Source organism: Acipenser ruthenus, unplaced genomic scaffold (assembly GCF_902713425.1).
Source record: "Acipenser ruthenus unplaced genomic scaffold, fAciRut3.2 maternal haplotype, whole genome shotgun sequence".
Classification (NCBI taxonomy): domain Eukaryota; kingdom Metazoa; phylum Chordata; class Actinopteri; order Acipenseriformes; family Acipenseridae; genus Acipenser; species Acipenser ruthenus.
In genome coordinates this window covers 1-59,396 of record NW_026708409.1, presented here as the reverse complement: position 1 = coordinate 59,396, position 59,396 = coordinate 1, and the positions used below count along the sequence as shown (strand labels likewise).

Genomic DNA, 59,396 nt, shown 5'->3' with positions numbered 1-59,396 from the left:
ACTATTTTTTGCTTCTAGCTGAAATAAAAAATGTTAACGTGCATTTTGTATTTTAATTTAGAAAAAAAGGGGGCACTCGGATTTGAACCGGGGACCTCTTGATCTGCAGTCAAATGCTCTACCACTGAGCTATACCCCCAACTCACTAGCCTATTCCAGGTATGCCCTTTTCTGCCAAGCACAACCAACGGTGCCGAGCTGCAGTTTCAGAAATGCAACCTATCAATGGCTAGTTATTTTTTACCTTGTGTCCCGCAGCAATATTTTTCAACAAAACATTCAAGAAGTATTGTATAAGGTCCGTCAAGTAATAGAATAACACGTTGTTATACATGTATCTCTTTGAAAACACTAAGCGAAATAGATAATAATCAGAAAATGCTTAACGTTTTTTATTTCAAGAAATTAAACTAAATACAAAATATAGTGTTGAAAAAAAGAGAGAAGCTTTATGGTTTCTGAAGTACGTTATAACGTTCCCCAAAATGTTCTGAAAACAAGGACACCAAGTCCAAGATGCCACTGTAACACATTTTTTAGTGCATTTTGTTTTTATTGGAAGAGAGTCAAATACAGCCAAAAAATGTCTGGTCATGGGGGGAGCATCCCACTGAAAAACACTCGGTCCTTCAAAGGGTTTAGCAAAGGTTGGTTTGCTTGAGCTCACCTAGAAAAGTGGTTGTTACTTTATTTTTTAATATATTAAATTGAAAGCCACAGCTTGCCTTGTCAGACGTCTTTGACAGATTATTTAAGAAGCGCCATGCTTTGCATTCTTATGACAGTCATCATTTTCATGTTACGTATTCTTCATGGTAACAGTGAAGATGCTTTCCAAGTCAATTTCTATAAATATAAGGGGACACTCTGATATTCCTTTTTACATGTTATGTCCGAGATTGGTTAAATGTAATTTTTTATTAAATGTTTCCATTAAGATTCAACTCACAGCACAACAATTTGTTATCTTATGGTGCTGCTACAGTTGTATTGATTTAAAAACTACATACTATTAGCATGTGCCTTGTTTTATGGTTACTCCTTACTCAGCAATGCGACCATAGCTTCACTCTAATATGAACTCCATTGAATGTAAAACAAAGGCCCTGTCCACACTATGCCTTTAAACCGTATTAGTTGCGTTTAAGCCGGCTTAAAAGTGCTAAATACGGTTTGCGTCCACACTACGCAGCATTTAATATCGTACTCGAGACCACCTCAGGAGGTAGTCTCGAGTCCGGTTCTAATTAGATCGCATCAGGTAGTGTGGTTTATCAGAAGTGTGGACGCTGTAATAAAAAAACTACATGTTTTGTGTATCCTCCAATATCCCAAAATGCTTTCTGGTATGTTTGGCGAAATACTCAGAGCAGGCACCCGAAGGAGTTGCTATCACTGTACACTCCGCACTAGGTATTCATTTTTATGCTTCAAAAAATCTTTCAGGACATCTCTGTTAAACTAGTGGGGAAAATCGTATTTTTCTTGAATCGTACTTGTACTTGCTAGAACCAAAGTCATTGTATTTATCTTGCTCTTAACCGTATTATTACTTCTACTGTGATCCTTGAAATGTATTTTTGTTTACGACTGTAAGTCGCCCTGGATAAGGGCGGCTGCTAAGAAATAAATAAATAAATAAATAAATAAATAATAATAATAATAATAATAATAATAATAATAATAATAATAATAAGTAAACAAAACACAGCGTTAAATTAGGCGACTGCAAAAATGAAATGCGAGTTAAAAGTAGGATCGGGAATGAACAAATTACGTAATTTGTCAGCTCTGTTTGAAATAAAATTAAGAGGACCAGAATTAGGCTCAGGCAAGATATGAAGGTAAAAACAAAGATTGTTTTGTAATTAATAGCTTTTTCTGAGTTTAATTATAAAACAGAATCAGCTCAATTTGTTTAAAGGGACTTCACCTGATTAAAAATAAAAGCTGAAAACTTCAAGCCCTACTTGTGTGTGTGTTCGGATTTACTTTTTCCGCAATACTGGTAATATTTAATTTATGCAATATTTAATTTATGCAAACTGCAGTTACTAACAGGCTTGATAATTGAGGCAATACTGAATCTTTCAGTTAATTCTTATGAAAAAATAAATAAAAAATTGGTGTATGCTACAGCCGGTAGATGGTGTCAAGTATTAAAAAAAAAACACTATTTGCAAAATAGTATTTACTAATTTCTATTGATAATATATTTCTGGCAACCTATTTTATGTTTGTATTTTAAATACATTTGGAGACCACTGTTGTCTTTTTAAATATTTTCCGTGACTATGTTGCCATCCTTGGCGTACGGAGTCCATTTTAGGACATCCTCAGACCTTACCCCTCCTCAAGTCAATCCTCACCCCTCCTCAAGTCAATCCTCACCCCTCCTCGAGTCAATCCTCATCCCTCCTCGAGTCAATCGTCAGACATCAGACCTCACCCCTCCTCGAGTCAATCGTCAGACCTCCTCGAGTCAATCGTCACCCCTCCTCGAGTCAATCGTCAGACCTCCTCGAGTCAATCGTCTCCCCTCCTCGAGTCAATCGTCAGACCTCCTTGAGTTAATCGTCAGACCTCCTCGAGTCAATCCTCACCCCTCCTCGAGTCAATCGTCAGACATCAGACCTCACCCCTCCTCGAGTCAATCGTCAGACCTCCTCGAGTCAATCGTCACCCCTCCTCGAGTTAATCGTCAGACCTCCTCGAGTCAATCCTCACCCCTCCTCGAGTCAATCCTCACCCCTCCTCGAGTCAATCGTCAGACCACTTCAAGCCATACTATCCCCTCCCCCTTTTTACGGTTACTGGAATAGCTGGACAGAAGTTTAGCAGTGCAGTTTTACTTGCTCGAGAGACCGGTGAGTACTAGAACAATTTAAAAAAAATAAATAAAAAATACACAAATTAAATAGGCCTATATTAATATACGTACACAAACGTACCTTAATAGGACAGCGTGAGTTAGTGCAGTTCAATGTGTTGTACGTTAATTTGAAAATACGTTAAAGAAACTACGTATATTTTTTCACATTTTTTAATTACTTTTATAATATAGGTTGCTGGTGTTTTGCAGTGTTGAAAATCAGACGATGGAAAACCAGAACCGTATCCTTTAAATGAAAACATACACCAATAACTCATATTTTTCTAAGTAACATGCACACTTACCGTTTTATTTGCTTTATTTTAATTTTAAAAGTTGTTTATGTGTTAATGTAAATATTCGTGAAAATAATGTGTTAATAAGTAAGCTAAAGATAATTGAATGTCCGAATTACTGAATTGATAGTAGCTAGCTACATATAAAGTAATATAATAAAATACAATAAAAACATTAGATTTGGTTGCAATTATGTTATTTTCGAATAATTCAAAATTACATTTACATTAACCTCATAAAATAAAGTGTATTCGATTTATTTAAATTACGGCAATCTTCACTATCACCGTACTTCATTTCAACTAATCCTGAAACTCTTTAATGATGGGTACACCCAAAAAGAGATCGTGAGAATGCTTGAAGCCCGTGGTCACAAAATGTCGTAAGTTATTTATATTTCTCATCTTACTTTTGTGCATAATATATTAATTAACTCTTTTATATATTTGAGTTATCAACAAGGTTTTTGAAAGGACATTTATACTACAAACTAAGATTAACACTTAAGTTTGTGATCGGTCATATGATTTGTATCAACACACGTTTATTTATATACAGTTTACCATCTCATTTTGATATAACAGGTTAGTGAAAATACAGTATGTTTGTTTTAAGTAAATACAGTTAATACTACAGTGCAAACTTTCACCTACCACTAATCAATAATCATTCACCTTCAACAAAAAAAATAATAAAATGTAATCTTTAATATTTCAACACTCCCCCTAAGGTTAATATGTCAGTTACAATCTTCTTCTGTTTCACCTATGTAATTAATGCCAACCTTAAGTTATGTTTACTGTTTTAAGTGAAAGGCATCTGAGAAGAATTCTTAAAGCACTGGGATTGAGGCGAAGAAGTGATCACAGACCACTGCATGCAATACGTCAGGCTATAGAGGTATTCAATAGATTTCCTAGCTATCCCTTTGTAATAAAAACAACCTTTAAACTGTGATTTACCAAACAAATTATTTTAATTGTATGTGTCTGTGTGTATATATATAGTGTGGATCTTGGGGAGGCCTTCATCCAGCAGTGGATTGAAAAAGGCTGAAGATGATGATGATGATATATAATGTAATTTCACTCTATATTCCAGAATGAACTTAAACATTGGTCACCAGCCAAAGGTATTCGAGCAATGCACAGGAGAATAAGGGACGGAATGGGTCTCCGGCCTTGCTACAGGTATTTATCATTTTCTGTACATTAATAGATAGCTCCCTGATAAATACTTACGTTGGGATCTTTTTGTTATTTTTCCTTTTGACACCTTTGTTTCATAAGGTATTTTTCTTAGTTTGTTTTTTTTACACATAATGGTACTTATTCAATTATGTCTCAAAAGAGTTTGATTTCTTTGCTTTAGATATAATTAATGAAGAATGAAGCAAACATTATGAAACACACACAGACACACATATATACACATACATATATGCGCGCCATATATGTACATACATTGCCCTAACAAAATATTTGATGGTACGAAATATTAGAGAATACCCGTAATAGCGGGTAGGACTACCTCCAGCTGCAATTACAGCTGTTAGGGGTATTCTCTAATATGTCGTAGTCTCTAATATTTAGTTAGGGCACTGTATAATGTATATAAATAACCTTATTTTTATAGAGATGATGTCCATGAATTCATGAGAGAGCTGGATGGTAGCGGTCTTGTGAGACGTCGTGCAGGGAGAAAAAGAATAGAAAGGAGGAATTACTTTAGTCACGGACCCAATGACAGCTGGCATATAGATGGTAAGTACTGAGTATCATATTATAAGTAGGGTATATAACAAAGAAGCTAAAAGAACATTGAATCAATTTTTTTGTATTCATGTTGCAGGAAATGATAAACTAAGGTTTTATGGAATTTGGATTCACATTTGCATTGATGGGTATGTGAAAATAATAAATATACATGTAGATCAAAGACAGAAGTGCTTTGACAATGAGTACAACAAAATCAGCTTTAAAACACATGCTGTAAAATAACTTTTTTCATTTTGTTGTCTCTATATGATTTTCTATCTCTACCTTTATTTAAACATTAATGTAACCACTTATATGTTTTAAATCTTTGATAAAAATCTTTTGTATGTATCCATCCATGCATCTATCTATAATCTATCAATCTATCTTTATGTAACTTATGTTTTTTTAACTCTTTATACAAATAGGTTTTCTCGGTATCTGATCTGGATTAAAGCAGGAACCTCAAACCGTAAACAGAACTTTATTGCAAGATATTTTCTGGATGCAGTTTCAGCGTTAAATGGTTTGTATTACATTAAGGCCTAATAGCTTCATAAAAGACAGACAATAAGCTCATTTGCTGATCACAGATAAATGTAATCTTATTTGTGTGGCTGTTCTTTCATTAATTATGAAAAAGTGTATGATAAAAGAAACAAACACCAAAATAACATGTTAAAAATATAAATTATTTTGATTAAAGGAAAAAAATATTGAAAGGTGTAACATACAGCATAAGGGTTAAAAATGTCCAACATTGTAGTTCTTAGCAATACCTTTCTTATATAACTTTTAAAATGCTTTAACTTGTTTTGAAGGTTGCCCCAGGCTCATGAGAGCAGACAGAGGGCAGGAGAACACCACAGTGGCACTCATGCAGATGGCATTCAGATACCGACATGAAGATTCATTATCAGGTGCAAACAGCTTTCGATTTGGAAAGTCTGTTCATAATCAGGCAAGTTTTTTTTTTTTTTTGAGAATAAAAATTTAAGAAAAAAAATTACAAATAGAAGGGAAAATACAATTAAGAAGATAGAAAAAAATACAATTAAGATAGAAATGTTTTTGTTAGCAACATGTTGTTGCTTCAAAGTCATAATTTGTAATTTAGTTTATATTCACTATTGACTAGATCAAATACAGGTACAGGTTGTCCAACTGTATAAATTGTAAACAAATTATGCATTTTAAAGAGCTGTATTGAGGGCACGCTCACAGGAAAGCTTAGAGAGCGGCATTTGAAAGACCCCAACCTCGTCTTTCTATAGATACACAGCATGTAGGGTTGTCTTTTACAATGCCGTCGGCATGTTCAATAACATGGAGGCGGCCCTAATAATGTTAAACCTTTTCATACAGAGGGCTGAGTGCTTCAATTGTGCCTTAAAAAAGTCCTGGATAAACAAATGGCAGAACCATTTTGAGGTACACATTTCAATTGTATAATGTATTATACCATGTTTTATTCAAGGGCCCTAATACATGGTACTTGTAAGAGTATATTTTGTTATTTTACTAGTTGTTTTAATGCGTTAGTCATACATTACCAGCTGTCCTATCCCCCCATCCCCATTTTTTTAGTAAGAAACTGTCTTTGCATAAATGCAAAATCAGATTTATTGTTATTACTATTAATATTATTAAGTTTTATGGCACTTTATTTTCTTAAATAGGCCATGGTGCTGTCTGAGATACTTGATCTGCAAAATCCAATTCATATGTAAGTATTTTCTTTGTTTAATATTCATGCCTTATTTTGAAAATTACAAATGTAATGTTTAAATGCCTCACACTGAACGTTGACAAAAAATATATATATATATCGTGACAGCAACCAGCTTTTGCAATTTTAGATCTTTCCATGACCAATTTAGGGATATTGACATTATATATATTTATTTATATATATATATATATATATATATATATATATATATATATATATAAAGGTAATGGTATGTGAAAACATTTTAAAGTGTATATTTTATTAATAAGTATCTTTAACAGCCATTGCTTACAGTTTTCCTACCTTTCTCTGATCCAAAATGAACTGACTGTAGAACAAAAGGAATGGAACCGACACAAAATCAGGAAACAGAATAATGCTGCAGGTCCCTTCGGGAAACCAGAGGTCTTGTACATTGCACCACCCACAGGTACTTTTTAGATGCATTGTATATACCGTAGTAAATATTGTTGTAGTTTTAAACAATAAAGAATATAATTTAACATTGAATTAATTGTTATGGTTGTAATAAGAAACAATCTGTGGTTGAAGTTAGAACTGTCTTAAAAATGATATAATGCTATTGATTTGTTTAGTGGTAACTAACAAGTGCATTGTCATTAACTAGATTGTTATTTGAACATAAGCAGGAAACAAGAATGCTTCAATTTACTTAGAAAGTGATTGTTTATGTGTTTACTGCAGATTACCATTAACTTTATTATTTGGAAATTAGGAACACTACCATTAAATGCCATTCACATTGTTTTTTTTTTCTCTAGGCACAACAAACATGCTGTGTTCTGTTGATGATGACCTTCTCACGTATGCTGATCGATTCACATGCACTGAAGAAGAGCCATTGTCTGTTGCGAATGCTGCATTTAGGCAGATTTGTGAGTCAGTGCTTGAGCATGCAAACTACCGTGGGCGTTCAACAGTTGAAGAAGCCACAGCTTCTTATATGTTGTTGAGCACAAGAATAGTGTTGGCTGTAGAAAACTTAAATAGACCAGCTCCATTAACATTTTCTGAAGCATGTGCATGCTATGACAGACTTGCCCTGGAGGGATGGAATTAATGTTAAGCATTATGTCCAGCCAATGTAAGCCATTCATACCTGACTTTTTTTTTTTTTTTTAATTAAGTTCATGAACAGACCATTTGTTTCATAAATGGTTCACTTTTCTCTACTGCACAAACTACAACTTCTTCGCTCTGTATTGACTTTGAAAGGTGCTTTAAGACAACTGTGTAAGACCGGCAGCTGTATAAATGAATGTCCTCCGAGATTGTGAGCTCCCACTATTTCTAGTAAATAAAGAAAACATCACAAGTCATTTCCCTTGTTCAACAGATTCATTTATTTTTGTATAAGATAACTTGTATTCCGCGTTTTACAATTTTGTTGGATGTAAGTAAATACTTCCAGAACAAAATACAGCTTGATTAAATATTCCATATACATTTCAAATTCTGTTCAAATTATTTGCAAAAGTTTTATTCAAAAAAACACAAATTTCTTAAACAACTCAAGAATCCTTAATGTTTAAAACTTTTTTTTTCATTATCCTGTAGATTAAAGAGAAAGTATCAGGGTTTTTAAAAAACAGAGTTATCACTCCCCACGTTGCTACAGCTGTTAACACACCTGCAACTTTAACCTTCATTGTTAACATTCTGACAAGAACTATGTAGTGGAGAGCATGAACAAAAAAAACCCACTAAAAGTAAGTTACCATTGTTTTCATAGGTAGTGCAGAATGTAAAGGGACCGTTATCAAATTACCACTTAAAACCATAACGTTGCTCTAAATTGATGATGTCTAAACCCTTAAAGATTTGAACAACCTCAGAAACAGGAGGTCGAAGATCAGAACTGTAGTTCAGACAGGGGCAAACAATTGTTTTCTGGGGAGAGTTAAGGCTAGATAGGCCATGGGGCACGGCCTCTGTCAAAAGCAGCCTACTAAGCTCTCTGCAGTTGTTTACATTCCACGGATAACAGCCAGTAAAGAGCTCTAGGAACGTTGCACCCAAAGACCACACATCAGATTTCACGCTTGGCTGCATGAAGTTGATCATGCATTCAGGCGCCATGTACAGGGCTGTTCCACCCTGAGGACCTGCTACCTGTGCAACAGTTCTGCTTCCAAGTCTTAGAGACACCGAATCTCGAACATTAGCAAGCCCCCAGTCTGTAAGAAGTGCCTTCTTTGAACGTTGCTCTACCTACAAAACATATGTACAGCATGTCAGAAGTTAAGGTTACATTACTACTGAACTGTTAGATAATCTGGGTTAATACACGCACATTATTTAAAAGGTGCAAAGATGTGTTAAGTCTAACTTTACAAGTAAAACATGTATACAAAAAATAAATAGGCACATAAATAGTTAGCGAGAACCATAATCAATATTTTAAAGGCGTATACCGTTTATTTATTGAATATATTGCACCTTTTTATGCTGATCAGAATCAATACACTTTAGTAGTCCAGCCTTTTGAGATGGTGCTCACCATGAAATGGTAGTCGGCAAATTATATATGTAACAATTTTACCAGGGCAAAATTTCAAAATGGGACGCATCTCTCATTATTATTTTTTTCAGCAGATGTGATACTGACAGTGCCTACTGACGTTTTATTATACATTTTTAATATTTGCTATTAAATCAATGAACACTTGCCAGAATATTTGCTGGTTTGATATCCTGATGTATTATATTCTTTGAATGAATGTACTCAACAGCAAGAGCTACTTCCAGTCCAATGTAGCATTGCTCTTCTTCATTCAACTGAAGGGGAAAAATAAAACATCATGAATACTTTTCTTGCATTATAGTATAGTACCTATAACATGTAGAGGGAGTTCAAGATTAAATTAATATAAATTGTGTCAGATAAAAATTAGGGTTGCTGAGAACTGTATGATAAAATACCTTGAAATTGGCATCATCTCCATGAAGCACTTTCTCTAAACTTGCTCCATGGATGTATTCATTTGCAATGAGAATTGCTCTATCAGTCTTAGAAACAGCCATCACCCTGGCTATGTGAGGATGGGAAAGCCTTCTGTAAGAGAAAAATTAAACCCACCAGACAAAAGTTGAACTTGCATGTTGTCAGAGTAAAAAAAAAAAATAATAATAAAATAGGAATCATAAGATGCAGACCCCACCTCCTTGCCTGCCACATTGATTTCTGGCATGACCTTGAAGTTTCTAGGATCATATCCTGTGTGGTGATTCTTTCATGGTGAGTCCATATACAGTACTGTGCAAAAGTTTTAGGCAGGTGTGAAAAAATGCTGTAAAGTAAGAATGCTTTCAAAAATAGACATGTTAATAGTTTATATTTATCAATTAACAAAATGCAAAGTGAGTGAACAGAAGAAAAATCTACATCAAATCAATATTTGGTGTGACCACCCTTTGCCTTCAAAACAGCATCAATTCTTCTAGGTACATTTGCACACAGTTTTTGAAGGAACTCGGCAGGTAGGTTGGCCCAAACATCTTGGAGAACTAACCACAGTTCTTCTGTGGATTTAGGCAGCCTCAGTTGCTTCTCTCTCTTCATGTAATCCCAGGCAGACTCGATGATGTTGAGATCAGGGCTCTGTGGGGGCCATACCATCACTTCCAGGACTCCTTGTTCTTCTTTACGCTGAAGATAGTTCTTAATGACTTTCGCTGTATGTTGGGGTCGTTGTCATGCTGCAGAATAAATTTGGGGCCAATCAGATGCCTCCCTGATGGTATTGCATGATGGATAAGTATCTGCCTGTACTTCTCAGCATTGAGGAGACCATTAATTCTGACCAAATCCCCAACTCCATTTGCAGAAATGCAGCCCCAAACTTGCAAGGAACCTCCACCATGCTTCACTGTTGCCTGCAGACACTCATTCGTGTACCGCTCTCCAGCCCTTCGGCGAACAAACTGCCTTCTGCTACAGCCAAATATTTCAAATTTTGACTCATCAGTCCAGAGCACCTGCTGCCATTTTTCTGCACCCCAGTTCCTGTGTTTTCATGCATAGTTGAGTCGCTTGGCCTTGTTTCCACGTCGGAGGTATGGCTTTTTGGCCGCAAGTCTTCCATGAAGGCCACTTCTGACCAGACTTCTCCGGACAGTAGATGGGTGTACCAGGGTCCCACTGTTTTCTGCCAATTCTGAGCTGATGGCACTGCTGGACATCTTCCGATTGCGAAGGGAAGTAAGCATGATGTGTCTTTCATCTGCTGCAGTAAGTTTCCTTGGCCGACCACTGTGTCTACGGTCCTCAACGTTGCCCGTTTCTTTGTGCTTCTTCAAAAGAGCTTGGACAGTACATCTGGAAACCCCTGTCTGCCTTGAAATTTCTGCCTGGGAGAGACCTTGCTGATGCAGTATAACTACCTTGTGTCTTGTTGCTGTGCTCAGTCTTGCCATGGTGTATGACTTTTGACAGTAAACTGTCTTCAGCAACCTCACCTTGTTAGCTGAGTTTGGCTGTTCCTCACCCAGTTTTATTCCTCCTACACAGCTGTTTCTGTTTCAGTTAATGATTGTGTTTCAACCTACATATTGAATTGATGATCATTAGCACCTGTTTGGTATAATTGTTTACTCATACACCTGACTATAAGCCTACAAAATCCCTGACTGTGCGCAAGTGTACCTAGAAGAATTGATGCTGTTTTGAAGGCAAAGGGTGGTCACACCAAATATGGATTTGATTTAGATTTTTCTTCTGTTCACTCACTTTGCATTTAGTTAATTGATAAATATAATCTATTAACATGTCTATTTTTGAAAGCATTCTTACTTTACAGCATTTTTTCACACCTGCCTAAAACTTTTGCACAGTACTGTATACAAAATGAAACGGTCTGGATCTTTGGTCTAATTTTAAGATACTGGGCCATCAGAAGAGTTAATTTGCCCTACAATTTATTATTATTATTTATTTCTTAGCAGACGCCCTTATCCAGAGCGACTTACAATTGTTATAAGATATCACATTATTTCTACATACAATTACCCATTTATACAGTTGGGTTTTTACTGGAGCAATCTAGGTAAAGTACCTTGCTCAAGGGTACAGCAGCAGTGTCCTCCACCGGGGATTGAACCCACAACCCTCCATTCAAGAGTCCAAAGCCCTAACCACTACTCCACACTGCTGTCCTAATTTAACATGTGGAAGTGGTTTCTATGACATTACTACAATATTAGATATCGTCACCACAAATTAATCTGTTGTTCCCTAGCACACTAACCATCCCACCAAATTTAAATCAAATCCATTAAATGGTTTGAGCTATTTTGTTTACTAATACTAATAACTTAATACTACATCCTACAGTCTCCTGTAGGCAGGGTAAAAATAATTAAACAAAGCCTTATGAGAAAAGAAATAGGAGGCCATACTCACGTGCAGACGAGAATCTCATGTGTTATGTCATTCAGAGATCCTTGAATGGGGATTTTTTTAATGGCAGCAACTGTCCCCTGGTAGGATCCCCTGTACACAGTTCCAAAGTTACCACTACCAATCACATAGTCTTCATAGACTTTAATTTGCTCTTCACCTACATAGGGAAGCCTAGGCATGTAAACTGAAAGACAAAAATCAAGAACGGTTTCTCAGATCAAAGTTAATTTGCTTGCAGTTACAAGATATCTTACTTAAACTGATCACCAATTATGCTTCTAAAACAATAAAAGGTAAAAGGAATACTTTAGGTCAGGGGTGCCCAATCCTGGTCCTGGAGGGCCGATGTCCCTCCTGGCTTTTGTTGCAACTGTGCCCTAAATTACTTAATTGGACCAATCAAGCCCTTATTAGAAGCTTAATTGGTCCAATTAATCAATTTAGTGTACAGTTTGAACAAAAACCAGGAGGGCATCGGCCCTCCAGGACCAGGATTGGGCACCCCTGCTTTAGGTAATGGATTATACTTAATGTTTAAGTAATTGATGTATGTTACAATACATACAATTAAAATCTCTGGAAGATTTACTGTACATACGAGAATTAATATCCAGTTCTGTTGCACTGCTGGAAGGTTGAGGCTGTAGCATCTGGTTGGGTACTGCAGAAGCAGCTTCAGCTCCCTTTGGTCGATCAGGAGCAATCTGGTGGTTTAATAAAGACAAATTAAATGTTACAATACGAGAAAGGTATCTAGAAACAAAAAAGTCAAACACACAGACTACTCTATAGTCAAGTCTTATTGCTTTCAAAGAAGTAGCATACATTTTATTTTTTTTAAACAACTCTATTGCAGTAGATTAACTTTCTGGATGAAACTGAAATCATAATGTGATATTACAGGAAGATTCAGAAATGCAGATATGCAAGATAAATTACATGAAGCTCAGTTTTAATAAGATTTTTTTTTAAAAAGATGTATTTATTAGTAGATCATGTTTAATTTCAAATATATTGCTACCATTGAACATACCTCACAGAGACTTTCAGAAAACGTCAGATCTTCTGAAATAATAAATTAAAACAATTAAGTCTGGACAAAAGAAATGCATATATATATTAGACACACACACACTATATTCAATGTAGTACAAAGTGTCTTACCAAATTGGACGTCTTCACAATCCACAACCTATAAATGAAATGTTCGTAAAAGAAAATATCCATGATTATGAGAATAAAGATGTAAATTTCATGTTTCTGGTAAATTACTAAAAGATCAATATCCACTGCTGGCACTATTCAGGAATGGAATAATTGTTGTCTTGATACAATGATTAAAATGTGTGTTTTGAAGAAATGCAATACTTGCCTCTTCCACATAGTTTGTTTTGCGGTTCCTTTTTTGTTCTGCAATATACCAGTAAATAAATCTGTCACACCACATTCAACTAATACATAAAAGTACATTATTTAGTGGGGGGGGGGTTGTTTGTTTGTTTTTTTACCTGCAATTGAGTGTTCCAAACCGCTAACTTCTTCCTAGAATAAAGAATAAAAATTATATTGGACCAAAATATTAAATGTATCCTAACGTGATTATGCTCACCACATCATAATGTATTCACAAAGGTAGATAGTAATGTCAATGCTTGAAGATAATTTTCGAATAAATGTATAAATGTTACGATGACAGCTTTGTAGTGCTGACGATGGACTATTCTGTAGTCCTGTCAGGTCTTGTATCAGGGATGCACAACTCCAGTCCTGGAGAGCCACAGTGTTTTTAGATTTGCATTCCAACTGAACGCTACTACCTAATTCATCTTATCATTGGCTTGACAAACTGAAAACTTTTTCCCGATTCATAAATTATTGGTTTAAACAAACTTATAAAATCTACTCTGGGACCAAGATTGGACACCCATGTCCTATAAACAACAGTACCAAAATATCTTTACTGTCTTCCCTACCATTTCTTCAGTCTCATAGCTCTCCCTGCTCTGGTCACTGTCTGCCTCTACAAAAATAACAATTGACGACATATGAATGTATAGGTGTGGATTTGGTTTGTATATCGAAGATAGGCACATATGTAATATACAAATTGGACAAACTACTGAGACCACATGCACATTTTAGTATAATGAATTTAGAAGAATTAACAAGCGCAATTACTTATTTTCTGTTAATTATAAAGTTTAGGTACCTATGGGTCTGCGTCCAATGTAGAAGGTTTTTTTTCCAGACATCCTTAATCTCACTAAGGCTTGCATGTTCCTTTTCAAAATCCTCTATAGGCCACCGAGTACCATCCGCATGGCAAAGAGTGAATGTTCCTTCTTTCATTTGTGGATTATTCCACAAGGCTTCTTTAGCCATTAGAATGATGTCGTTGTACCCATCAGTCTCTTGCATCAGAAGTCTGGGAGGCTCTTCTTCCATGATGACCTTGATGTACTTTCCCCCCCCGGTTTTTTGTTCGTCCTTTCCACTCCATAGGTCTAACCCTAACCTCTAGTACTTTTCTTTCTTCCTTTTTTAAAGGATATTGTTTCTTTTTTATTGGTAGACTTTTGCTGTGTAGTGCCTTTTTCATTTCTGCAAAGACACTTGCTGCATCTGTAAAATATTTGTGATTTAGAGGGGGAATACATTGTAAATGTAATAGTTTAACACCTGACCAGACATTTAAAAACAAAATTTGAAGTATCTGCATTTGGTTTTGTAATTTAAATATTTTGAACTACAAGTATTTGCGTTTGTATTTAATGTTTTTAAAATAATTTGCCATGTGTATTTATCAAGTTTAGACATGTTAATCACACCTCTATCAATTGCTATTTATTCAACTCAATCAAATTCACCTGTTCATGATCTTCTCAACCTCTGAATTCGCAATTACATGCATTACATCCCAAGTCTGCACTTTGATGGATAGGTTTGTTTTTTTTTGTTTTTTTTTAATTATGTAGAACTCCAAGCTGTATATAAATATCACCTATTCAGTTTCCCCAAAATTGTGACTCCATATTGTGCCCTTGTACATTCATTATTATTAATGTATCTTCAGATTAACTTTGAAGGAAACCGTATCATAATTGTGAGTTATAAAGAATAAAAAGGTGTCCAGTCTCTGAGCCACCTCATGCGTTTCCCATACAACATCAGGTCATAATAAAAGGATGACTGGATGACTGGGAGAATTGGTCGCAATACATATAGTCGTCACTACGAACAATGAAAATGTTTTACATTCATGCAAAAAGCTGTTCGGAAAATATTTATTTTTGGCATCCGTACAAAAGATGAGTATTAAAAAAAGAGTCTGGAGAAAGATGCCAAAGAGACACTGCCTAGGTAATGCTTTCTAGTTTTTTTTGTTTTTTAGGTTTCTATTAGGAAGATAGGTTAGACACATTTTAATTAGGGACGATGGCAAATAAACCCTATGTAGCTACCAGATCACTGCTTTCTATGTGTTTTTATTGGGAAGATGGGTGTTTAATACATTTTTATTTGGGAAGATGGCAAATAAACTATAATAAAAATAAAACTAATTGCATTTTTAGTTTTATTTTTATTATAGTTTATTTGCCATCTTCCCAAATAAAAATTTATTAAACACCCATCTTCCCAATAAAAACACATAGAAAGCAGTGATCTGGTAGCTACATAGGGTTTATTTGTCAACTTAATATATTTAACATTATTAAATGTGGTAAAACAATTGTCGTTGGATTGTTTGCACTGCCATCTACAGTCCGGAGGATTAATTACATACAGTACAGCCAATCATCCCGACCTTCCTTTTAGTAAGAACTTGCACTGATAGGAATACAGCCCCCTTTAAGATATTACTTTTCAAGCTTTAACACAATTTATAAGAGGACTGAAATGACTCATAATTACCTTGGCATTTACTGACGACGTCTGACTGCGATGTCCTTTTCAACAGGGCTTTCACGCGTGTATCAAACCCATTGTCTGTCAGTATTCCTATATGTACAACAATCACAAATTAAATCAAATGTGCAGTTTACAATAATGTAATTATTGATGTAGGATTGTAATGGAAAACGTTGTTGTTAGCAAGGAGTGTGCAGAGCTGAAAAACCAAGTCGACAGTCGTCTTAAGTTAGCTACCACAAAATGCTCGTGCTATGAATTTAATTAAAAAACAGAGTTAGCTTTTGCAACAGAACTGCAGACAATACTAATAACTTAAAATGAGTGCAACATTAAATATCTAGAAATGCTAAATACAGTTTATACTACCTTCTTTTAATTCGTTCTTCAGCTAATCATACTGATCATTGTAGTCTGCCATATTCCACTGGGAAAAAAAAAAGATATGTAATTACTAATTCGCTAAAAACGGAACGTGGAAGCCAATGGAAGCCCATTTCCGGCACAAATAAAAAAAGAAATACATTTTAAAATTACATTATAAGTTCGACATACTATCTCATTATTTTTAATTAGTATCACCTTATTTTGATTTACTATCTCCTTATTTTGACTTCACTATCTCATAAGCATACATAATTAAGATTATTAGAAACATTAAATAAAACGCAAACATGTATTCATGTATGCCAACTTAGAAAATCCTAGATGGCTGCGAGAAAAAAATAGTACATTTTATTTAAAAATATATATTTTTGTACAGTTAAATCTCTTTTTGTATTCAAAGGCTTGCTTAATTTATAGCAAGATTGGTCATTATTAGCAATGCATCTTAGATTTTAGTTGATTAAATTCATAAACCCACCCTATTATATACAATGTTAGAAATAAAACGTTTTCAAAGTTCAAACTACTCCTTTTACGATAAAATGTAATTATAACACTAAGATTATGAAGAAAGAGTTATTGGTGTATGTTTTCATTTAAAGGATACGGTTCTGGTTTTCCATCGTCTGATTTTCAACACTGCAAAACACCAGCAACCTATATTATAAAAGTAATTAAAAAATGTGAAAAAATATACGTAGTTTCTTTAACGTATTTTCAAATTAACGTACAACACATTGAACTGCACTAACTCACGCTGTCCTATTAAGGTACGTTTGTGTACGTATATTAATATAGGCCTATTTAATTTGTGTATTTTTTTTTTTTTTTTTTTTAATTGTTCTAGTACTCACCGGTCTCTCGAGCAAGTAAAACTGCACTGCTAAACTTCTGTCCAGCTATTCCAGTAACCGTAAAAAGGGGGAGGGGATAGTATGGCTTGAAGAGGTCTGACGATTGACTCGAGGAGGTCTGACGATTGACTCGAGGAGGGGTGACGATTGACTCAAGGAGGTCTGACGATTGACTCGAGGAGGTCTGACGATTGACTCGAGGAGGGGTGACGATTGACGCGAGGAGGTCTGACGATTGACTCGAGGAGGTCTGACGATTGACTCGAGGAGGGGTGAGGTCTGATGTCTGATGATTGACTCGAGGAGGGGTGACGATTGACTTGAGGAGGGGTGAGGTCTGAGGATGTCCTAAAATGGACACCGTATTGGCGTTCACTGTTAACCGAAAGGTTTGTGGTTTGAGCTCTAACAGGAACTCTTTTTTATATTAAACTGGCCAGCCAGATTGCCTTCCCAGGCGGCCTTCTCAAGAGAGGCCAAGCTTCTAATTTCTCCAGTTGTAAAGGGTGCGGTGGCCAAGTGGTAAGGTGTTTGGTCCTGTAAATTGAGGATCACGTCTTCAAACCCTGTCTGTACCTTGTTGCTGTCTTTGAAACACTATTTTTTGCTTCTAGCTGAAATAAAAAATGTTAACGTTCATTTTGTATTTTAATTTAGAAAAAAAGGGAGCACTCGGATTTGAGCCGGGGACCTCTTGATCTGCAGTCAAATGCTCTACCACTGAGCTATACCCCCGAGTTATTAGCCTACTCCAGCTATGCCCTTTTCTGCCAAGCACAACCAACGGTGCCGAGTTGCAGTTTCAGAAATGCAACCTATCAATGGCAAGTTATTTTTAGATAAAATAGATAATAATCAGAAAATGCTTAACGTTTTTTATTTCAAGAAATTAAACTAAATACAAAATATAGTGTTGAAAAAAAGAGAGAAGCTTTATGGTTTCTGAAGTACGTTATAACGTTCCCCAAAATGTTCTGAAAACAAGGACACCAAGTCCAAGATGCCACTGTAACACATTTTTTAGTGCATTTTGTTTTTATTGGAAGAGAGTCAAATACAGCCAAAAAATGTCTGGTCATGGGGGGAGCATCCCACTGAAAAATGCTCGGTCCTTTAAACGGTTTAGCAAAGGTTGGTTTGCTTGAGCTCACCCTAGAAAAGTGGTTGTTATTTTATTTTTTAATATATTAAATTGAAAGCCACAGCTTGCCTTGTCAGACGTCTTTGACAGATTATTTAAGAAGCGCCATGCTTTGCATTCTTATGACAGTCATCATTTTCATGTTATGTATTCTTCATGGTAACAGTGAAGATGCTTTCCAAGTCAATTTCTATAAATATAAGGGGACACTCTGATATTCCTTTTTACATGTTATGTCCGAGATTGGTTAAATGTAATTTTTTATTAAATGTTTCCATTAAGATTCAACTCACAGCACAACAATTTGTTATCTTATGGTGCTGCTACAGTTGTATTGATTTAAAAACTACATACTATTAGCATGTGCCTTGTTTTATGGTTACTCCTTACTCAGCAATGCGACCATAGCTTCACTCTAATATGAACTCCATTGAATGTAAAACAAAGGCCCTGTCCACACTATGCCTTTAAACCGTATTAGTTGCGTTTAAGCCGGCTTAAAAGTGCTAAATACGGTTTGCGTCCACACTACGCAGCATTTAATACCGTACTCGAGACCACCTCAGGAGGTAGTCTCGAGTCCGGTTCTAATTAGATCGCATCAGGTAGTGCGGTTTCTCAGAAGTGTGGACGCTGTAATACCAAACTACATGTTTTGTGTATCCTCCAATATCCCAAAATGCTTTGTGGTATGTTTGGCGAAATACTCAGAGCAGGCGCCCGAAGGAGTTGCTATCACTGTACACTCCGCACTAAGTATTCATTTTTATGCTTCAAAAAATCTTTCAGGACATCTCTGTTAAACTAGTGGGGAAAATCGTATTTTTCTTGAATCGTACTTGTACTTGCTAGAACCAAAGTCATTGTATTTATCTTGCTCTTAACCGTATTATTACTTGTACTGTGATCCTTGAAATGTATTTTTGTTTACGACTGTAAGACGCCCAGGATAAGGGCGGCTGCTAAGAAATAAATAAATAAATAAATAAATAAATAATTAATTAATAATAATAATAATAATAATAATAATAATAATAATAATAATAATAATAATAATTAATAAATAAATAAATAAATAAATAAACAAAAACACAGCGTTAAATTAGGCGACTGCAAAAATGAAATGCGAGTTAAAAGTAGGATCGGGAATGAACAAATTACGTATTTTGTCAGCTCTGTTTGAAATAAAATTAAGAGGATCAGAATTAGGCTCAGGCAAGATATGAAGGTAAAAACAAAGATTGTTTTGTAATTAACAGCTTTTTCTGAGTTTAATTATAAAACAGAATCAGCTCAATTTGTTTAAAGGGACTTCACCTGATTAAAAATAAAACCTGAAAACTTCAAGCCCTACTTGTGTGTGTGTTCGGATTTACTTTTTCCGCAATACTGGTAATATTTAATTTATGCAATATTTAATTTATGCAAACTGCAGTTACTGACAGGCTTGATAATTGAGGCAATACTGAATCTTTCAGTTAATTCTTATGAAAAAATAAATAAAAAATTGGTGTATGCTACAGCCGGTAGATGGTGTCAAGTATTAAAAAAAAAATACTATTTGCAAAATAGTATTTACTAATTTCTATTGATAATATATTTCTGGCAACCTATTTTATGTTTGTATTTTAAATACATTTGGAGACCACTGTTGTCTTTTTAAATATTTTCCGTGACTATGTTGCCATCCTTGGTGTTCACTGTTAACCGAAAGGTTTGTGGTTTGAGCTCAAACAGGAACTCTTTTTTATATTAAACTGGCCAGCCAGATTGCCTTCCCAGGCGGCCTTCTCAAGAGAGGCCAAGCTTCTAATTTCTCCAGTTGTAAAGAGTGCGGTGGCCAAGTGGTAAGGTGTTTGGTCCCGTAAATTGAGGATCACGTCTTCAAACCCTGTCTGTACCTTGTTGCTGTCTTTGAAACACTATTTTTTGCTTCTAGCTGAAATAAAAAATGTTAACGTGCATTTTGTATTTTAATTTAGAAAAAAAGGGGGCACTTGGATTTGAACCGGGGACCACTTGATCTACAGTCAAATGCTCTACCACTGAGCTATACCCCCAACTCACTAGCCTATTCCAGCTATGCCCTTTTCTGCCAAGCACAATCAACGGTGCCGAGCTGCAGTTTCAGAAATGCAACCTATCAATGGCTAGTTATTTTTTACCTTGTGTCCCGCAGCAATATTTTTCAACAAAACATTCAAGAAGTATTGTATAAGGTCCGTCAAGTAATAGAATAACACGTTGTTATACATGTATCTCTTTGAAAACACTAAGCGAAATAGATAATAATCAGAAAATGCTTAACGTTTTTTATTTCAAGAAATTAAACTAAATACAAAATATAGTGTTGAAAAAAAGAGAGAAGCTTTATGGTTTCTGAAGTACGTTATAACGTTCCCCCAAATGTTCTGAAAACAAGGACACCAAGTCCAAGATGCCACTGTAACACATTTTTTAGTGCATTTTGTTTTTATTGGAAGAGAGTCAAATACAGCCAAAAAATGTCTGGTCATGGGGGGAGCATCCCACTGAAAAACACTCGGTCCTTCAAAGGGTTTAGCAAAGGTTGGTTTGCTTGAGCTCACCCTAGAAAAGTGGTTGTTACTTTATTTTTTAATATATTAAATTGAAAGCCACAGCTTGCCTTGTCAGACGTCTTTGACAGATTATTTAAGAAGCGCCATGCTTTGCATTCTTATGACAGTCATCATTTTCATGTTACGTATTCTTCATGGTAACAGTGAAGATGCTTTCCAAGTCAATTTCTATAAATATAAGGGGACACTCTGATATTCCTTTTTACATGTTATGTCCGAGATTGGTTAAATGTAATTTTTTATTAAATGTTTCCATTAAGATTCAACTCACAGCACAACAATTTGTTATCTTATGGTGCTGCTACAGTTGTATTGATTTAAAAACTACATACTATTAGCATGTGCCTTGTTTTATGGTTACTCCTTACTCAGCAATGCGACCATAGCTTCACTCTAATATGAACTCCATTGAATGTAAAACAAAGGCCCTGTCCACACTATGCCTTTAAACCGTATTAGTTGCGTTTAAGCCGGCTTAAAAGTGCTAAATACGGTTTGCGTCCACACTACGCAGCATTTAATACCGTACTCGAGACCACCTCAGGAGGTAGTCTCGAGTCCGGTTCTAATTAGATCGCATCAGGTAGTGCGGTTTATCAGAAGTGTGGATGCTGTAATACCAAACTACATGTTTTGTGTATCCTCCAATATCCCAAAATGCTTTGTGGTATGTTTGGCGAAATACTCAGAGCAGGCGCCCAAAGGAGTTGCTATCACTGTACACTCCGCACTAGGTATTCATTTTTATGCTTCAAAAAATCTTTCAGGACATCTCTGTTAAACTAGTGGGGAAAATCGTATTTTTCTTGAATCGTACTTGTACTTGCTAGAACCAAAGTCATTGTATTTATCTTGCTCTTAACCGTATTATTACTTGTACTGTGATCCTTGAAATGTATTTTTGTTTACGACTGTAAGTCGCCCAGGATAAGGGCGGCTGCTAAGAAATAAATAAATAAATAAATAAATAAATAATAAATAATAATAATAATAATAATAATAATAATAATAATAAATAAATAAACAAAAACACAGCGTTAAATTAGGCGACTGCAAAAATGAAATGCGAGTTAAAAATAGGATCGGGAATGAACAAATTACGTATTTTGTCAGCTCTGTTTGAAATAAAATTAAGAGGACCAGAATTAGGCTCAGGCAAGATATGAAGGTAAAAACAAAGATGGTTTTGTAATTAACAGCTTTTTCTGAGTTTAATTCTAAAACAGAGTCAGCTCAATTTGTTTAAAGGGACTTCACCTGATTAAAAATAAAACCTGAAAACTTCAAGCCCTACTTGTGTGTGTGTTCGGATTTACTTTTTCCGCAATACTGGTAATATTTAATTTATGCAATATTTAATTTATGCAAACTGCAGTTACTGACAGGCTTGATAATTGAGGCAATACTGAATCTTTCAGTTAATTCTTATGAAAAAATAAATAAAAAATTGGTGTATGCTACAGCCGGTAGATGGTGTCAAGTATTAAAAAAAAAATACTATTTGCAAAATAGTATTTACTAATTTCTATTGATAATATATTTCTGGCAACCTATTTTATGTTTGTATTTTAAATACATTTGGAGACCAGTGTTGTCTTTTTAAATATTTTCCGTGACTATGTTGCCATCCTTGGCGTTCACTGTTAACCGAAAAGTTTGTGGTTTGAGCTCAAACAGGAACTCTTTTTTATATTAAACTGGCCAGCCAGATTGCCTTCCCAGGCGGCCTTCTCAAGAGAGGCCAAGCTTCTAATTTCTCCAGTTGTAAAGGGTGCGGTGGCCAAGTGGTAAGGTGTTTGGTCCCGTAAATTGAGGATCACGTCTTCAAACCCTGTCTGTACCTTGTTGCTGTCTTTGAAACACTATTTTTTGCTTCTAGCTGAAATAAAAAATGTTAACGTGCATTTTGTATTTTAATTTAGAAAAAAAGGGGGCACTCGGATTTGAACCGGGGACCTCTTGATCTGCAGTCAAATGCTCTACCACTGAGCTATACCCCCAACTCACTAGCCTATTCCAGCTATGCCCTTTTCTGCCAAGCACAACCAACGGTGCCGAGCTGCAGTTTCAGAAATGCAACCTATCAATGGCTAGTTATTTTTTACCTTGTGTCCCGCAGCAATATTTTTCAACAAAACATTCAAGAAGTATTGTATAAGGTCCGTCAAGTAATAGAATAACACGTTGTTATACATGTATCTCTTTGAAAACACTAAGCGAAATAGATAATAATCAGAAAATGCTTAACGTTTTTTATTTCAAGAAATTAAACTAAATACAAAATATAGTGTTGAAAAAAAGAGAGAAGCTTTATGGTTTCTGAAGTACGTTATAACGTTCCCACAAATGTTCTGAAAACAAGGACACCAAGTCCAAGATGCCACTGTAACACATTTTTTAGTGCATTTTGTTTTTATTGGAAGAGAGTCAAATACAGCCAAAAAATGTCTGGTCATGGGGGGAGCATCCCACTGAAAAACACTCGGTCCTTCAAAGGGTTTAGCAAAGGTTGGTTTGCTTGAGCTCACCCTAGAAAAGTGGTTGTTACTTTATTTTTTAATATATTAAATTGAAAGCCACAGCTTGCCTTGTCAGACGTCTTTGACAGATTATTTAAGAAGCGCCATGCTTTGCATTCTTATGACAGTCATCATTTTCATGTTAGGTATTCTTCATGGTAACAGTGAAGATGCTTTCCAAGTCAATTTCTATAAATATAAGGGGACACTCTGATATTCCTTTTTACATGTTATGTCCGAGATTGGTTAAATGTAATTTTTTATTAAATGTTTCCATTAAGATTCAACTCACAGCACAACAATTTGTTATCTTATGGTGCTGCTACAGTTGTATTGATTTAAAAACTACATACTATTAGCATGTGCCTTGTTTTATGGTTACTCCTTACTCAGCAATGCGACCATAGCTTCACTCTAATATGAACTCCATTGAATGTAAAACAAAGGCCCTGTCCACACTATGCCTTTAAACCGTATTAGTTGCGTTTAAGCCGGCTTAAAAGTGCTAAATACGGTTTGCGTCCACACTACGCAGCATTTAATATCGTACTCGAGACCACCTCAGGAGGTAGTCTCGAGTCCGGTTCTAATTAGATCGCATCAGGTAGTGCGGTATATCAGAAGTGTGGACGCTGTAATACCAAACTACATGTTTTGTGTATCCTCCAATATCCCAAAATGCTTTGTGGTATGTTTGGCGAAATACTCAGAGCAGGCGCCCGAAGGAGTTGCTATCACTGTACACTCCGCACTAGGTATTCATTTTTATGCTTCAAAAAATCTTTCAGGACATCTCTGTTAAACTAGTGGGGAAAATCGTATTTTTCTTGAATCGTACTTGTACTTGCTAGAACCAAAGTCATTGTATTTATCTTGCTCTTAACCGTATTATTACTTGTACTGTGATCCTTGAAATGTATTTTTGTTTACGACTGTAAGTAGCCCAGGATAAGAGCGGCTGCTAAGAAAGAAAGAAAGAAATAAATAAATAATAATAATAATAATAATAATAATAATAATAATAATAATAATAAATAAATAAATAAACAAAAACACAGCGTTAAATTAGGCGACTGCAAAAATGAAATGTGAGTTAAAAGTAGGATCGGGAATGAACAAATTACGTAATTTGTCAGCTCTGTTTGAAATAAAATTAAGAGGACCAGAATTAGGCTCAGGCAAGATATGAAGGTAAAAACAAAGATTGTTTTGTAATTAACAGCTTTTTCTGAGTTTAATTCTAAAACAGAATCAGCTCAATTTGTTTAAAGGGACTTCACCTGATTAAAAATAAAACCTGAAAACTTCAAGCCCTACTTGTGTGTGTGTTCGGATTTACTTTTTCCGCAATACTGGTAATATTTAATTTATGCAATATTTAATTTATGCAAACTGCAGTTACTGACAGGCTTGATAATTGAGGCAATACTGAATCTTTCAGTTAATTCTTATGAAAAAATAAATAAAAAATTGGTGTATGCTACAGCCGGTAGATGGTGTCAAGTATTAAAAAAAAAATACTATTTGCAAAATAGTATTTACTAATTTCTATTGATAATATATTTCTGGCAACCTATTTTATGTTTGTATTTTAAATACATTTGGAGACCACTGTTGTCTTTTTAAATATTTTCCGTGACTATGTTGCCATCCTTGGCGTTCACTGTTAACCGAAAGGTTTGTGGTTTGAGCTCAAACAGGAACTCTTTTTTATATTAAACTGGCCAGCCAGATTGCCTTCCCAGGCGGCCTTCTCAAGAGAGGCCAAGCTTCTAATTTCTCCAGTTGTAAAGGGTGCGGTGGCCAAGTGGTAAGGTGTTTGGTCCCGTAAATTGAGGATCACGTCTTCAAACCCTGTCTGTACCTTGTTGCTGTCTTTGAAACACTATTTTTTGCTTCTAGCTGAAATAAAAAATGTTAACGTGCATTTTGTATTTTAATTTAGAAAAAAAGGGGGCACTCGGATTTGAACCGGGGATTATTTAAGAAGCGCCATGCTTTGCATTCTTATGACAGTCATCATTTTCATGTTACGTATTCTTCATGGTAACAGTGAAGATGCTTTCCAAGTCAATTTCTATCAATATAAGGGGACACTCTGATATTCCTTTTTACATGTTATGTCCGAGATTGGTTAAATGTAATTTTTTATTAAATGTTTCCATTAAGATTCAACTCACAGCACAACAATTTGTTATCTTATGGTGCTGCTACAGTTGTATTGATTTAAAAACTACATACTATTAGCATGTGCCTTGTTTTATGGTTACTCCTTACTCAGCAATGCGACCATAGCTTCACTCTAATATGAACTCCATTGAATGTAAAACAAAGGCCCTGTCCACACTATGCCTTTAAACCGTATTAGTTGCGTTTAAGCCGGCTTAAAAGTGCTAAATACGGTTTGCGTCCACACTACGCAGCATTTAATACCGTACTCGAGACCACCTCAGGAGGTAGTCTCGAGTCCGGTTCTAATTAGATCGCATCAGGTAGTGCGGTTTATCAGAAGTGTGGACGCTGTAATACCAAACTACATGTTTTGTGTATCCTCCAATATCCCAAAATGCTTTGTGGTATGTTTGGCGAAATACTCAGAGCAGGCGCCTGAAGGAGTTGCTATCACTGTACACTCCGCACTAGGTATTCATTTTTATGCTTCAAAAAATCTTTCAGGACATCTCTGTTAAACTAGTGGGGAAAATCGTATTTTTCTTGAATCGTACTTGTACTTGCTAGAACCAAAGTCATTGTATTTATCTTGCTCTTAACCGTATTATTACTTGTACTGTGATCCTTGAAATGTATTTTTGTTTACGACTGTAAGTCGCCCAGGATAAGGGCGGCTGCTAAGAAATAAATAAATAAATAAATAAATAAATAAATAATAATAATAATAATAATAATAATAATAATAATAATAATAATAAATAAATAAACAAAAACACAGCGTTAAATTAGGCGACTGCAAAAATCAAATGTGAGTTAAAAGTAGGATCGGGAATGAACAAATTACGTATTTTGTCAGCTCTGTTTGAAATAAAATTAAGAGGACCAGAATTAGGCTCAGGCAAGATATGAAGGTAAAAACAAAGATTGTTTTGTAATTAACAGCTTTTTCTGAGTTTAATTCTAAAACAGAGTCAGCTCAATTTGTTTAAAGGGACTTCACCTGATTAAAAATAAAACCTGAAAACTTCAAGCCCTACTTGTGTGTGTGTTCGGATTTACTTTTTCCGCAATACTGGTAATATTTAATTTATGCAATATTTAATTTATGCAAACTGCAGTTACTGACAGGCTTGATAATTGAGGCAATACTGAATCTTTCAGTTAATTCTTATGAAAAAATAAATAAAAAATTGGTGTATGCTACAGCCGGTAGATGGTGTCAAGTATTAAAAAAAAAATACTATTTGCAAAATAGTATTTACTAATTTCTATTGATAATATATTTCTGGCAACCTATTTTATGTTTGTATTTTAAATACATTTGGAGACCAGTGTTGTCTTTTTAAATATTTTCCGTGACTATGTTGCCATCCTTGGCGTTCACTGTTAACCGAAAAGTTTGTGGTTTGAGCTCAAACAGGAACTCTTTTTTATATTAAACTGGCCAGCCAGATTGCCTTCCCAGGCGGCCTTCTCAAGAGAGGCCAAGCTTCTAATTTCTCCAGTTGTAAAGGGTGCGGTGGCCAAGTGGTAAGGTGTTTGGTCCCGTAAATTGAGGATCACGTCTTCAAACCCTGTCTGTACCTTGTTGCTGTCTTTGAAACACTATTTTTTGCTTCTAGCTGAAATAAAAAATGTTAACGTGCATTTTGTATTTTAATTTAGAAAAAAAGGGGGCACTCGGATTTGAACCGGGGACCTCTTGATCTGCAGTCAAATGCTCTACCACTGAGCTATACCCCCAACTCACTAGCCTATTCCAGCTATGCCCTTTTCTGCCAAGCACAACCAACGGTGCCGAGCTGCAGTTTCAGAAATGCAACCTATCAATGGCTAGTTATTTTTTACCTTGTGTCCCGCAGCAATATTTTTCAACAAAACATTCAAGAAGTATTGTATAAGGTCCGTCAAGTAATAGAATAACACGTTGTTATACATGTATCTCTTTGAAAACACTAAGCGAAATAGATAATAATCAGAAAATGCTTAACGTTTTTTATTTCAAGAAATTAAACTAAATACAAAATATAGTGTTGAAAAAAAGAGAGAAGCTTTATGGTTTCTGAAGTACGTTATAACGTTCCCCAAAATGTTCTGAAAACAAGGACACCAAGTCCAAGATGCCACTGTAACACATTTTTTAGTGCATTTTGTTTTTATTGGAAGAGAGTCAAATACAGCCAAAAAATGTCTGGTCATGGGGGGAGCATCCCACTGAAAAACACTCGGTCCTTCAAAGGGTTTAGCAAAGGTTGGTTTGCTTGAGCTCACCCTAGAAAAGTGGTTGTTACTTTATTTTTTAATATATTAAATTGAAAGCCACAGCTTGCCTTGTCAGACGTCTTTGACAGATTATTTAAGAAGCGCCATGCTTTGCATTCTTATGACAGTCATCATTTTCATGTTACGTATTCTTCATGGTAACAGTGAAGATGCTTTCCAAGTCAATTTCTATAAATATAAGGGGACACTCTGATATTCCTTTTTACATGTTATGTCCGAGATTGGTTAAATGTAATTTTTTATTAAATGTTTCCATTAAGATTCAACTCACAGCACAACAATTTGTTATCTTATGGTGCTGCTACAGTTGTATTGATTTAAAAACTACATACTATTAGCATGTGCCTTGTTTTATGGTTACTCCTTACTCAGCAATGCGACCATAGCTTCACTCTAATATGAACTCCATTGAATGTAAAACAAAGGCCCTGTCCACACTATGCCTTTAAACCGTATTAGTTGCGTTTAAGCCGGCTTAAAAGTGCTAAATACGGTTTGCGTCCACACTACGCAGCATTTAATACCGTACTCGAGACCACCTCAGGAGGTAGTCTCGAGTCCGGTTCTAATTAGATCGCATCAGGTAGTGCGGTTTATCAGAAGTGTGGATGCTGTAATACCAAACTACATGTTTTGTGTATCCTCCAATATCCCAAAATGCTTTGTGGTATGTTTGGCGAAATACTCAGAGCAGGCGCCCAAAGGAGTTGCTATCACTGTACACTCCGCACTAGGTATTCATTTTTATGCTTCAAAAAATCTTTCAGGACATCTCTGTTAAACTAGTGGGGAAAATCGTATTTTTCTTGAATCGTACTTGTACTTGCTAGAACCAAAGTCATTGTATTTATCTTGCTCTTAACCGTATTATTACTTGTACTGTGATCCTTGAAATGTATTTTTGTTTACGACTGTAAGTCGCCCAGGATAAGGGCGGCTGCTAATAAATAAATAAATAAATAAATAAATAAATAAATAAATAAATAATAATAATAATAATAATAATAATAATAATAATAATAATAAATAAATAAACAAAAACACAGCGTTAAATTAGGCGACTGCAAAAATGAAATGCGAGTTAAAAATAGGATCGGGAATGAACAAATTACGTATTTTGTCAGCTCTGTTTGAAATAAAATTAAGAGGACCAGAATTAGGCTCAGGCAAGATATGAAGGTAAAAACAAAGATTGTTTTGTAATTAACAGCTTTTTCTGAGTTTAATTCTAAAACAGAGTCAGCTCAATTTGTTTAAAGGGACTTCACCTGATTAAAAATAAAACCTGAAAACTTCAAGCCCTACTTGTGTGTGTGTTCGGATTTACTTTTTCCGCAATACTGGTAATATTTAATTTATGCAATATTTAATTTATGCAAACTGCAGTTACTGACAGGCTTGATAATTGAGGCAATACTGAATCTTTCAGTTAATTCTTATGAAAAAATAAATAAAAAATTGGTGTATGCTACAGCCGGTAGATGGTGTCAAGTATTAAAAAAAAAATACTATTTGCAAAATAGTATTTACTAATTTCTATTGATAATATATTTCTGGCAACCTATTTTATGTTTGTATTTTAAATACATTTGGAGACCAGTGTTGTCTTTTTAAATATTTTCCGTGACTATGTTGCCATCCTTGGCGTTCACTGTTAACCGAAAAGTTTGTGGTTTGAGCTCAAACAGGAACTCTTTTTTATATTAAACTGGCCAGCCAGATTGCCTTCCCAGGCGGCCTTCTCAAGAGAGGCCAAGCTTCTAATTTCTCCAGTTGTAAAGGGTGCGGTGGCCAAGTGGTAAGGTGTTTGGTCCCGTAAATTGAGGATCACGTCTTCAAACCCTGTCTGTACCTTGTTGCTGTCTTTGAAACACTATTTTTTGCTTCTAGCTGAAATAAAAAATGTTAACGTGCATTTTGTATTTTAATTTAGAAAAAAAGGGGGCACTCGGATTTGAACCGGGGATTATTTAAGAAGCGCCATGCTTTGCATTCTTATGACAGTCATCATTTTCATGTTACGTATTCTTCATGGTAACAGTGAAGATGCTTTCCAAGTCAATTTCTATCAATATAAGGGGACACTCTGATATTCCTTTTTACATGTTATGTCCGAGATTGGTTAAATGTAATTTTTTATTAAATGTTTCCATTAAGATTCAACTCACAGCACAACAATTTGTTATCTTATGGTGCTGCTACAGTTGTATTGATTTAAAAACTACATACTATTAGCATGTGCCTTGTTTTATGGTTACTCCTTACTCAGCAATGCGACCATAGCTTCACTCTAATATGAACTCCATTGAATGTAAAACAAAGGCCCTGTCCACACTATGCCTTTAAACCGTATTAGTTGCGTTTAAGCCGGCTTAAAAGTGCTAAATACGGTTTGCGTCCACACTACGCAGCATTTAATACCGTACTCGAGACCACCTCAGGAGGTAGTCTCGAGTCCGGTTCTAATTAGATCGCATCAGGTAGTGCGGTTTATCAGAAGTGTGGACGCTGTAATACCAAACTACATGTTTTGTGTATCCTCCAATATCCCAAAATGCTTTGTGGTATGTTTGGCGAAATACTCAGAGCAGGCGCCTGAAGGAGTTGCTATCACTGTACACTCCGCACTAGGTATTCATTTTTATGCTTCAAAAAATCTTTCAGGACATCTCTGTTAAACTAGTGGGGAAAATCGTATTTTTCTTGAATCGTACTTGTACTTGCTAGAACCAAAGTCATTGTATTTATCTTGCTCTTAACCGTATTATTACTTGTACTGTGATCCTTGAAATGTATTTTTGTTTACGACTGTAAGTCGCCCAGGATAAGGGCGGCTGCTAAGAAATAAATAAATAAATAAATAAATAAATAATAATAATAATAATAATAATAATAATAATAATAATAATAATAATAAATAAATAAACAAAAACACAGCGTTAAATTAGGCGACTGCAAAAATCAAATGTGAGTTAAAAGTAGGATCGGGAATGAACAAATTACGTATTTTGTCAGCTCTGTTTGAAATAAAATTAAGAGGACCAGAATTAGGCTCAGGCAAGATATGAAGGTAAAAACAAAGATTGTTTTGTAATTAACAGCTTTTTCTGAGTTTAATTATAAAACAGAATCAGCTCAATTTGTTTAAAGGGACTTCACCTGATTAAAAATAAAACCTGAAAACTTCAAGCCCTACTTGTGTGTGTGTTCGGATTTACTTTTTCCGCAATACTGGTAATATTTAATTTATGCAATATTTAATTTATGTAAACTGCAGTTACTGACAGGCTTGATAATTGAGGCAATACTGAATCTTTCAGTTAATTCTTATGAAAAAATAAATAAAAAATTGGTGTATGCTACAGCCGGTAGATGGTGTCAAGTATTAAAAAAAAATACTATTTGCAAAATAGTATTTACTAATTTCTATTGATAATATATTTCTGGCAACCTATTTTATGTTTGTATTTTAAATACATTTGGAGACCAGTGTTGTCTTTTTAAATATTTTCCGTGACTATGTTGCCATCCTTGGCGTTCACTGTTAACCGAAAGGTTTGTGGTTTGAGCTCAAACAGGAACTCTTTTTTATATTAAACTGGCCAGCCAGATTGCCTTCCCAGGCGGCCTTCTCAAGAGAGGCCAAGCTTCTAATTTCTCCAGTTGTAAAGGGTGCGGTGGCCAAGTGGTAAAGTGTTTGGTCCCGTAAATTGAGGATCACGTCTTCAAACCCTGTCTGTACCTTGTTGCTGTCTTTGAAACACTATTTTTTGCTTCTAGCTGAAATAAAAAATGTTAACGTGCATTTTGTATTTTAATTTAGAAAAAAAGGGGGCACTCGGATTTGAACCGGGGACCTTTTGATCTGCAGTCAAATGCTCTACCACTGAGCTATACCCCCAACTCACTAGCCTATTCCAGCTATGCCCTTTTCTGCCAAGCACAACCAACGGTGCCGAGCTGCAGTCAGAAATGCAACCTATCAATGGCTAGTTATTTTTTACCTTGTGTCCCGCAGCAATATTTTTCAACAAAACATTCAAGAAGTATTGTATAAGGTCCGTCAAGTAATAGAATAACACGTTGTTATACATGTATCTCTTTGAAAACACTAAGCGAAATAGATAATAATCAGAAAATGCTTAACGTTTTTTATTTCAAGAAATTAAACTAAATACAAAATATAGTGTCGAAAAAAAGAGAGAAGCTTTATGGTTTCTGAAGTACGTTATAACGTTCCCCAAAATGTTCTGAAAACAAGGACACCAAGTCCAAGATGCCACTGTAACACATTTTTTAGTGCATTTTGTTTTTATTGGAAGAGAGTCAAATACAGCCAAAAAATGTCTGGTCATGGGGGGAGCATCCCACTGAAAAACACTCGGTCCTTCAAAGGGTTTAGCAAAGGTTGGTTTGCTTGAGCTCACCCTAGAAAAGTGGTTGTTACTTTATTTTTTAATATATTAAATTGAAAGCCACAGCTTGCCTTGTCAGACGTCTTTGACAGATTATTTAAGAAGCGCCATGCTTTGCATTCTTATGACAGTCATCATTTTCATGTTACGTATTCTTCATGGTAACAGTGAAGATGCTTTCCAAGTCAATTTCTATAAATATAAGGGGACACTCTGATATTCCTTTTTACATGTTATGTCCGAGATTGGTTAAATGTAATTTTTTATTAAATGTTTCCATTAAGATTCAACTCACAGCACAACAATTTGTTATCTTATGGTGATGCTACAGTTGTATTGATTTAAAAACTACATACTATTAGCACGTGCCTTGTTTTATGGTTACTCCTTACTCAGCAATGCGACCATAGCTTCACTCTAATATGAACTCCATTGAATGTAAAACAAAGGCCCTGTCCACACTATGCCTTTAAACCGTATTAGTTGCGTTTAAGCCGGCTTAAAAGTGCTAAATACGGTTTGCGTCCACACTACGCAGCATTTAATACCGTACTCGAGACCACCTCAGGAGGTAGTCTCGAGTCCGGTTCTAATTAGATCGCATCAGGTAGTGCGGTTTATCAGAAGTGTGGACGCTGTAATACCAAACTACATGTTTTGTGTATCCTCCAATATCCCAAAATGCTTTGTGGTATGTTTGGCGAAATACTCAGAGCAGGCACCTGAAGGAGTTGCTATCACTGTACACTCCGCACTAGGTATTCATTTTTATGCTTCAAAAAATCTTTCAGGACATCTCTGTTAAACTAGTGGGGAAAATCGTATTTTTCTTGAATCGTACTTGTACTTGCTAGAACCAAAGTCATTGTATTTATCTTGCTCTTAACCGTATTATTACTTGTACTGTGATCCTTGAAATGTATTTTTGTTTACGACTGTAAGTCGCCCAGGATAAGGGCGGCTGCTAAGAAATAAATAAATAAATAAATAAATAAAAATAATAATAATAATAATAATAATAATAATAAATAAATAAACAAAAACACAGCGTTAAATTAGGCGACTGCAAAAATGAAATGCGAGTTAAAAGTAGGATCGGGAATGAACAAATTACGTATTTTGTCAGCTCTGTTTGAAATAAAATTAAGAGGACCAGAATTAGGCTCAGGCAAGATATGAAGGTAAAAACAAAGATTGTTTTGTAATTAACAGCTTTTTCTGAGTTTAATTCTAAAACAGAATCAGCTCAATGTGTTTAAAGGGACTTCACCTGATTAAAAATAAAACCTGAAAACTTCAAGCCCTACTTGTGTGTGTGTTCGGATTTACTTTTTCCGCAATACTGGTAATATTTAATTTATGCAATATTTAATTTATGCAAACTGCAGTTACTGACAGGCTTGATAATTGAGGCAATACTGAATCTTTCAGTTAATTCTTATGAAAAAATAAATAAAAAATTGGTGTATGCTACAGCCGGTAGATGGTGTCAAGTATTAAAAAAAAAATACTATTTGCAAAATAGTATTTACTAATTTCTATTGATAATATATTTCTGGCAACCTATTTTATGTTTGTATTTTAAATACATTTGGAGACCAGTGTTGTCTTTTTAAATATTTTCCGTGACTATGTTGCCATCCTTGGCGTTCACTGTTAACCGAAAGGTTTGTGGTTTGAGCTCAAACAGGAACTCTTTTTTATATTAAACTGGCCAGCCAGATTGCCTTCCCAGGCGGCCTTCTCAAGAGAGGCCAAGCTTCTAATTTCTCCAGTTGTAAAGGGTGCGGTGGCCAAGTGGTAAGGTGTTTGGTCCCGTAAATTGAGGATCACGTCTTCAAACCCTGTCTGTACCTTGTTGCTGTCTTTGAAACACTATTTTTTGCTTCTAGCTGAAATAAAAAATGTTAACGTGCATTTTGTATTTTAATTTAGAAAAAAAGGGGGCACTCGGATTTGAACCGGGGACCTCTTGATCTGCAGGCAAATGCTCTACCACTGAGCTATACCCCCAACTCACTAGCCTATTCCAGCTATGCCCTTTTCTGCCAAGCACAACCAACGGTGCCGAGCTGCAGTTTCAGAAATGCAACACATCAATGGCTAGTTATTTTTTACCTTGTGTCCCGCAGCAATATTTTTCAACAAAACATTCAAGAAGTATTGTATAAGGTCCGTCAAGTAATAGAATAACACGTTGTTATACATGTATCTCTTTGAAAACACTAAGCGAAATAGATAATAATCAGAAAATGCTTAACGTTTTTTATTTTAAGAAATTAAACTAAATACAAAATATAGTGTTGAAAAAAAGAGAGAAGCTTTATGGTTTCTGAAGTACGTTATAACGTTCCCCAAAATGTTCTGAAAACAAGGACACCAAGTCCAAGATGCCACTGTAACACATTTTTTAGTGCATTTTGTTTTTATTGGAAGAGAGTCAAATACAGCCAAAAAATGTCTGGTCATGGGGGGAGCATCCCACTGAAAAACACTCGGTCCTTCAAAGGGTTTAGCAAAGGTTGGTTTGCTTGAGCTCACCCTAGAAAAGTGGTTGTTACTTTATTTTTTAATATATTAAATTGAAAGCCACAGCTTGCCTTGTCAGACGTCTTTGACAGATTATTTAAGAAGCGCCATGCTTTGCATTCTTATGACAGTCATCATTTTCATGTTACGTATTCTTCATGGTAACAGTGAAGATGCTTTCCAAGTCAATTTCTATAAATATAAGGGGACACTCTGATATTCCTTTTTACATGTTATGTCCGAGATTGGTTAAATGTAATTTTTTATTAAATGTTTCCATTAAGATTCAACTCACAGCACAACAATTTGTTATCTTATGGTGCTGCTACAGTTGTATTGATTTAAAAACTACATACTATTAGCATGTGCCTTGTTTTATGGTTACTCCTTACTCAGCAATGCGACCATAGCTTCACTCTAATATGAACTCCATTGAATGTAAAACAAAGGCCCTGTCCACACTATGCCTTTAAACCGTATTAGTTGCGTTTAAGCCGGCTTAAAAGTGCTAAATACGGTTTGCGTCCACACTACGCAGCATTTAATACCGTACTCGAGACCACCTCAGGAGGTAGTCTCGAGTCCGGTTCTAATTAGATCGCATCAGGTAGTGCGGTTTATCAGAAGTGTGGACGCTGTAATACCAAACTACATGTTTTGTGTATCCTCCAATATCCCAAAATGCTTTGTGGTATGTTTGGCGAAATACTCAGAGCAGGCGCCTGAAGGAGTTGCTATCACTGTACACTCCGCACTAGGTATTCATTTTTATGCTTCAAAAAATCTTTCAGGACATCTCTGTTAAACTAGTGGGGAAAATCGTATTTTTCTTGAATCGTACTTGTACTTGCTAGAACCAAAGTCATTGTATTTATCTTGCTCTTAACCGTATTATTACTTGTACTGTGATCCTTGAAATGTATTTTTGTTTACGACTGTAAGTCGCCCAGGATAAGGGCGGCTGCTAAGAAATAAATAAATAAATAAATAAATAAATAAATAAAAATAATAATAATAATAATAATAATAATAATAATAATAATAATAATAATAATAATAAATAAATAAACAAAAACACAGCGTTAAATTAGGCGACTGCAAAAATGAAATGCGAGTTAAAAGTAGGATCGGGAATGAACAAATTACGTATTTTGTCAGCTCTGTTTGAAATAAAATTAAGAGGACCAGAATTAGGCTCAGGCAAGATATGAAGGTAAAAACAAAGATTGTTTTGTAATTAACAGCTTTTTCTGAGTTTAATTCTAAAACAGAATCAGCTCAATGTGTTTAAAGGGACTTCACCTGATTAAAAATAAAACCTGAAAACTTCAAGCCCTACTTGTGTGTGTGTTCGGATTTACTTTTTCCGCAATACTGGTAATATTTAATTTATGCAATATTTAATTTATGCAAACTGCAGTTACTGACAGGCTTGATAATTGAGGCAATACTGAATCTTTCAGTTAATTCTTATGAAAAAATAAATAAAAAATTGGTGTATGCTACAGCCGGTAGATGGTGTCAAGTATTAAAAAAAAAATACTATTTGCAAAATAGTATTTACTAATTTCTATTGATAATATATTTCTGGCAACCTATTTTATGTTTGTATTTTAAATACATTTGGAGACCAGTGTTGTCTTTTTAAATATTTTCCGTGACTATGTTGCCATCCTTGGCGTTCACTGTTAACCGAAAGGTTTGTGGTTTGAGCTCAAACAGGAACTCTTTTTTATATTAAACTGGCCAGCCAGATTGCCTTCCCAGGCGGCCTTCTCAAGAGAGGCCAAGCTTCTAATTTCTCCAGTTGTAAAGGGTGCGGTGGCCAAGTGGTAAGGTGTTTGGTCCCGTAAATTGAGGATCACGTCTTCAAACCCTGTCTGTACCTTGTTGCTGTCTTTGAAACACTATTTTTTGCTTCTAGCTGAAATAAAAAATGTTAACGTGCATTTTGTATTTTAATTTAGAAAAAAAGGGGGCACTCGGATTTGAACCGGGGACCTCTTGATCTGCAGTCAAATGCGCTACCACTGAGCTATACCCCCAACTCACTAGCCTATTCCAGCTATGCCCTTTTCTGCCAAGCACAACCAACGGTGCCGAGCTGCAGTTTCAGAAATGCAACACATCAATGGCTAGTTATTTTTTACCTTGTGTCCCGCAGCAATATTTTTCAACAAAACATTCAAGAAGTATTGTATAAGGTCCGTCAAGTAATAGAATAACACGTTGTTATACATGTATCTCTTTGAAAACACTAAGCGAAATAGATAATAATCAGAAAATGCTTAACGTTTTTTATTTCAAGAAATTAAACTAAATACAAAATATAGTGTTGAAAAAAAGAGAGAAGCTTTATGGTTTCTGAAGTACGTTATAACGTTCCCCACAATGTTCTGAAAACAAGGACACCAAGTCCAAGATGCCACTGTAACACATTTTTTAGTGCATTTTGTTTTTATTGGAAGAGAGTCAAATACAGCCAAAAAATGTCTGGTCATGGGGGGAGCATCCCACTGAAAAACACTCGGTCCTTCAAAGGGTTTAGCAAAGGTTGGTTTGCTTGAGCTCACCCTAGAAAAGTGGTTGTTACTTTATTTTTTAATATATTAAATTGAAAGCCACAGCTTGCCTTGTCAGACGTCTTTGACAGATTATTTAAGAAGCGCCATGCTTTGCATTCTTATGACAGTCATCATTTTCATGTTACGTATTCTTCATGGTAACAGTGAAGATGCTTTCCAAGTCAATTTCTATAAATATAAGGGGACACTCTGATATTCCTTTTTACATGTTATGTCCGAGATTGGTTAAATGTAATTTTTTATTAAATGTTTCCATTAAGATTCAACTCACAGCACAACAATTTGTTATCTTATGGTGCTGCTACAGTTGTATTGATTTAAAAACTACATACTATTAGCATGTGCCTTGTTTTATGGTTACTCCTTACTCAGCAATGTGACCATAGCTTCACTCTAATATGAACTCCATTGAATGTAAAACAAAGGCCCTGTCCACACTATGCCTTTAAACCGTATTAGTTGCGTTTAAGCCGGCTTAAAAGTGCTAAATACGGTTTGCGTCCACACTACGCAGCATTTAATACCGTACTCGAGACCACCTCAGGAGGTAGTCTCGAGTCCGGTTCTAATTAGATCGCATCAGGTAGTGCGGTTTATCAGAAGTGTGGACGCTGTAATACCAAACTACATGTTTTGTGTATCCTCCAATATCCCAAAATGCTTTGTGGTATGTTTGGCGAAATACTCAGAGCAGGCGCCTGAAGGAGTTGCTATCACTGTACACTCCGCACTAGGTATTCATTTTTATGCTTCAAAAAATCTTTCAGGACATCTCTGTTAAACTAGTGGGGAAAATCGTATTTTTCTTGAATCGTACTTGTACTTGCTAGAACCAAAGTCATTGTATTTATCTTGCTCTTAACCGTATTATTACTTGTACTGTGATCCTTGAAATGTATTTTTGTTTACGACTGTAAGTCGCCCAGGATAAGGGCGGCTGCTAAGAAATAAATAAATAAATAAATAAATAAATAAATAATAATAATAATAATAATAATAATAATAAATAAATAAACAAAAACACAGCGTTAAATTAGGCGACTGCAAAAATGAAATGCGAGTTAAAAGTAGGATCGGGAATGAACAAATTACGTATTTTGACAGCTCTGTTTGAAATAAAATTAAGAGGACCAGAATTAGGCTCAGGCAAGATATGAAGGTAAAAACAAAGATTGTTTTGTAATTAACAGCTTTTTCTGAGTTTAATTCTAAAACAGAATCAGCTCAATTTGTTTAAAGGGACTTCACCTGATTAAAAATAAAACCTGAAAACTTCAAGCCCTACTTGTGTGTGTGTTTGGATTTACTTTTTCCGCAATACTGGTAATATTTAATTTATGCAATATTTAATTTATGCAAACTGCAGTTACTGACAGGCTTGATAATTGAGGCAATACTGAATCTTTCAGTTAATTCTTATGAAAAAATAAATAAAAAATTGGTGTATGCTACAGCCGGTAGATGGTGTCAAGTATTAAAAAAAAAATACTATTTGCAAAATAGTATTTACTAATTTCTATTGATAATATATTTCTGGCAACCTATTTTATGTTTGTATTTTAAATACATTTGGAGACCACTGTTGTCTTTTTAAATATTTTCCGTGACTATGTTGCCATCCTTGGCATTCACTGTTAACCGAAAGGTTTGTGGTTTGAGCTCAAACAGGAACTCTTTTTTATAATAAACTGGCCAGCCAGATTGCCTTCCCAGGCGGCCTTCTCAAGAGAGGCCAAGCTTCTAATTTCTCCAGTTGTAAAGGGTGCGGTGGCCAAGTGGTAAGGTGTTTGGTCCCGTAAATTGAGGATCACGTCTTCAAACCCTGTCTGTACCTTGTTGCTGTCTTTGAAACACTATTTTTTGCTTCTAGCTGAAATAAAAAATGTTAACGTGCATTTTGTATTTTAATTTAGAAAAAAGGGGGCACTCGGATTTGAACCGGGGACCTCTTGACCTGCAGTCAAATGCTCTACCACTGAGCTATACCCCCAACTCACTAGCCTAGTCCAGCTATGCCCTTTTCTGCCAAGCACAACCAACGGTGCCGAGCTGCAGTTTCAGAAATGCAACCTATCAATGGCTAGTTATTTTTTACCTTGTGTCCCGCAGCAATATTTTTCAACAAAACATTCAAGAAGTATTGTATAAGGTCCGTCAAGTAATAGAATAACACGTTGTTATACATGTATCTCTTTGAAAACACTAAGCGAAATAGATAATAATCAGAAAATGCTTAACGTTTTTTATTTCAAGAAATTAAACTAAATACAAAATATAGTGTTGAAAAAAAGAGAGAAGCTTTATGGTTTCTGAAGTACGTTATAACGTTCCCCAAAATGTTCTGAAAACAAGGACACCAAGTCCAAGATGCCACTGTAACACATTTTTTAGTGCATTTTGATTTTATTGGAAGAGAGTCAAATACAGCCAAAAAATGTCTGGTCATGGGGGGAGCATCCCACTGAAAAACACTCGGTCCTTCAAAGGGTTTAGCAAAGGTTGGTTTGCTTGAGCTCACCCTAGAAAAGTGGTTGTTACTTTATTTTTTAATATATTAAATTGAAAGCCACAGCTTGCCTTGTCAGACGTCTTTGACAGATTATTTAAGAAGCACCATGCTTTGCATTCTTATGACAGTCATCATTTTCATTTTACGTATTCTTCATGGTAACAGTGAAGATGCTTTCCAAGTCAATTTCTATAAATATAAGGGGACACTCTGATATTCCTTTTTACATGTTATGTCCGAGATTGGTTAAATGTAATTTTTTATTAAATGTTTCCATTAAGATTCAACTCACAGCACAACAATTTGTTATCTTATGGTGCTGCTACAGTTGTATTGATTTAAAAACTACATACTATTAGCATGTGCCTTGTTTTATGGTTACTCCTTACTCAGCAATGCGACCATAGCTTCACTCTAATATGAACTCCATTGAATGTAAAACAAAGGCCCTGTCCACACTATGCCTTTAAACCGTATTAGTTGCGTTTAAGCCGGCTTAAAAGTGCTAAATACGGTTTGCGTCCACACTACGCAGCATTTAATACCGTACTCGAGACCACCTCAGGAGGTAGTCTCGAGTCCGGTTCTAATTAGATCGCATCAGGTAGTGCGGTTTATCAGAAGTGTGGACGCTGTAATACCAAACTACATGTTTTGTGTATCCTCCAATATCCCCAAATGCTTTGTGGTATGTTTGGCGAAATACTCAGAGCAGGCGCCTGAAGGAGTTGCTATCACTGTACACTCCGCACTAGGTATTCATTTTTATGCTTCAAAAAATCTTTCAGGACATCTCTGTTAAACTAGTGGGGAAAATCGTATTTTTCTTGAATCGTACTTGTACTTGCTAGAACCAAAGTCATTGTATTTATCTTGCTCTTAACCGTATTATTACTTGTACTGTGATCCTTGAAATGTATTTTTGTTTACGACTGTAAGTCGCCCAGGATAAGGGCGGCTGCTAAGAAATAAATAAATAAATAAATAAATAAATAAATAAATAATAATAATAATAATAATAATAATAATAAATAAATAAACAAAAACACAGCGTTAAATTAGGGGACTACAAAAATGAAATACGAGTTAAAAGTAGGATCGGGAATGAACAAATTACGTATTTTGTCAGCTCTGTTTGAAATAAAATTAAGAGGACCAGAATTAGGCTCAGGCAAGATATGAAGGTAAAAACAAAGATTGTTTTGTAATTAACAGCTTTTTCTGAGTTTAATTCTAAAACAGAATCAGCTCAATGTGTTTAAAGGGACTTCACCTGATTAAAAATAAAACCTGAAAACTTCAAGCCCTACTTGTGTGTGTGTTTGGATTTACTTTTTCCGCAATACTGGTAATATTTAATTTATGCAATATTTAATTTATGCAAACTGCAGTTACTGACAAGCTTGATAATTGAGGCAATACTGAATCTTTCAGTTAATTCTTATGAAAAAATAAATAAAAAATTGGTGTATGCTACAGCCGGTAGATGGTGTCAAGTATTAAAAAAAAAATACTATTTGCAAAATAGTATTTACTAATTTCTATTGATAATATATTTCTGGCAACCTATTTTATGTTTGTATTTTAAATACATTTGGAGACCACTGTTGTCTTTTTAAATATTTTCCGTGACTATGTTGCCATCCTTGGCGTTCACTGTTAACCGAAAGGTTTGTGGTTTGAGCTCAAACAGGAACTCTTTTTTATATTAAACTGGCCAGCCAGATTGCCTTCCCAGGCGGCCTTCTCAAGAGAGGCCAAGCTTCTAATTTCTCCAGTTGTAAAGGGTGCGGTGGCCAAGTGGTAAGGTGTTTGGTCCCGTAAATTGAGGATCACGTCTTCAAACCCTGTCTGTACCTTGTTGCTGTCTTTGAAACACTATTTTTTGCTTCTAGCTGAAATAAAACATGTTAACGTGCATTTTGTATTTTAATTTAGAAAAAAAGGAGGCACTCGGATTTGAACCGGGGACCTCTCGATCTGCAGTCAAATGCTCTACCACTGAGCTATACCCCCAACTCGCTAGCCTATTCCAGCTATGCCCTTTTCTGCCAAGCACAACCAACGGTGCCGAGCTGCAGTTTCAGAACTGCAACCTATCAATGGCTAGTTATTTTTTACCTTGTGTCCCGCAGCAATATTTTTCAACAAAACATTCAAGAAGTATTGTATAAGGTCCGTCAAGTAATAGAATAACACGTTGTTATACATGTATCTCTTTGAAAACACTAAGCGAAATAGATAATAATCAGAAAATGCTTAACGTTTTTTATTTCAAGAAATTAAACTAAATACAAAATATAGTGTTGAAAAAAAGAGAGAAGCTTTATGGTTTCTGAAGTACGTTCCCCAAAATGTTCTGAAAACAAGGACACCAAGTCCAAGATGCCACTGTAACACATTTTTTAGTGCATTTTGTTTTTATTGGAAGAGAGTCAAATACAGCCAAAAAATGTCTGGTCATGGGGGGAGCATCCCACTGAAAAACACTCGGTCCTTCAAAGGGTTTAGCAAAGGTTGGTTTGCTTGAGCTCACCCTAGAAAAGTGGTTGTTACTTTATTTTTTAATATATTAAATTGAAAGCCACAGCTTGCCTTGTCAGACGTCTTTGACAGATTATTTAAGAAGCACCATGCTTTGCATTCTTATGACAGTCATCATTTTCATGTTACGTATTCTTCATGGTAACAGTGAAGATGCTTTCCAAGTCAATTTCTATAAATATAAGGGGACACTCTGATATTCCTTTTTACATGTTATGTCCGAGATTGGTTAAATGTAATTTTTTATTAAATGTTTCCATTAAGATTCAACTCACAGCACAACAATTTGTTATCTTATGGTGCTGCTACAGTTGTATTGATTTAAAAACTACATACTATTAGCATGTGCCTTGTTTTATGGTTACTCCTTACTCAGCAATGCGACCATAGCTTCACTCTAATATGAACTCCATTGAATGTAAAACAAAGGCCCTGTCCACACTATGCCTTTAAACCGTATTAGTTGCGTTTAAGCCGGCTTAAAAGTGCTAAATACGGTTTGCGTCCACACTACGCAGCATTTAATACCGTACTCGAGACCACCTCAGGAGGTAGTCTCGAGTCCGGTTCTAATTAGATCGCATCAGGTAGTGCGGTTTATCAGAAGTGTGGACGCTGTAATACCAAACTACATGTTTTGTGTATCCTCCAATATCCCAAAATGCTTTGTGGTATGTTTGGCGAAATACTCAGAGCAGGCGCCCGAAGGAGTTGCTATCACTGTACACTCCGCACTAGGTATTCATTTTTATGCTTCAAAAAATCTTTCAGGACATCTCTGTTAAACTAGTGGGGAAAATCGTATTTTTCTTGAATCGTACTTGTACTTGCTAGAACCAAAGTCATTGTATTTATCTTGCTCTTAACCGTATTATTACTTGTACTGTGATCCTTGAAATGTATTTTTGTTTACGACTGTAAGTCGCCCAGGATAAGGGCGGCTGCTAAGAAATAAATAAATAAATAAATAAATAAATAAATAATTAATTAATTAATAATAATAATAATAATAATAATAATAATAATAATAATAATAATAATAAATAAATAAACAAAAACACAGCGTTAAATTAGGCGACTGCAAAAATGAAATGCGAGTTAAAAGTAGGATCGGGAATGAACAAATTACGTATTTTGTCAGCTCTGTTTGAAATAAAATTAAGAGGACCAGAATTAGGCTCAGGCAAGATATGAAGGTAAAAACAAAGATTGTTTTGTAATTAACAGCTTTTTCTGAGTTTAATTATAAAACAGAATCAGCTCAATTTGTTTAAAGGGACTTCACCTGATTAAAAATAAAACCTGAAAACTTCAAGCCCTACTTGTGTGTGTGTTCGGATTTACTTTTTCCGCAATACTGGTAATATTTAATTTATGCAATATTTAATTTATGCAAACTGCAGTTACTGACAGGCTTGATAATTGAGGCAATACTGAATCTTTCAGTTAATTCTTATGAAAAAATAAATAAAAAATTGGTGTATGCTACAGCCGGTAGATGGTGTCAAGTATTAAAAAAAAAATACTATTTGCAAAATAGTATTTACTAATTTCTATTGATAATATATTTCTGGCAACCTATTTTATGTTTGTATTTTAAATACATTTGGAGACCACTGTTGTCTTTTTAAATATTTTCCGTGACTATGTTGCCATCCTTGGCGTTCACTGTTAACCAAAAGGTTTGTGGTTTGAGCTCAAACAGGAACTCTTTTTTATATTAAACTGGCCAGCCAGATTGCCTTCCCAGGCGGCCTTCTCAAGAGAGGCCAAGCTTCTAATTTCTCCAGTTGTAAAGGGTGCGGTGGCCAAGTGGTAAGGTGTTTGGTCCCGTAAATTGAGGATCACGTCTTCAAACTCTGTCTGTACCTTGTTGCTGTCTTTGAAACACTATTTTTTGCTTCTAGCTGAAATAAAAAATGTTAACGTGCATTTTGTATTTTAATTTAGAAAAAAAGGGGGCACTCGGATTTGAACCGGGGACCTCTTGATCTGCAGTCAAATGCTCTACCACTGAGCTATACCCCCAACTCACTAGCCTATTCCAGGTATGCCCTTTTCTGCCAAGCACAACCAACGGTGCCGAGCTGCAGTTTCAGAAATGCAACCTATCAATGGCTAGTTATTTTTTACCTTGTGTCCCGCAGCAATATTTTTCAACAAAACATTCAAGAAGTATTGTATAAGGTCCGTCAAGTAATAGAATAACACGTTGTTATACATGTATCTCTTTGAAAACACTAAGCGAAATAGATAATAATCAGAAAATGCTTAACGTTTTTTATTTCAAGAAATTAAACTAAATACAAAATATAGTGTTGAAAAAAAGAGAGAAGCTTTATGGTTTCTGAAGTACGTTATAACGTTCCCCAAAATGTTCTGAAAACAAGGACACCAAGTCCAAGATGCCACTGTAACACATTTTTTAGTGCATTTTGTTTTTATTGGAAGAGAGTCAAATACAGCCAAAAAATGTCTGGTCATGGGGGGAGCATCCCACTGAAAAACACTCGGTCCTTCAAAGGGTTTAGCAAAGGTTGGTTTGCTTGAGCTCACCTAGAAAAGTGGTTGTTACTTTATTTTTTAATATATTAAATTGAAAGCCACAGCTTGCCTTGTCAGACGTCTTTGACAGATTATTTAAGAAGCGCCATGCTTTGCATTCTTATGACAGTCATCATTTTCATGTTACGTATTCTTCATGGTAACAGTGAAGATGCTTTCCAAGTCAATTTCTATAAATATAAGGGGACACTCTGATATTCCTTTTTACATGTTATGTCCGAGATTGGTTAAATGTAATTTTTTATTAAATGTTTCCATTAAGATTCAACTCACAGCACAACAATTTGTTATCTTATGGTGCTGCTACAGTTGTATTGATTTAAAAACTACATACTATTAGCATGTGCCTTGTTTTATGGTTACTCCTTACTCAGCAATGCGACCATAGCTTCACTCTAATATGAACTCCATTGAATGTAAAACAAAGGCCCTGTCCACACTATGCCTTTAAACCGTATTAGTTGCGTTTAAGCCGGCTTAAAAGTGCTAAATACGGTTTGCGTCCACACTACGCAGCATTTAATATCGTACTCGAGACCACCTCAGGAGGTAGTCTCGAGTCCGGTTCTAATTAGATCGCATCAGGTAGTGTGGTTTATCAGAAGTGTGGACGCTGTAATAAAAAAACTACATGTTTTGTGTATCCTCCAATATCCCAAAATGCTTTCTGGTATGTTTGGCGAAATACTCAGAGCAGGCACCCGAAGGAGTTGCTATCACTGTACACTCCGCACTAGGTATTCATTTTTATGCTTCAAAAAATCTTTCAGGACATCTCTGTTAAACTAGTGGGGAAAATCGTATTTTTCTTGAATCGTACTTGTACTTGCTAGAACCAAAGTCATTGTATTTATCTTGCTCTTAACCGTATTATTACTTCTACTGTGATCCTTGAAATGTATTTTTGTTTACGACTGTAAGTCGCCCTGGATAAGGGCGGCTGCTAAGAAATAAATAAATAAATAAATAAATAAATAATAATAATAATAATAATAATAATAATAATAATAATAATAATAATAAGTAAACAAAACACAGCGTTAAATTAGGCGACTGCAAAAATGAAATGCGAGTTAAAAGTAGGATCGGGAATGAACAAATTACGTAATTTGTCAGCTCTGTTTGAAATAAAATTAAGAGGACCAGAATTAGGCTCAGGCAAGATATGAAGGTAAAAACAAAGATTGTTTTGTAATTAATAGCTTTTTCTGAGTTTAATTATAAAACAGAATCAGCTCAATTTGTTTAAAGGGACTTCACCTGATTAAAAATAAAAGCTGAAAACTTCAAGCCCTACTTGTGTGTGTGTTCGGATTTACTTTTTCCGCAATACTGGTAATATTTAATTTATGCAATATTTAATTTATGCAAACTGCAGTTACTAACAGGCTTGATAATTGAGGCAATACTGAATCTTTCAGTTAATTCTTATGAAAAAATAAATAAAAAATTGGTGTATGCTACAGCCGGTAGATGGTGTCAAGTATTAAAAAAAAAACACTATTTGCAAAATAGTATTTACTAATTTCTATTGATAATATATTTCTGGCAACCTATTTTATGTTTGTATTTTAAATACATTTGGAGACCACTGTTGTCTTTTTAAATATTTTCCGTGACTATGTTGCCATCCTTGGCGTACGGAGTCCATTTTAGGACATCCTCAGACCTTACCCCTCCTCAAGTCAATCCTCACCCCTCCTCAAGTCAATCCTCACCCCTCCTCGAGTCAATCCTCATCCCTCCTCGAGTCAATCGTCAGACATCAGACCTCACCCCTCCTCGAGTCAATCGTCAGACCTCCTCGAGTCAATCGTCACCCCTCCTCGAGTCAATCGTCAGACCTCCTCGAGTCAATCGTCTCCCCTCCTCGAGTCAATCGTCAGACCTCCTTGAGTTAATCGTCAGACCTCCTCGAGTCAATCCTCACCCCTCCTCGAGTCAATCGTCAGACATCAGACCTCACCCCTCCTCGAGTCAATCGTCAGACCTCCTCGAGTCAATCGTCACCCCTCCTCGAGTTAATCGTCAGACCTCCTCGAGTCAATCCTCACCCCTCCTCGAGTCAATCCTCACCCCTCCTCGAGTCAATCGTCAGACCACTTCAAGCCATACTATCCCCTCCCCCTTTTTACGGTTACTGGAATAGCTGGACAGAAGTTTAGCAGTGCAGTTTTACTTGCTCGAGAGACCGGTGAGTACTAGAACAATTTAAAAAAAATAAATAAAAAATACACAAATTAAATAGGCCTATATTAATATACGTACACAAACGTACCTTAATAGGACAGCGTGAGTTAGTGCAGTTCAATGTGTTGTACGTTAATTTGAAAATACGTTAAAGAAACTACGTATATTTTTTCACATTTTTTAATTACTTTTATAATATAGGTTGCTGGTGTTTTGCAGTGTTGAAAATCAGACGATGGAAAACCAGAACCGTATCCTTTAAATGAAAACATACACCAATAACTCATATTTTTCTAAGTAACATGCACACTTACCGTTTTATTTGCTTTATTTTAATTTTAAAAGTTGTTTATGTGTTAATGTAAATATTCGTGAAAATAATGTGTTAATAAGTAAGCTAAAGATAATTGAATGTCCGAATTACTGAATTGATAGTAGCTAGCTACATATAAAGTAATATAATAAAATACAATAAAAACATTAGATTTGGTTGCAATTATGTTATTTTCGAATAATTCAAAATTACATTTACATTAACCTCATAAAATAAAGTGTATTCGATTTATTTAAATTACGGCAATCTTCACTATCACCGTACTTCATTTCAACTAATCCTGAAACTCTTTAATGATGGGTACACCCAAAAAGAGATCGTGAGAATGCTTGAAGCCCGTGGTCACAAAATGTCGTAAGTTATTTATATTTCTCATCTTACTTTTGTGCATAATATATTAATTAACTCTTTTATATATTTGAGTTATCAACAAGGTTTTTGAAAGGACATTTATACTACAAACTAAGATTAACACTTAAGTTTGTGATCGGTCATATGATTTGTATCAACACACGTTTATTTATATACAGTTTACCATCTCATTTTGATATAACAGGTTAGTGAAAATACAGTATGTTTGTTTTAAGTAAATACAGTTAATACTACAGTGCAAACTTTCACCTACCACTAATCAATAATCATTCACCTTCAACAAAAAAAATAATAAAATGTAATCTTTAATATTTCAACACTCCCCCTAAGGTTAATATGTCAGTTACAATCTTCTTCTGTTTCACCTATGTAATTAATGCCAACCTTAAGTTATGTTTACTGTTTTAAGTGAAAGGCATCTGAGAAGAATTCTTAAAGCACTGGGATTGAGGCGAAGAAGTGATCACAGACCACTGCATGCAATACGTCAGGCTATAGAGGTATTCAATAGATTTCCTAGCTATCCCTTTGTAATAAAAACAACCTTTAAACTGTGATTTACCAAACAAATTATTTTAATTGTATGTGTCTGTGTGTATATATATAGTGTGGATCTTGGGGAGGCCTTCATCCAGCAGTGGATTGAAAAAGGCTGAAGATGATGATGATGATATATAATGTAATTTCACTCTATATTCCAGAATGAACTTAAACATTGGTCACCAGCCAAAGGTATTCGAGCAATGCACAGGAGAATAAGGGACGGAATGGGTCTCCGGCCTTGCTACAGGTATTTATCATTTTCTGTACATTAATAGATAGCTCCCTGATAAATACTTACGTTGGGATCTTTTTGTTATTTTTCCTTTTGACACCTTTGTTTCATAAGGTATTTTTCTTAGTTTGTTTTTTTTACACATAATGGTACTTATTCAATTATGTCTCAAAAGAGTTTGATTTCTTTGCTTTAGATATAATTAATGAAGAATGAAGCAAACATTATGAAACACACACAGACACACATATATACACATACATATATGCGCGCCATATATGTACATACATTGCCCTAACAAAATATTTGATGGTACGAAATATTAGAGAATACCCGTAATAGCGGGTAGGACTACCTCCAGCTGCAATTACAGCTGTTAGGGGTATTCTCTAATATGTCGTAGTCTCTAATATTTAGTTAGGGCACTGTATAATGTATATAAATAACCTTATTTTTATAGAGATGATGTCCATGAATTCATGAGAGAGCTGGATGGTAGCGGTCTTGTGAGACGTCGTGCAGGGAGAAAAAGAATAGAAAGGAGGAATTACTTTAGTCACGGACCCAATGACAGCTGGCATATAGATGGTAAGTACTGAGTATCATATTATAAGTAGGGTATATAACAAAGAAGCTAAAAGAACATTGAATCAATTTTTTTGTATTCATGTTGCAGGAAATGATAAACTAAGGTTTTATGGAATTTGGATTCACATTTGCATTGATGGGTATGTGAAAATAATAAATATACATGTAGATCAAAGACAGAAGTGCTTTGACAATGAGTACAACAAAATCAGCTTTAAAACACATGCTGTAAAATAACTTTTTTCATTTTGTTGTCTCTATATGATTTTCTATCTCTACCTTTATTTAAACATTAATGTAACCACTTATATGTTTTAAATCTTTGATAAAAATCTTTTGTATGTATCCATCCATGCATCTATCTATAATCTATCAATCTATCTTTATGTAACTTATGTTTTTTTAACTCTTTATACAAATAGGTTTTCTCGGTATCTGATCTGGATTAAAGCAGGAACCTCAAACCGTAAACAGAACTTTATTGCAAGATATTTTCTGGATGCAGTTTCAGCGTTAAATGGTTTGTATTACATTAAGGCCTAATAGCTTCATAAAAGACAGACAATAAGCTCATTTGCTGATCACAGATAAATGTAATCTTATTTGTGTGGCTGTTCTTTCATTAATTATGAAAAAGTGTATGATAAAAGAAACAAACACCAAAATAACATGTTAAAAATATAAATTATTTTGATTAAAGGAAAAAAATATTGAAAGGTGTAACATACAGCATAAGGGTTAAAAATGTCCAACATTGTAGTTCTTAGCAATACCTTTCTTATATAACTTTTAAAATGCTTTAACTTGTTTTGAAGGTTGCCCCAGGCTCATGAGAGCAGACAGAGGGCAGGAGAACACCACAGTGGCACTCATGCAGATGGCATTCAGATACCGACATGAAGATTCATTATCAGGTGCAAACAGCTTTCGATTTGGAAAGTCTGTTCATAATCAGGCAAGTTTTTTTTTTTTTTTGAGAATAAAAATTTAAGAAAAAAAATTACAAATAGAAGGGAAAATACAATTAAGAAGATAGAAAAAAATACAATTAAGATAGAAATGTTTTTGTTAGCAACATGTTGTTGCTTCAAAGTCATAATTTGTAATTTAGTTTATATTCACTATTGACTAGATCAAATACAGGTACAGGTTGTCCAACTGTATAAATTGTAAACAAATTATGCATTTTAAAGAGCTGTATTGAGGGCACGCTCACAGGAAAGCTTAGAGAGCGGCATTTGAAAGACCCCAACCTCGTCTTTCTATAGATACACAGCATGTAGGGTTGTCTTTTACAATGCCGTCGGCATGTTCAATAACATGGAGGCGGCCCTAATAATGTTAAACCTTTTCATACAGAGGGCTGAGTGCTTCAATTGTGCCTTAAAAAAGTCCTGGATAAACAAATGGCAGAACCATTTTGAGGTACACATTTCAATTGTATAATGTATTATACCATGTTTTATTCAAGGGCCCTAATACATGGTACTTGTAAGAGTATATTTTGTTATTTTACTAGTTGTTTTAATGCGTTAGTCATACATTACCAGCTGTCCTATCCCCCCATCCCCATTTTTTTAGTAAGAAACTGTCTTTGCATAAATGCAAAATCAGATTTATTGTTATTACTATTAATATTATTAAGTTTTATGGCACTTTATTTTCTTAAATAGGCCATGGTGCTGTCTGAGATACTTGATCTGCAAAATCCAATTCATATGTAAGTATTTTCTTTGTTTAATATTCATGCCTTATTTTGAAAATTACAAATGTAATGTTTAAATGCCTCACACTGAACGTTGACAAAAAATATATATATATATCGTGACAGCAACCAGCTTTTGCAATTTTAGATCTTTCCATGACCAATTTAGGGATATTGACATTATATATATTTATTTATATATATATATATATATATATATATATATATATATATATATATAAAGGTAATGGTATGTGAAAACATTTTAAAGTGTATATTTTATTAATAAGTATCTTTAACAGCCATTGCTTACAGTTTTCCTACCTTTCTCTGATCCAAAATGAACTGACTGTAGAACAAAAGGAATGGAACCGACACAAAATCAGGAAACAGAATAATGCTGCAGGTCCCTTCGGGAAACCAGAGGTCTTGTACATTGCACCACCCACAGGTACTTTTTAGATGCATTGTATATACCGTAGTAAATATTGTTGTAGTTTTAAACAATAAAGAATATAATTTAACATTGAATTAATTGTTATGGTTGTAATAAGAAACAATCTGTGGTTGAAGTTAGAACTGTCTTAAAAATGATATAATGCTATTGATTTGTTTAGTGGTAACTAACAAGTGCATTGTCATTAACTAGATTGTTATTTGAACATAAGCAGGAAACAAGAATGCTTCAATTTACTTAGAAAGTGATTGTTTATGTGTTTACTGCAGATTACCATTAACTTTATTATTTGGAAATTAGGAACACTACCATTAAATGCCATTCACATTGTTTTTTTTTTCTCTAGGCACAACAAACATGCTGTGTTCTGTTGATGATGACCTTCTCACGTATGCTGATCGATTCACATGCACTGAAGAAGAGCCATTGTCTGTTGCGAATGCTGCATTTAGGCAGATTTGTGAGTCAGTGCTTGAGCATGCAAACTACCGTGGGCGTTCAACAGTTGAAGAAGCCACAGCTTCTTATATGTTGTTGAGCACAAGAATAGTGTTGGCTGTAGAAAACTTAAATAGACCAGCTCCATTAACATTTTCTGAAGCATGTGCATGCTATGACAGACTTGCCCTGGAGGGATGGAATTAATGTTAAGCATTATGTCCAGCCAATGTAAGCCATTCATACCTGACTTTTTTTTTTTTTTTTAATTAAGTTCATGAACAGACCATTTGTTTCATAAATGGTTCACTTTTCTCTACTGCACAAACTACAACTTCTTCGCTCTGTATTGACTTTGAAAGGTGCTTTAAGACAACTGTGTAAGACCGGCAGCTGTATAAATGAATGTCCTCCGAGATTGTGAGCTCCCACTATTTCTAGTAAATAAAGAAAACATCACAAGTCATTTCCCTTGTTCAACAGATTCATTTATTTTTGTATAAGATAACTTGTATTCCGCGTTTTACAATTTTGTTGGATGTAAGTAAATACTTCCAGAACAAAATACAGCTTGATTAAATATTCCATATACATTTCAAATTCTGTTCAAATTATTTGCAAAAGTTTTATTCAAAAAAACACAAATTTCTTAAACAACTCAAGAATCCTTAATGTTTAAAACTTTTTTTTTCATTATCCTGTAGATTAAAGAGAAAGTATCAGGGTTTTTAAAAAACAGAGTTATCACTCCCCACGTTGCTACAGCTGTTAACACACCTGCAACTTTAACCTTCATTGTTAACATTCTGACAAGAACTATGTAGTGGAGAGCATGAACAAAAAAAACCCACTAAAAGTAAGTTACCATTGTTTTCATAGGTAGTGCAGAATGTAAAGGGACCGTTATCAAATTACCACTTAAAACCATAACGTTGCTCTAAATTGATGATGTCTAAACCCTTAAAGATTTGAACAACCTCAGAAACAGGAGGTCGAAGATCAGAACTGTAGTTCAGACAGGGGCAAACAATTGTTTTCTGGGGAGAGTTAAGGCTAGATAGGCCATGGGGCACGGCCTCTGTCAAAAGCAGCCTACTAAGCTCTCTGCAGTTGTTTACATTCCACGGATAACAGCCAGTAAAGAGCTCTAGGAACGTTGCACCCAAAGACCACACATCAGATTTCACGCTTGGCTGCATGAAGTTGATCATGCATTCAGGCGCCATGTACAGGGCTGTTCCACCCTGAGGACCTGCTACCTGTGCAACAGTTCTGCTTCCAAGTCTTAGAGACACCGAATCTCGAACATTAGCAAGCCCCCAGTCTGTAAGAAGTGCCTTCTTTGAACGTTGCTCTACCTACAAAACATATGTACAGCATGTCAGAAGTTAAGGTTACATTACTACTGAACTGTTAGATAATCTGGGTTAATACACGCACATTATTTAAAAGGTGCAAAGATGTGTTAAGTCTAACTTTACAAGTAAAACATGTATACAAAAAATAAATAGGCACATAAATAGTTAGCGAGAACCATAATCAATATTTTAAAGGCGTATACCGTTTATTTATTGAATATATTGCACCTTTTTATGCTGATCAGAATCAATACACTTTAGTAGTCCAGCCTTTTGAGATGGTGCTCACCATGAAATGGTAGTCGGCAAATTATATATGTAACAATTTTACCAGGGCAAAATTTCAAAATGGGACGCATCTCTCATTATTATTTTTTTCAGCAGATGTGATACTGACAGTGCCTACTGACGTTTTATTATACATTTTTAATATTTGCTATTAAATCAATGAACACTTGCCAGAATATTTGCTGGTTTGATATCCTGATGTATTATATTCTTTGAATGAATGTACTCAACAGCAAGAGCTACTTCCAGTCCAATGTAGCATTGCTCTTCTTCATTCAACTGAAGGGGAAAAATAAAACATCATGAATACTTTTCTTGCATTATAGTATAGTACCTATAACATGTAGAGGGAGTTCAAGATTAAATTAATATAAATTGTGTCAGATAAAAATTAGGGTTGCTGAGAACTGTATGATAAAATACCTTGAAATTGGCATCATCTCCATGAAGCACTTTCTCTAAACTTGCTCCATGGATGTATTCATTTGCAATGAGAATTGCTCTATCAGTCTTAGAAACAGCCATCACCCTGGCTATGTGAGGATGGGAAAGCCTTCTGTAAGAGAAAAATTAAACCCACCAGACAAAAGTTGAACTTGCATGTTGTCAGAGTAAAAAAAAAAAATAATAATAAAATAGGAATCATAAGATGCAGACCCCACCTCCTTGCCTGCCACATTGATTTCTGGCATGACCTTGAAGTTTCTAGGATCATATCCTGTGTGGTGATTCTTTCATGGTGAGTCCATATACAGTACTGTGCAAAAGTTTTAGGCAGGTGTGAAAAAATGCTGTAAAGTAAGAATGCTTTCAAAAATAGACATGTTAATAGTTTATATTTATCAATTAACAAAATGCAAAGTGAGTGAACAGAAGAAAAATCTACATCAAATCAATATTTGGTGTGACCACCCTTTGCCTTCAAAACAGCATCAATTCTTCTAGGTACATTTGCACACAGTTTTTGAAGGAACTCGGCAGGTAGGTTGGCCCAAACATCTTGGAGAACTAACCACAGTTCTTCTGTGGATTTAGGCAGCCTCAGTTGCTTCTCTCTCTTCATGTAATCCCAGGCAGACTCGATGATGTTGAGATCAGGGCTCTGTGGGGGCCATACCATCACTTCCAGGACTCCTTGTTCTTCTTTACGCTGAAGATAGTTCTTAATGACTTTCGCTGTATGTTGGGGTCGTTGTCATGCTGCAGAATAAATTTGGGGCCAATCAGATGCCTCCCTGATGGTATTGCATGATGGATAAGTATCTGCCTGTACTTCTCAGCATTGAGGAGACCATTAATTCTGACCAAATCCCCAACTCCATTTGCAGAAATGCAGCCCCAAACTTGCAAGGAACCTCCACCATGCTTCACTGTTGCCTGCAGACACTCATTCGTGTACCGCTCTCCAGCCCTTCGGCGAACAAACTGCCTTCTGCTACAGCCAAATATTTCAAATTTTGACTCATCAGTCCAGAGCACCTGCTGCCATTTTTCTGCACCCCAGTTCCTGTGTTTTCATGCATAGTTGAGTCGCTTGGCCTTGTTTCCACGTCGGAGGTATGGCTTTTTGGCCGCAAGTCTTCCATGAAGGCCACTTCTGACCAGACTTCTCCGGACAGTAGATGGGTGTACCAGGGTCCCACTGTTTTCTGCCAATTCTGAGCTGATGGCACTGCTGGACATCTTCCGATTGCGAAGGGAAGTAAGCATGATGTGTCTTTCATCTGCTGCAGTAAGTTTCCTTGGCCGACCACTGTGTCTACGGTCCTCAACGTTGCCCGTTTCTTTGTGCTTCTTCAAAAGAGCTTGGACAGTACATCTGGAAACCCCTGTCTGCCTTGAAATTTCTGCCTGGGAGAGACCTTGCTGATGCAGTATAACTACCTTGTGTCTTGTTGCTGTGCTCAGTCTTGCCATGGTGTATGACTTTTGACAGTAAACTGTCTTCAGCAACCTCACCTTGTTAGCTGAGTTTGGCTGTTCCTCACCCAGTTTTATTCCTCCTACACAGCTGTTTCTGTTTCAGTTAATGATTGTGTTTCAACCTACATATTGAATTGATGATCATTAGCACCTGTTTGGTATAATTGTTTACTCATACACCTGACTATAAGCCTACAAAATCCCTGACTGTGCGCAAGTGTACCTAGAAGAATTGATGCTGTTTTGAAGGCAAAGGGTGGTCACACCAAATATGGATTTGATTTAGATTTTTCTTCTGTTCACTCACTTTGCATTTAGTTAATTGATAAATATAATCTATTAACATGTCTATTTTTGAAAGCATTCTTACTTTACAGCATTTTTTCACACCTGCCTAAAACTTTTGCACAGTACTGTATACAAAATGAAACGGTCTGGATCTTTGGTCTAATTTTAAGATACTGGGCCATCAGAAGAGTTAATTTGCCCTACAATTTATTATTATTATTTATTTCTTAGCAGACGCCCTTATCCAGAGCGACTTACAATTGTTATAAGATATCACATTATTTCTACATACAATTACCCATTTATACAGTTGGGTTTTTACTGGAGCAATCTAGGTAAAGTACCTTGCTCAAGGGTACAGCAGCAGTGTCCTCCACCGGGGATTGAACCCACAACCCTCCATTCAAGAGTCCAAAGCCCTAACCACTACTCCACACTGCTGTCCTAATTTAACATGTGGAAGTGGTTTCTATGACATTACTACAATATTAGATATCGTCACCACAAATTAATCTGTTGTTCCCTAGCACACTAACCATCCCACCAAATTTAAATCAAATCCATTAAATGGTTTGAGCTATTTTGTTTACTAATACTAATAACTTAATACTACATCCTACAGTCTCCTGTAGGCAGGGTAAAAATAATTAAACAAAGCCTTATGAGAAAAGAAATAGGAGGCCATACTCACGTGCAGACGAGAATCTCATGTGTTATGTCATTCAGAGATCCTTGAATGGGGATTTTTTTAATGGCAGCAACTGTCCCCTGGTAGGATCCCCTGTACACAGTTCCAAAGTTACCACTACCAATCACATAGTCTTCATAGACTTTAATTTGCTCTTCACCTACATAGGGAAGCCTAGGCATGTAAACTGAAAGACAAAAATCAAGAACGGTTTCTCAGATCAAAGTTAATTTGCTTGCAGTTACAAGATATCTTACTTAAACTGATCACCAATTATGCTTCTAAAACAATAAAAGGTAAAAGGAATACTTTAGGTCAGGGGTGCCCAATCCTGGTCCTGGAGGGCCGATGTCCCTCCTGGCTTTTGTTGCAACTGTGCCCTAAATTACTTAATTGGACCAATCAAGCCCTTATTAGAAGCTTAATTGGTCCAATTAATCAATTTAGTGTACAGTTTGAACAAAAACCAGGAGGGCATCGGCCCTCCAGGACCAGGATTGGGCACCCCTGCTTTAGGTAATGGATTATACTTAATGTTTAAGTAATTGATGTATGTTACAATACATACAATTAAAATCTCTGGAAGATTTACTGTACATACGAGAATTAATATCCAGTTCTGTTGCACTGCTGGAAGGTTGAGGCTGTAGCATCTGGTTGGGTACTGCAGAAGCAGCTTCAGCTCCCTTTGGTCGATCAGGAGCAATCTGGTGGTTTAATAAAGACAAATTAAATGTTACAATACGAGAAAGGTATCTAGAAACAAAAAAGTCAAACACACAGACTACTCTATAGTCAAGTCTTATTGCTTTCAAAGAAGTAGCATACATTTTATTTTTTTTAAACAACTCTATTGCAGTAGATTAACTTTCTGGATGAAACTGAAATCATAATGTGATATTACAGGAAGATTCAGAAATGCAGATATGCAAGATAAATTACATGAAGCTCAGTTTTAATAAGATTTTTTTTTAAAAAGATGTATTTATTAGTAGATCATGTTTAATTTCAAATATATTGCTACCATTGAACATACCTCACAGAGACTTTCAGAAAACGTCAGATCTTCTGAAATAATAAATTAAAACAATTAAGTCTGGACAAAAGAAATGCATATATATATTAGACACACACACACTATATTCAATGTAGTACAAAGTGTCTTACCAAATTGGACGTCTTCACAATCCACAACCTATAAATGAAATGTTCGTAAAAGAAAATATCCATGATTATGAGAATAAAGATGTAAATTTCATGTTTCTGGTAAATTACTAAAAGATCAATATCCACTGCTGGCACTATTCAGGAATGGAATAATTGTTGTCTTGATACAATGATTAAAATGTGTGTTTTGAAGAAATGCAATACTTGCCTCTTCCACATAGTTTGTTTTGCGGTTCCTTTTTTGTTCTGCAATATACCAGTAAATAAATCTGTCACACCACATTCAACTAATACATAAAAGTACATTATTTAGTGGGGGGGGGGTTGTTTGTTTGTTTTTTTACCTGCAATTGAGTGTTCCAAACCGCTAACTTCTTCCTAGAATAAAGAATAAAAATTATATTGGACCAAAATATTAAATGTATCCTAACGTGATTATGCTCACCACATCATAATGTATTCACAAAGGTAGATAGTAATGTCAATGCTTGAAGATAATTTTCGAATAAATGTATAAATGTTACGATGACAGCTTTGTAGTGCTGACGATGGACTATTCTGTAGTCCTGTCAGGTCTTGTATCAGGGATGCACAACTCCAGTCCTGGAGAGCCACAGTGTTTTTAGATTTGCATTCCAACTGAACGCTACTACCTAATTCATCTTATCATTGGCTTGACAAACTGAAAACTTTTTCCCGATTCATAAATTATTGGTTTAAACAAACTTATAAAATCTACTCTGGGACCAAGATTGGACACCCATGTCCTATAAACAACAGTACCAAAATATCTTTACTGTCTTCCCTACCATTTCTTCAGTCTCATAGCTCTCCCTGCTCTGGTCACTGTCTGCCTCTACAAAAATAACAATTGACGACATATGAATGTATAGGTGTGGATTTGGTTTGTATATCGAAGATAGGCACATATGTAATATACAAATTGGACAAACTACTGAGACCACATGCACATTTTAGTATAATGAATTTAGAAGAATTAACAAGCGCAATTACTTATTTTCTGTTAATTATAAAGTTTAGGTACCTATGGGTCTGCGTCCAATGTAGAAGGTTTTTTTTCCAGACATCCTTAATCTCACTAAGGCTTGCATGTTCCTTTTCAAAATCCTCTATAGGCCACCGAGTACCATCCGCATGGCAAAGAGTGAATGTTCCTTCTTTCATTTGTGGATTATTCCACAAGGCTTCTTTAGCCATTAGAATGATGTCGTTGTACCCATCAGTCTCTTGCATCAGAAGTCTGGGAGGCTCTTCTTCCATGATGACCTTGATGTACTTTCCCCCCCCGGTTTTTTGTTCGTCCTTTCCACTCCATAGGTCTAACCCTAACCTCTAGTACTTTTCTTTCTTCCTTTTTTAAAGGATATTGTTTCTTTTTTATTGGTAGACTTTTGCTGTGTAGTGCCTTTTTCATTTCTGCAAAGACACTTGCTGCATCTGTAAAATATTTGTGATTTAGAGGGGGAATACATTGTAAATGTAATAGTTTAACACCTGACCAGACATTTAAAAACAAAATTTGAAGTATCTGCATTTGGTTTTGTAATTTAAATATTTTGAACTACAAGTATTTGCGTTTGTATTTAATGTTTTTAAAATAATTTGCCATGTGTATTTATCAAGTTTAGACATGTTAATCACACCTCTATCAATTGCTATTTATTCAACTCAATCAAATTCACCTGTTCATGATCTTCTCAACCTCTGAATTC

At 35.3% G+C, this 59,396-nt stretch overlaps 2 protein-coding genes and 11 non-coding genes across 13 annotated transcripts; all 13 read right to left on the bottom strand.

The window, feature by feature from the left end:
• Positions 1 to 67: 67 nt before the first annotated feature.
• Positions 68 to 139, bottom strand: trnac-gca (transfer RNA cysteine (anticodon GCA)). The gene has a single exon. It is a non-coding gene; the product is annotated as a tRNA-Cys (tRNA).
• An 8,304-nt stretch (positions 140 to 8,443) lies between these two features.
• LOC131732519 (uncharacterized) lies at positions 8,444 to 13,337 on the bottom strand. The gene is made up of 7 exons (XM_059021089.1): positions 13,245 to 13,337; positions 13,114 to 13,145; positions 12,679 to 12,784; positions 12,081 to 12,264; positions 9,602 to 9,734; positions 9,350 to 9,457; positions 8,444 to 8,890 (listed from the first exon to the last, which is right to left on the bottom strand). The coding sequence occupies exons 3-7, from the start codon at positions 12,728 to 12,730 to the stop codon at positions 8,444 to 8,446; spliced, it is 924 nt and encodes a 307-aa protein (XP_058877072.1). The 5' UTR covers positions 12,731 to 12,784; positions 13,114 to 13,145; positions 13,245 to 13,337.
• Positions 13,338 to 17,893: 4,556 nt separating this feature from the next.
• trnac-gca (transfer RNA cysteine (anticodon GCA)) lies at positions 17,894 to 17,965 on the bottom strand. The gene has a single exon. It is a non-coding gene; the product is annotated as a tRNA-Cys (tRNA).
• A 2,394-nt stretch (positions 17,966 to 20,359) lies between these two features.
• Positions 20,360 to 20,431, bottom strand: trnay-gua (transfer RNA tyrosine (anticodon GUA)). The gene has a single exon. It is a non-coding gene; the product is annotated as a tRNA-Tyr (tRNA).
• Positions 20,432 to 22,899: 2,468 nt separating this feature from the next.
• On the bottom strand, positions 22,900 to 22,971 carry trnac-gca (transfer RNA cysteine (anticodon GCA)). Its single transcript has one exon. It is a non-coding gene; the product is annotated as a tRNA-Cys (tRNA).
• A 4,362-nt stretch (positions 22,972 to 27,333) lies between these two features.
• Positions 27,334 to 27,405, bottom strand: trnac-gca (transfer RNA cysteine (anticodon GCA)). Its single transcript has one exon. It is a non-coding gene; the product is annotated as a tRNA-Cys (tRNA).
• A 4,369-nt stretch (positions 27,406 to 31,774) lies between these two features.
• Positions 31,775 to 31,846, bottom strand: trnac-gca (transfer RNA cysteine (anticodon GCA)). The gene has a single exon. It is a non-coding gene; the product is annotated as a tRNA-Cys (tRNA).
• Positions 31,847 to 34,301: 2,455 nt separating this feature from the next.
• trnac-gca (transfer RNA cysteine (anticodon GCA)) lies at positions 34,302 to 34,373 on the bottom strand. The gene has a single exon. It is a non-coding gene; the product is annotated as a tRNA-Cys (tRNA).
• Positions 34,374 to 36,862: 2,489 nt separating this feature from the next.
• trnac-gca (transfer RNA cysteine (anticodon GCA)) lies at positions 36,863 to 36,934 on the bottom strand. Its single transcript has one exon. It is a non-coding gene; the product is annotated as a tRNA-Cys (tRNA).
• A 2,458-nt stretch (positions 36,935 to 39,392) lies between these two features.
• trnac-gca (transfer RNA cysteine (anticodon GCA)) lies at positions 39,393 to 39,464 on the bottom strand. Its single transcript has one exon. It is a non-coding gene; the product is annotated as a tRNA-Cys (tRNA).
• Positions 39,465 to 41,927: 2,463 nt separating this feature from the next.
• On the bottom strand, positions 41,928 to 41,999 carry trnac-gca (transfer RNA cysteine (anticodon GCA)). The gene has a single exon. It is a non-coding gene; the product is annotated as a tRNA-Cys (tRNA).
• A 2,484-nt stretch (positions 42,000 to 44,483) lies between these two features.
• On the bottom strand, positions 44,484 to 44,555 carry trnac-gca (transfer RNA cysteine (anticodon GCA)). The gene has a single exon. It is a non-coding gene; the product is annotated as a tRNA-Cys (tRNA).
• An 8,307-nt stretch (positions 44,556 to 52,862) lies between these two features.
• On the bottom strand, positions 52,863 to 57,756 carry LOC131732520 (uncharacterized). The gene is made up of 7 exons (XM_059021090.1): positions 57,664 to 57,756; positions 57,533 to 57,564; positions 57,098 to 57,203; positions 56,500 to 56,683; positions 54,021 to 54,153; positions 53,769 to 53,876; positions 52,863 to 53,309 (listed from the first exon to the last, which is right to left on the bottom strand). The coding sequence occupies exons 3-7, from the start codon at positions 57,147 to 57,149 to the stop codon at positions 52,863 to 52,865; spliced, it is 924 nt and encodes a 307-aa protein (XP_058877073.1). The 5' UTR covers positions 57,150 to 57,203; positions 57,533 to 57,564; positions 57,664 to 57,756.
• Between the last annotated feature and the right edge of the window lie 1,640 nt (positions 57,757 to 59,396).

Excerpts from the sequence above, each read along its gene's own strand:
- LOC131732520 (XM_059021090.1), bottom strand. The coding sequence starts at position 57,149 with ATGCTACAGCCTCAACCTTCCAGCAGTGCAACAGAACTGGATATTAAT. Across the intron at positions 56,684-57,097 it reads AGAACTGGATATTAATTCTC|TTTACATGCCTAGGCTTCCC; the intron begins GTATGTACAGTA and ends TTTGTCTTTCAG. Across the intron at positions 53,877-54,020 it reads GAGATGATGCCAATTTCAAG|TTGAATGAAGAAGAGCAATG; the intron begins GTATTTTATCAT and ends TTTCCCCTTCAG.
- LOC131732519 (XM_059021089.1), bottom strand. The coding sequence starts at position 12,730 with ATGCTACAGCCTCAACCTTCCAGCAGTGCAACAGAACTGGATATTAAT. Across the intron at positions 12,265-12,678 it reads AGAACTGGATATTAATTCTC|TTTACATGCCTAGGCTTCCC; the intron begins GTATGTACAGTA and ends TTTGTCTTTCAG. Across the intron at positions 9,458-9,601 it reads GAGATGATGCCAATTTCAAG|TTGAATGAAGAAGAGCAATG; the intron begins GTATTTTATCAT and ends TTTCCCCTTCAG.